At 26.6% G+C, this 62,787-nt stretch overlaps 2 protein-coding genes and 3 non-coding genes across 5 annotated transcripts; 1 reads left to right on the top strand and 4 right to left on the bottom strand.

Annotated features, from left to right (window-relative positions):
• Positions 1-9,213: 9,213 nt before the first annotated feature.
• LOC145839650 (U4 spliceosomal RNA) lies at positions 9,214-9,357 on the bottom strand. The gene has a single exon (XR_014370091.1). It is a non-coding gene; the product is annotated as a U4 spliceosomal RNA (small nuclear RNA).
• An 11,179-nt stretch (positions 9,358-20,536) lies between these two features.
• LOC145839651 (U4 spliceosomal RNA) lies at positions 20,537-20,680 on the bottom strand. Its single transcript, XR_014370092.1, has one exon. It is a non-coding gene; the product is annotated as a U4 spliceosomal RNA (small nuclear RNA).
• A 10,678-nt stretch (positions 20,681-31,358) lies between these two features.
• On the bottom strand, positions 31,359-31,502 carry LOC145839649 (U4 spliceosomal RNA). The gene has a single exon (XR_014370090.1). It is a non-coding gene; the product is annotated as a U4 spliceosomal RNA (small nuclear RNA).
• A 4,709-nt stretch (positions 31,503-36,211) lies between these two features.
• On the top strand, positions 36,212-41,622 carry LOC145838666 (uncharacterized). Its single transcript, XM_082946291.1, has 6 exons — positions 36,212-36,343; positions 36,399-36,498; positions 39,328-39,447; positions 39,761-39,857; positions 40,679-40,822; positions 41,253-41,622. Exons 1-6 carry the CDS (start codon positions 36,259-36,261, stop codon positions 41,322-41,324), a joined length of 618 nt encoding a protein of 205 aa, XP_082802417.1. The 5' UTR covers positions 36,212-36,258; the 3' UTR covers positions 41,325-41,622.
• Positions 41,623-44,810: 3,188 nt separating this feature from the next.
• LOC145838403 (acyl-CoA:lysophosphatidylglycerol acyltransferase 1-like) lies at positions 44,811-45,903 on the bottom strand. The gene has a single exon (XM_082945990.1). The coding sequence runs from the start codon at positions 45,859-45,861 to the stop codon at positions 45,061-45,063; it is 801 nt and encodes a 266-aa protein (XP_082802116.1). The 5' UTR covers positions 45,862-45,903; the 3' UTR covers positions 44,811-45,060.
• Positions 45,904-62,787: the final 16,884 nt, after the last annotated feature.

The following is a 62,787-nucleotide window of genomic DNA, read 5'->3' on the forward strand; positions in this document are numbered from 1 at the left end:
ATTAGATTAGCAGTTTTGTTTAAAATAGAAACTTTTTTCAATGTTATAAGTTTTAAATTGTGAAAAAAACGTAAGTTTAATAAAGACATTTGCTTGCAATGACAAACTATAATATTTGTATTATAAGCCTCTGCTGTTACACTTTCTTCTACTTTATAGGGTTCTGTTGTTGTTGGGTTGTTTGTTAACATGTGAGAGTCTGTAATCAGCTCGGGGTTACTTTGTTGGGCGCGTCTACTAGAACTTACTGCCTTATCGGCCGAGTGTGCACGCTTCGCGTGCTTCTTGACCAGGATAGTGAGGTTGGTTGTCGAAAGGATTTTGGGTTTCTTACTATTGGTAATCATTTTTCGAGGTGTTGACCAAACATAGAGGTTCCGCGATGAAATAAATCGCAATTAACCGAGGCTGGTCTCAGTAATGCGGACTGGAAGGAATTCACCGCAATTAACCGAGGCTGGGCTCAGTAATGCGAACTGGAAGGAATTCAACGCAATTAACAGAGGCTGGTCTCAGTAATGCGGACTGGAAGGAATTCACCGCAATTAACCGAGGCTGGGTTCGGTAAAGCAGACTGGAAATGAGGTGTGATGAACCGAATTTGGTCTTGGTGATGAGAACTGGAATTCACCGCAACTAACCGAGGCTGGTCTCAGTAATGCGGACTGGAAATGAGGTGTGATGAACCGAGGTTGGTCTTGGTATTATGTTGACGACCTACCGTAGTCGAATTAAAGTAGTATATTGTAAACAAAATTTATATTTTGTTGTTTTTGAATGACCTCCAGGGGGCGTTAGACGATTGTTTATCAAATCAACACACAATAAAACTTGAACAATGTCGGTTATTTGGCTCAGTTAAGCCATAAGACCGTGCGAGAGGCACACTAATTGATTTTAAGAATTTTTTTATTATTTTCATTTTTATAAGATCTTGATGTATTATTGCATTATTGTATTGTGCTTAGCTTAGCCATCGTTGTGCATGAAGCACGACATTTATTAAGACTCTGTATTTTTAGTAGTATTATTAGTAAGACCTATTTTGTATTTAAGATTGTGTCATTCAGACACTTTAAAAACATTATTAAGACATTTTAATTTGTAGAATTTGGTGTTTAGTTGTTGTGTTTATATTCGCAGTTTTATTCTACTGATAAATTGGCTGCTTTGTCATTCTACTTTCTAGTTATCATACTAATATCACATAATCAATAAACTCACTTCATCAAAGAAATAATTTATATTAACTTTATTACAAACATATTTATTACTAAGTTAAACCTAATGAGTAAGGAAAATTCAGTAAAAGCCAAAAGAGCTAAACGCTCTAAGCATTTAGCACAAAAAAGGGGACTTCCCCCAATTTAAGGTATTTCCTACTCCAGGCCCTTAAGGAATACAATATAACTTAATTTAATCAAACTTTTTATTTCGTAATTAAAAGGTTAGCTTACAATATACTAATTTTAATAACTTAAATTTACTTAATTATATTTTACTGTTATTAGACAGTGAATTAGCACTCAAAATTTATTCTACAATTAAAAAATACACACGATATGAAAAAGAGACACTCACACACGTGCAGGTCAGAGCTCAGATGGTTTGTTTGTCAATATTTTACTAGATGGAATCGAACTTGGTTTTCTTAAAACGTTACGAACCAATTGAATGAATCAAGAAAATGAAACTAAATCAGAAAAGTCGAATTAAAAGACTAGGTCGAAACTGTCATAATCCAACGATAACTTAAAAATGGCCGCCTTCGTCTAAATGCCTGCGTTGAATGTCTTCTCAAATGCACAAGCTACTGAATGTTTAAGTCGAATGTCTACACTAAAAGCCTCAAATTACGATGCCTGTAGTCGTCTAGTGATAATTCGGAATGCCTGCTAAAATGCCTACGCCCTTCTCGCGGCGCTTGATTTTATACGCTTTGCTACACGCAAAAAAAGACTCCTCTCTTCTCTCGGAAAGCAGGCGCAATGCTTACAGTATTAGTATTTGGTTTGTATTAAACTTTACACTTTTTTTTCTATTAACCTTTTTTAGAAATAAAGGGCTAGCTTTTGTAAATAAAGTTGCTCGTGGGCCGCACTATGTGAAAAAAAAAGTTTCTTCCATGGGCAAAAATAATTGAAAGTAATTGTAAAAAGCAGCATAAAAAACTATTATTTTACCAAACAGGTTAAAATACATAACTTGAAGAAAAAAAAAACTTGCTAAAAACAAAACAAAGTTTGTTTTATGTAAAGTAAAAAAACACTGAGCAAATAAAAAACAAATAATTTTACCTCAAAATAATATAAACCTTTATAAAATTGATAGCTTCAACAGTTAAAAGAAGTTTCTACATTATAATATTTCAGAAATTCATATATGCATTTTGTTTCCTTTAGGTACTTTTAAACCAAAGAAGTTAAAATAGAAAAACTGATAACTAAGTTAACTAAAACAAAAAGTTAGCAACTAAACTCTAAACTATTAAAGTTGTCGGAGCTTAATTTTTTATTAAACTTAAACTACCTTTTACTACATATTAACAATTGCTTATATGAGAAGATAAAAACACAAGATTGGTAAAAACATTCTACACCAAAGTTAAGATAAGTTTTATGTGATAGGAATTTTGATTTTTATGTTGGTCAATAAATTTTAAATCAAATTATGTTTTCTAATTTAAAAAATATGTACTTCTTAAGTTATTTTGCTTTTTTGTCTCTTCTTTATGTGTCTTTTAGTTTAAGTGGCCCAGGTTTTGATGCCTTGGTCTGTCGTAGGACAATAAACTTGCAATACTAATATTATTATGGAACTACTTTTTGGTTATGATACAAAACTATAAACTAAACTTTAAACCTATTGTGTGAAATAGTTAAATATCGTTTTATTCACAATTAGTTAAACTAAGATTTTTCTGTTAACTTTTTACGAAATCGAAATATGGTCCATATAATTTTGGGCCAACTTACAAATAAGTAATGTAGTAATAAAATCTGAATACCTTAATTGTTTGCTGCTTTACTAATGTTTTTATTTAAAAAATTGTTTTTATGAATAACTATTTCAGTTATTTAAGTAAATTTATAGTTAGTTCCAGGGGCGTCGCGTGGGGTGTTGCACTGCCGCAACTGCACCACCTTGAAATTTTCTAAGAAAAAAATAAGTATCTATAACGTTTTCGTTATTTTTTTGAACGAAATCTCTTTTAAAACTTCAATTTTGAAAACGACCATTTTGCCCACTTCACTGCCGCAAACTCTTAGCTGACTGCCGCAAATGAACTCAAAAAAGCAAAATTTCTTCAAGAATTACCGCAAAATCAATATCTTGCGGTAAGTAAGCTAAGTTGAAAATTCCCTAAAACAGGACATGCTTAAGTATCATCTACAAGCTATTGTAAACATAAAATAAAAACAAAGCAAGCTACTGCAAAGGATTAAACTTGAGTTTATGTACCCACATGATTTTTTAAATTTAACAGATCACTTCTATTAAAAGATTTGTCATAAATTGCATATTTTGAAAAAAAAAAGATAAAAACCCTAAATCACCAAAGTCTTAAAAATTTTATTTTTTATTTTAATCTGCATACATAAACTTAACTATAACTGATTATTGTTATCATAAAGTTAATATAATAAATAATAAATTTCAAGTTCTGAAAAAAAGAATTAAGAAGTTTATTATAAACTTCTAGTTCACTCTTACAGAAAAATATTTTAGATTTATATTAAATAAAAAATAGTATTATTGAAACAATCACATATTTAAATAAAGTAAATAGCCTTAATTTAGAAACTTTGATTACATAGAGTAGTTTAAAATTTAAGGAAAATTTAGTCTACCTCTACTTTATATAACTTTTGGTTTAATTTTTTCATAAACAAAGCAAAAATTTTAGATAAAATTGTTGAAACATGGTTGCCTTGCCTCATAATCAGGATAACTTAGAAATATTAAAAACTCAAGATGACCCAAAATAAATAAAAACAGACCAAATTAGAAAAATATTCAGGCTGACTATAGCAGTTTTAATTCTTACTCTGAAAATAACAAGGTTATTTAAAATTAAAAAATAAGTGTTTTACCCTTATGGCCACATGAAAACTAACTAACCAAACTTTTACTTCTATAATGGTTACATATTTATAAATTATCTTTAAAATTCTTGAAAAGTTCAACAGCCTCACAACTAAACTTAAAAAAGTTGAGCTCCTGAGAAAAATACTGTCATCAAAATGAAAAACAAATAAATATTAAATAAAGAAAAGATACCCTTAAAAAACTATTGAATTTTAAACCTCCAACAAAGAACATTAAAATTAGAAAAAAGTTAATAAATATGTTAATGTTTGTAAAAAAAAAAAGTGCAAATTACTGTGGAGTAAGGAGGGAGGGTGTATAGGCACTTTTTTACATGTTGTTCTTATTTTAACTTTTTCAGAAAGCTAATAGTTACTCTTTAATAAACTTGAAATTTCCAATTAAACTTTTAGTTACAACCAGTCAAAGCCAGAGAGTACAATGGTTTATTATACAAGGAGCAAACCAAAACAGCAAAAAATACAATTTTACTGAAAACCTATATTCTCCATCATTTTTAAAACAATTTTTAATTAAACTTTTTCATCCTAATTTTTTTAAAACTTTATACTTTTGTTGAAGAGGAGTTTTCAATTTTTAAGTATCAATATATAGTTTTATATAGACAAAAAAAAACTTTTGTTATAACTTTTTTTTTCTTGGTGTTTTAAATATCTAATTTAGCAATTCTTTTTGTTTTATAAAAGGAACATCTAAAGATTTTGAGGCCAACTTATAAAAAAAAGATATGATTTTAGTGATTTGATTTATTTGTTATTTGAGTTTATATTATAAAAATAAGGATTCATTTGTACCTCTGACTGTGAATTACCATATCTCAAAAATTTTAAGAATTTTTTATATTGATAAAAGATGACTTGTAGTTAAATTAAAACTGTATAAAGTAATTTCAGTAAAGTAATTCTAAAGTAGATGTTAAGGGCATAAAGGGGGGGGGGGGGGTAAAACATTTTTTTAAACATTGTTTTAGTTTGTGCCTCCCATTATGAACCTTTTGTTGCCTTTGACTTTGACCGGCTATATCTTAAAACATATACTGAATTTTTAAAATCTGTAAAAAGCATCTTGTAGCTTAGTAAAAACTACATAAAATAAGATCAAATTGTTTCATCCCCCCTATGCCCTTAAAAGCAAAGCTTATCTTCAGGTGTAGCAAAAGTTCAGTTGTTTTCAAACTTGACAGTAAAAACATATTTTTATTAAAATAATTGATATTTTTTAAATTCTGCACCACCTAAAAAAAATACCACGCGACGCCACTGGTTAGTTCCATACAACAAAAACATAACAAAATAAACCACATATTCTTTTTATTTTTAGTTGGGTATACTACTAAAAAATACATCGATTTAGAGAAACCATCATGAAAACCTTAAAATACTGAACTAAACTAACTTAACTTTTTACTCGATAAATAATTTTCCGTAGACTTCATTAATATTCTGATATGCGACGCAATACTTGCCAGAAACATGCCACCAGCTCCTCCTGTTTCCCACTTACCGAGCACAACCATGTCCAGTGTTATCGTTATTTTCAATTAAAAATTATTCGTTGTTGTGTCTGGATAATGAGTCACCTGATGAATGACTTGTGAATTACAAGCTTTGATAAATTTTGCAGTTTCCAGTTTCATGATTGTTTTATTTCGATGTTTATAACATTTTGGATTTGTTTCAGTTGCTTTTAGTAGCTATGGTTGTGAGATATGCTTTGATATTTTATTAACAATATTGGTTACTTAAAAATAATGTAAAGGTTTAAATTAAAATCCCCAGAAAACGTTTATCGTTGCAAGGGGTAGAGTTTGAGACTGGTGTTTACATTAAAATAGTATTCCTACAAGGCAGTTTATTTTTAAAATGTTTACATGAAATGAAAAACTTTATTTCTTGCTTAATTTTAATCTTTAAATAACTTTTTTAGAGTAGAAGATTTGCTGTATGCTACTAGATAAAACCTACAACAGTATAAATGTTTATCTTTTATTAGTCTAATGATTTAGATATAATTATTGATAAAGTCAAGTATATATGTGTTTTCGGCTTAAACTTTTTTTATTTAATTTAATTACTTAAATTACGAATAAAAGTTCCTATATTTTATTATAGATAGATTGATTAAGATATGGAAAGTTATAAAAACTGCTTAAAAAATAACTTTTTTTTCTTAATTCAACGAGTTTAAAATATATGTTATTGATTTTTATATAAATATTGTTAGATTTAGAATTAAAATATAGGTAACTTAAGTACATATTGTACTTATCAAAATGTGTTTAGTTAAATATTTCTTACATTAAAAAAAATATTAACCTGCATCCATAATAAGATCCTTGCTTGAAAGAAAATTTGTAGTTTTATGTTCAGTTACCTATGTAGAACTCTCTGAAAAAGAGCTTTATTTTAAAATAATTGAAAAATATTTATACTAAAAGTTAGTCTTTAATTTATTCTATGCAATATCTATATACTTCTTATCAGTCGTACATACTAACATGTTTATTAGAAAACGATTATAAAATAAAAAAAGAGTTCAAGATCTATTATTTTCAGTTAAGAGTTTTTGAAATTATGGTACACTAAAAAAAACATAAAACTCAGTTTTTTGCTTCAGGATTTTAAAAAAATAAGTCACTCGTTGTTGAAAAGCTAAAAACCAAATACAGCAGACTCACTTAACCAAAATTCCTCTTCCAAACTTTTAAATCCTTCTTCGTAGGAACGCCAGTTCTTGCAAAATGAGTGCTACCATCGTACCGAATTTCGATTGTGAAAGACCTACAAAACAATGTTGACATTCATCTGTTTATAAGTACATTGGTTAACATTCCTGAAAAATATCTAAAAAAAAAGTTTAGTTTAAACTGACAACCCATCCAGTTGTATTGCCTTCATCTCGCAACAAACTTGTATTTGTTTACCTTCAAATTGCAATTTCGTAAATTTTGCTTTCCGAGCTTGACATATAATATTTGACTTACTTGCACTTTACTACCTTTTCTGGATAAATGAAGGATTTTAAAAAAAATTGCATTTTACTGAATTATTAAACTTTCTACCTAGTACTTTGTTTTGTAGATCTTCAAACATTTTTATTTGCTCGGTTATTTTATTGTCTCGTTCCAGTATTTCTTTTTCTGTTGACAGATTTTTTTGCTTTTATTTGTAAATTCAATACCTAACTTTACCAAGTTTTGATATTTTTCGATAACTATTTTTTGCAGCTCCTGTATATAGGCAACTCAATAAAAAATATTACTAAAAAGTAGCATTAATAAAAAAAAATACATTTTTGTACCTGTAGTGATTGAAATTGTTACAGTTATAAAAAAGAAACCAACCAGAATCAACACCGAACAAGAAAAAACATTGAATGCGAAGGCAATGTTGAAAGTTTTTTCCGAACTTGTTTTCATTTTATTTTTGTTTGGAATATCTGTTTTGAGATACTATTTTTGATTTTTTTGTCTTAATCTAACATTTTTGTTATCACGATTGCTTTTTTTTATTTTCATACTATTGATTGAACTTGTAAATTAAACAGAAAACAACATAAGCTTCTTGTGAATGTTGTTTACGAAACTTAAAAACAAAAATTTCTACCAATATAGTTGCTTTCAAAGCAAAAATGTTGTGTAATAACACAAGTAAAAATAAAATATATAAAAAGATTTAATATAAAAAGTAGTTAAAAAAGCCTATAAAATTATTAAAAAGTTATAATAAAAAATAATAATAAAAAATAAAAATATTGATTAACATAAACTAGAATTAATTAGCTTTAATTAAAACTATAAACTGATTACATAATACATACTCGCACAACAAATTCAGTGTTACTAAAACAGAATATTTTAAAGTTTATGGTGTTAAAATTCAAAGTTGATGATTTGCCAGTCGAAAATTAAATTTAGTGATTAAACCGAATTGCGCATTTTAACTTTTTATATAGTTGTGTTTTAATAAATAGATAAACTTTTTTCTTTCAAAACATTTTTAACTAACTTATATTTTTATTAGAAATAAGTTTTAAAGCTGTTTAGAAAACTTTTGAAATAAGCTAAATAAAACTCAATGAACTATCAATTTTATGTTGCCTAAAGTCAAATTTTAGTATGTTTTGTACAAATTTAATGTATATGAAATTATTATACTTTTAGTTCTAAATTGAAACATAACAGCTCGTTATTTTTCAAGCAGTATCTTGTTTATAGATCAAAATATATTATTGACTCTTAATGTTTGAAAGAGTAACAGTTAAAAAATTACTTTTATTTAACTATTTAACTTAAAACTAGATTAAAACCAATTAAATTGAGTTTGAACGAACACAACTTAAACTATCATAAAAAAATTAAAATCGAAAACTTTAACTTATCATTTTTTGATAAGTAAAAGTTTAACATAAAAAATAAAAAATTATTACGATGCAATTAGTAATGATATTAAACTCTATCTATTTTAAAATTATATTTAAGTTGTTTTATTGTTTTTGTCACATCACTTGTATAAAATGTAGTTCAAAACTTTATTTTTTTCTTGTTTCTCTTTTTTTTTTAAGTTTTTGTTTTTTGATGTTCTAACAAAACTATGATGGTAAGTAAATTTAAAAAAGTATTTAAATATATATAACGTACTATAACTAAGAGTTATTACAGTTTAAAATGTCGGAACTTGAATTGTCAGAATTTTAATTTTTGTTCTCCTCTTCTTTTGGGAGAACACTTTAAGTACAGTTCTGAACAAAACATTACTTTAGACAAAGTTACTGCTTATAAATTTATAAAAAAAATTGCTTTCTATTGAAGAACCTTTTAAAAACCACTTTCTAACTTTTCACTGGTACATAACAGCAAGTTTTTCATCACAACAAAAACTTGTTTTTAGCTAATAACCATATTTTTATCGATGTATTGCATGGTTTTTTACATTAACAAACTTTCCACCACCCTAACAAAAACACTACGCGTTGCTCTTTGTTAATTACGTACATACCAAGTCAAAAGTGTCGGTTATAGCAATGATATTCTAGTTAAGTTGATATTCGTTTGTTTCAGTGGATTCTGGTAATAGTTGTCTAGCAATGATGATATATATGAAGGTGTCCAGTAGACACCTTGCAGAAATTACCTCAGAGTCTGGTCTCTCACAGACAAAGGGTGGGGTATTGGGTATAGTTTTCAACTAGCAATAAACGCACCTCGGATAAACCTCATTGGTTACGTTATCGCCGCTGCGCAAAGCTGTACATTTATTGTGATTTTGAAATATAAATCATCCATTAAAGCTACTGTATATTAGTCTAATTATGACGTCACAAAAGAAGAAAATACACAAAACTCGAACTAAAACGAGAGAATCGATAGCAATAATGTTAAAGCATGCAATTTATATAATATACACCATTTTATAAAAAAACGAGCCCTACACTCGCCTCTTTCAAGAAGACTTCTTTTTTCTTTTTTTCTTCAACTGTATTATTCATCTTTGTCTTTTTTATTGTTATTTATCAGGTTTTTATTAATGTTTTATATTGACTATTTATATATTTGGCATACAGCTGTAACTTAGTTTTAAATTGTTCTTATTCATATACTTTTTTAGTTTAATATTTTCTCCAAAGTATCTCTTGATAATTTAAAAACTTTTTTCCCAATTTACGTTTTTACAGACTTACAGTATAGGGGTTTGAACCATATAAAAAAAAAATCTCGTTTTTTCATATAGTATTTCTTTTTTTTTGGTTTTACAATTTTTTGTGTACTTATATCAATAAATGTTTCCGTTTAACTTTAAAGCATTTTAAATATTTTTCTGTTAAGCAAAAATAAGTTGATGCATACTTTATAGAGCTTTTCACACTTTTTGGGAAGCTAATAAAGTTTTTGTGTACAAAATAGTTTCTATTTTTCAAATGAGCTGTAAATTTTTTGGTCTCAAAGATTTTAGGCACGGCTTTATTACGTTGTCTTTGATTTACAAATCAATAAAATTTCTGCACCTGTGAAAGTACAATGGTAGCTTAAATGCTGAGCTAAAGTAGTTTCTGTATATTAGGTTGCTGCGTGTTAGGAACTACTGCGTTTGGTTTCCCAGTGTTGAGCCAGCTTTCGTTTTTTAATGATTGCTCAACTACCAAGTTGCAAATTCAACACATTTTTGACTTACTTCCTATAATTGTATATTTGAACATATTCTTTAATTAAAAAAACTAGTTAATTTATTTTTTGTGCATCAGATTGAAAAAAACATTGCCAACTAAACAAAAATCGTCCCCATGTATGCCATTTTTCGGAATGAACTTAAAAAGTCGATATCGACCTTATTGGGAAACCCTGGTATAAATAAAGTTCTGCAAAAAATGACACAGATCCTGCTTGCTAAGAAAAGCTTTGGACTTATATCTCAGTTGAAAAAAAGTACTTGTCTTAATCAATCAATCCACAAAAGGCTCTACTGTAAAAATTTCAATTAAATTGTAGAGTTTTTATATTGTTAACATACACATACTCTGTACAGCAATTCATATTTTATGGGCAGTAGGGTTCATCTGTTGCCCCGACCTTGGAATTTCGATAAGCAAAAAATTTTTGACGTTGGAAATCACATGAATAGAAAGCACATAATAAATTGGCTTCTTAGCTTTAAGCCTGTTGGAGCAGACTACTTTGGAAAATTTTGCTTTATATCGGTATACTTAAAAAGAGGAAAAAGACTACTTCACTAAAAATTTATTTTCTCCTAATTTTTTTGAGATAATTACCTAAAACGTTTAGGAAATGTTCCTTGCCATATTTAAAAATTCTGTATAAACAAAGTTCAAAAAAGTGAAAAATGACAAAAAAGATTTAGTTATTATTTTTATATTTTTTAATATTTTTTATTTTTTAAAATTTTGTTTATACAGAATTTTCTTAATATGGCAAGGAGCATTTTTTAACCGTTTCGTCTAATTATTTCGAAAATCCTAGGAGGAAAAAATGAACTTTAAGTGAAATAAATATACCGGTATAAGGCAAAATTTTTAAAATTAATTTGCTCCAACAGGCTTAGAGCTAGAAAGCTAATTTATGTTTTGCTGTCCACTTATGTGATTTCCCAACGTGAAAAATTTTACTCAGCGATATTTAAAATTTCCATTTTTGAGGAGCAACAGATGCACCCTTATAGGCAGCAAAGCTCTGTCCGTCTAATAAAGTATTTGCGTACAAAATTAGTTGATTTTTTTGTATAGATAAAAATAATTAACTTTAAATTCAAATAAAGTTTATTACTTATTTTAATATTTTTCAGTATGTTAAGCTAAAGCAAATAAAGAAGATATGTTAGTAAGATTGTGTTTGTTTAAGTACACACATCTGTTGTAAATTTAACTGTAAGCCACATTCATAACAACTTTATTAACACAGCCAGGTAGTAAAAGCTGGCATTTTTTAATAGTTAAGTAGATGGACTGCAGTAGGCTCTGTCTACTAATCTCGCCCATTGCTTATAAAACGCTACTTATATTATTCTCTTAAATGAATTATATGTAAATCTAGCGGTTTTAAACGCTACAAAACTTTTATAACGTCATAAGAGTAGGTAAATTTGAAAAATATTATATCTTAAAGTTTTTATCTACAACTACTATGCATAAAGAACAAATAACAATGAAACAAATGCTTAGTTTAATATGTAATTGATCACTTTTCAGAAAAAAACAATTGTTAATGATACAATTTAAGATAAATCTATCAGAAAAGATTTGCACTGTTGTTATTTCTCAATGCAGAAGAAGGAGTATATAAAAAGTTTAAATTCTAGCACTTCTATAATATATAACTTTTTAGATTTAAACTGCTATGAAAGACGGTTAAAATGTGAAGAAGTGTAGCGGTTACAACCGCTAGGTTTACAAAAACTTTGTTTAGAGAACAATCACATCAAATATAGTCAGCTTTTTGTAAGTCAGGGCAAGGTTTAGTAGACAGGTTATTCTGCAATCCATTTTTTTCATTATATAAATTCTAAAGAAACATGAGACTTTATTTCCTGTCTGTGTTAATAAAGTTACTAGCAATTTGAAATATAGTTATATTTACAACTTGTTTGTGTAGTTTCATTAACACAATTTTATTTGTGTCTTTAGCTTAAGCTTTAGATAAATATTAAAAACTAGTCTCCAAATAAATTTTTGTTTAATATTTTTATTTTCATTTTAAAGAAATTGATTTTATACGCATATACTTTATAGGACTGACAATGTTTCGCTGCTCATAGAATTTGAATTTTTCTACAGAGTCTGTGAAGATTAAAATTTGATAAATTATCTTCTAACTTCAAGTTTTTACAGGAGAAGATTTTATAGATCGAGTTGGTAAGGAAAGATTTTTTAAATAAGAATTTATTCACAGGCTAATGTTTTTTTTCTTAGCAAGCAGAATTCAGGTAATTTTTTGCTATTTTTGCTTTATATCAGGTTTTCGAAAAGAGGGCGATACCACTCTTTTTTAATAAACTTCAACAGTTTGATTAGTAGAATTGCATACGATTTTAAATTAGTTAGCTATAGTAGTTTTTGTTTTGATGAACATAAAAATGAGCCTAAAATTAAAGAATACAACAACTTTATTTAAAACGAGGCTTTTTTCTCACTTAGGCTGTTTTTATAGAACACTTCACTTCCAATGAATTATTAACTTATAACTAAGTACTATAAAATTAAAGTTACTCTACAACTAAAATTGAGTACTTTTGATTCTATTTGAAACGAACAGGATTTTTGTTAAGAGTAGTTTATTAAATAATTATTCGTAAAACAATATTTAATACTATTTGATGTACATCTTATTTTCGTTGCAGTGTATGATACTTTGTTAGTAGACATTATTCTCATAATTACATATTTAGTTTTAAATAAAGCTTAAGAAGTTTATCTTCTAATTCCTAACTTAAAGTAAACACTATTGCAAGTATTCACCGAAAATCCAGTTCATATCTGTGAAATAGCATTATGTACTTGACGGGCCAGATTCATTACAAAACGTCGTTGCTAGAAAATATCTTTTGTTGGACTCCATAATTTAGGAAAGCATAATTGAAAAAAGCGTAACGATATTAAAACAGCTAATGATGTTTACTTGGTTTAAAACTAAAAGTACGTTTGTAAATATTTCAATCTTTTTTTATGCAATTTTGGTTGACAAGTTGCTTTTAAGCTTAAAAATACGTCACGGTAATTTCAGCTTGGCGGGTTGGATCTGGCCTGCGGGATTGTAGTTTGCCGACCACTGCTCTAAACAAAGAGTTAACATTAAAAAATTGTGATGGTATTTAGTCTAAAAATTTTAATAGTTAAATTTTTTTTCGAATATTTTGAACTAGCAACCATAACAACCGATATTATGTCATTAAAAAAAAAAGAAAAAGTTTATTTCTATATTCCAACATAAAATTAAATTAACTTATATTTTACCTACATTGCGGAAGTACAAATTATAAATTATGATGAAGACATATGAAGAAGTATTCAATAAAGATTACAGCTGGTACGAGTAAGTGAATTGCATTTATTATTAGTATTTTTATATTTATCATAAAAGCTATCAAAGCTTGAAAGTTGAAGTCTTGTATATGTTTGTACCTTAGTTGTCAACAAAGTCAGTAAAAGAACCAAGACTAGATTTGTGACAAAACTTAAACTGTGCTCAAATAAACTTAGTAGAATAAGCATAAGTAATTTTATTTTAAAAAATACGATTAGACTTTTTTCCTAAAAACTAGTTTTGTATTAAACTTATGTAAAGTATATATTTAAAACTCATATTAAAAAATCAATATGAAAAAAAAATCTGAAGTTAGTAAAACTTAATATGTTTCAACAACCTTTGTTAACCTAATCAAGCAAAACTGTAACATATTGACTATTTCAACCACGACTAGCTTAAGTATTTAAAAACATAGTTATAAAAACATTTTAAAAAGTATATGTCTGATTCTTTATTACAATAAATAAAATTTCATTACAGTGACGTTATTGCCTGGGAAAAGAGTCAAATAACTGAAGAAAGTTCTGACTCAGACTACCATTCTGAGAACGGCAAAGTATCAGAACTCGAAGTTCTTAAAGAAACTCTAAATAAGCACAACATCGAATGGCCAGAAATTGTTGATGAAAGTGATTGTAGCGGTGCTAGTTCTTCTTGCTACTTGGCTCCAATAACCGAGTGTTGGGAAGAAAGCATTGAAAACGACCGAAGCAGTGTGGATGTAGGAAAGAGAAAAGTCAAGATCATTAAAGAAAGAGAATTTGAGGAGGCTGACAAGAGGCTAGAGAAAGCAAGCAAGCTACTAGATGATGGAAAAATTTCTTTATCACGATTCTTGCAGATGTTAGACCCAACTGGGGAGTGGTTTCCCAAAGACCCAAAGTTCAGTTTTGAGTTCGAGGAAGAAAATGCTGAAACCAACACTATCCAGTTAATAATGAAAGATTTTTACGGACCTGATTGGAGCAGCCCTTTTCAATTCGAGTTCAATGGAGACATTGAATATTAATATTTAATAAACTCAATAAAAGTTATAAACACAAATGTAACGCATTGTTTGTTTAACATAAAAAGTTGTCCATTATTAGATAAGTATTTTTATTCAAAATGGGAGCTTCTAATTTTTTTCGATGTTATAAGTTTTAAATTGTGAAAAAAAACGTATGTTTATGAAAGACTCTTTCTTGCAATGACAAACTATTATATTTGTAATAATAACAAACCATACACTATCCTTCTTTTATTACACTGACATATGTTTAATGACATTATGTTTAACGGATTAACACACTTCAACTGAGCTCTGTAAAAAATAAATACTGTAAGGAAAGGATAGAAGCTAAAGTAGGTGTATACATGCGTTCATTAAAATTAAAATAATTGCTATAGATTTTTAGAGGTTAATTGTTGATAATAGATAAAATACTTAATGTTAAATCCGACTGTTATAAAACTATATAACATTTGTAATTATTAAGTCTAAATTAAATAAAGTAAACTAAAATACACAATAAATTATCAAAATATAATATAAACTACTTACATGAAATGGAAGGAAGAACTAATTCAAATTATTTACTGGTTACTAATAATTACGTCACAATATATATGATAGTCCATAATACAGTAACCTCTCGCATATTTACGCACTCGTGAAGTTACGCACTCTTGTTTAGTTACGCATTTCAGAATTCTATAAAATTCCGAAACTAAAAATTTTAATTTTTTTTAATCTTGCACAAATTAGGTTTAATGTATATTTTTAAATTAAAATATGTTTTTAAATGCTAACACACTTCTCTATATCTTTAGACTTTGTAAATTTATGTTCCTTGAGTAATTGATAAACATTTAGTTATACCTAAGTATATCAGAAATTTTGTAAACAATAAAAGATTAAATCAAAATTCTGAAATAAACATGACTGTTTTTGATAATGAAAGTATAATGAAATAATGAGAGTTTAAAACACAAAGAAATAATACAGCAGTCTTGCATTATATATTAATAAACACCATTTTATAATTGTAAAGAAGTGCTTAGTAGTAAATTGAATTTGCTAAGTAGAATAGAATATAAATGTCACATATAAATAAGGATAAAAATAATTTCTACTTATTATTAAAATAGTAAAATTATTTCTACTCGTATTATTATTTTATAGAAATTCAAATCCTTTTTTTAATATATGTATAGTTTTATCTATTGTTTTCATATTTATAAATAAAGTAAACAAATTTTTAAAAGTGGGAAAGTGCCCAGTCTGCTTTTAATTAGAATAAATATTAAAAAACAGCCATTTTAGTGAGTATATTTGGTACCTCTCGTTTCTTTACGATCTCTCATATCTTTACGCACTTTTTCTGTGGAAATAATGTGCGTAAATAAGCGAGAGGTTACTGTAGTAGTTTATGTTAAGATTTGTTATTTAATTTTGTGTTTTAGTTTACCTTATTTAATTTAAACTTAATAATTACAAATATTATATAGCTTTATAACAGTCGGATTTAACATTAAGTATTTTATCTATTATTAACGATTAACCTCTAACAAGCTATAGCAAATATTTTTATTTTTAATGAACACATGTATACACCTACTTTAGCTTCTATTCTTTCCTTATAGTATTTAGTATTTTACAGAGCTCAGTTAAAGTGTGTTAATTCGTTAACACACAGAAACATATGTCAGTGTAATAAAAGAAGGATACTGTATAATTTGTTATTATTATATATTCCAATGAACTTGTTTCATTAGGATCTTTTGTTAACAAACACTTAAATTAATATTTTGAATAGTTATAATATTTTTATTAATATTTGGTTTGTATTCAACTTTACACTCGTTTTTTAAAGCAGAGGTCGGCAGCTTCTTATGAACAAAAGGCTAGTTTTCGTAAAACTAAAATGATCGTAGGCCACACAATTTAAAAAAATGTCTTCTAAGGGACACAGTAATTAAAATAATTGTAATAAGCTACAAAAAAAAAACTATTTTAACAGATAGTTTTAAAAACACTTAAGAGAAAAATTAAAGCATCTTTAAAATAGAACAAAATAAGTTTATGAAAATTTAGAATTGAATTATTTCAATTGAACAATTTCAATACTTTTATAAAACTGTTGGCTTTAACATATAAAAGAGGTTTTTTTATTTTAATGTGTATAAAAGTCGTATATGCATTTTGTTTCTTTTAGGTACTTCAAGAACAAAGTAAATATAGAAAAACTAAAACCATTTAACTAAAATAAAATGTAGGAACTAAAATCAAAACTATTAAAGTAGTCGAAACTAAAGTTTTTTTTTTAATTCTAGCTACCTTTTATTATGAAACAACTTTTTGGTTTAATAATTAAATAGTTTTTTATTCATTTAAAGTTAAACTATTTTTTTTCTGTGAATTGTTTATAAAATTAATATATGGTCCATATAATATTTAGGTTAATTATTTATTAACTGTTGTAATAATAAGATCTTAACACCTTAGTTCTTCGTTGCTTTACTTTGCTTTTATTTTGTTTGTTTTCACAATACAAGGAAGTAATGCTTTTTATCAATATAAATTACAACTACTAAAATATTTCAGGTATTAAGCTAGTTGATATTTAGTTTCATACAACAAAAACATGCTATAACAAACCATATTTTCTTTTTATTTTTAGTTGTGTATAATACAGAACAACACATCGATTTACAGAAACCATTATAAAAATCTTAAACTACTAACTTAACCTTTTACTCGATAATTAGTGAAAATTAATGTAGAAGAGAAATATATTTGTCATAAATTTATTAAACTGTAACTTGAATTTATATTTTTAATAACTCTTTTTGATACAAGAATTATTTGAAGTATAGTTTGATTATAAAAGCAAAAAAGAAACAGTACATAAAAAAGCAAAAAGATCAAGTAATTATTGATTAACATACTAAAAAAAGGTTTAAACATTTTAAAAAACTTATGAAGCACTAGTCTAAACAAGAAAAAAAACACAAAAAAGTTTAGTTTAAACTTTAATACAGTTTTAAGTTTTTTATTTTCCTTTCTTAGTGCTTTTTCTGAAGAAAAATTCTCTGAGCCGGCTTAAACATAAATCGCATGCTTTTTAGAGCTTCGCTTCTCTCCTCACTGAAAAAATACCAGCTCATATAGCTCATACCTTTATCACCTGCCTTGTCTCAGACTCCGTTAATATTCTGACATACGACGCAATACTTGCCAGAAACAAGCCACCAGTTCTACCCATTACCCACGTAATAAGTACAACCATGTACAGTATTATCGTTGTTGTCAGTTGAAAATTCTGCGTTGTTGTGTCACCTGAAATACCATGGTAAGATGGATACTGCATCACCTGATGAATAACGTGTAAGTTACAAACATAGTTGTAACAATTTTCGCATTTTTTGATTTTCTGTCTATTTCGTTACGGTATTAAGAACATTTTTGGTTTTGGATTCTTTGGTATTTCATTGATAGTGTTCCTTTTAGTTTTAAAATAATTTTGAATAATATATTTTCAATATTAGTTATTAACCTGCGATACCATGGTAAAATCATTGCTTAAAAAAAAGTTTTTAGTTTTCTGTTGAGCTACGGATGTAGAACTCTCTGGAAAAGAAGTTTATTAAAAATCAAATTTTATATATTGAAAGAAAATTTGAATTTATATCTTGCAACATCCATATACTTCATTTCTAATAGTAGTACTGACTTTTTATAGAAAACAATTATAAAATTAAAATACTAACTTAAACTCGGCGAACTTTATTGTATCATTTAAGTCGCTCGTTATAATTTTCAAGTCGAAACTTCCTGAACTGGTTATTTTGTGTATATTTTTAAGAGCTGCTTCTTTCAGTTTAGTTTATAAAGTTATTGTACACTAAAATATAAAAGTTTATCAGAACTCAGTTATGTTGGCAAGAAGAATTAGAAAAATTAATAAGTTATTTCTTTTTAATAAGCTAAAACCCAAACACCGCTGACTCATCCAAAATTCCCCTTCCAAACTACCAAAGCTTTCTTCGTAAGATCGCCAGGCCCTTACGAAATGAGTGCTGCCACCATGCCGATTTTGGAAGAACTACAAAATAATATTGACATTTAGCTATTTAGATGTGCATTTGTTTTTATTCTAAAATAAATCTCAAAAAAGTAATTGATTGAAGTTGTTCTAGTTATGAAAAGAAAACTAATCAGAATCAACACCGAACAAGAAAAAGTATTGAATGCGAAGGCAATGTTAAAATTTTTATCTGAGCTTTTTTCATTTTATTCTTGTTTTAGAACATATGTTGTCAAATATTATTTTTAATCTTTTTGTCTAACTCTTGAATTTTTGTTATCACAATCGATTTTTTTTTGTTTTGCATTACATTGATCAAAATTTATAAATTAAACAGCAAACAATAGACTTTAAAAAAAACTTCTTACCAATATAGTTGCTTTTAAAGCAAAAATGTTGTGTAATAACACAAGTAAAACTCATAAAATGATTTAATATAAGAAGTAATGTGTAGAAAAGCCAGCCTAATTGACAAAAGGTAAAATTTATAGCTAAGCTTTAATTAAAAAAATAAATTAAATACATGATACTCAGACAACAAACTCAGTATCACCGAGTACAACAAATAAATAATTGAAAGTTCAGCGTAGAATAATTCTACAGTTGATGGTTTGTCAGTCGAAAATTAAATTCAGTGATTAAGCTGACTTGCGCATTTAAACACTTTAATATTTTTGTTTTACTAACAGATAAACCTTTCCAATTAAAAAATATTTTTAACTAACTTAGAATTAAAAGATTTAAGTTTTAGATCTGTTAAAGAAAACTTTTGAAATAAGCTAACTAAATAATTAATATATTATAGATTTTATGTGGCCTAAAGTACAACTTTAGTAATTTTTTTGCAACTTTCATGTATAAGCAACTATTATATTTTTAGTTTTAAATTGAACTATACACAGCGTGTTTTTTTTTCAAGCAATATCCTTTTTATAAATTAAAATACATTCTTGACTCATGTTGTTTTAGCGAGTAATAGTTTAAAAATTATTTTCATATAACTATTTAAAATAAAACTAAATTAAAATTAATTTAATTAAGTTTGAACGAACACAACTTAAACTATCTTAAAAAATTTTAGATCTAAAATTTTTAGCTAATATTTTTTGATAAGTAAAAGTTTAACGTAAAATGTTTAAAGTTGTTGCGATGCAATTAGTAATCATAGTAAACCCTAACTACTATAAAAACAATTAAGCTTTTTTTTTCATTTTTGTCAAATCAATTGTATAAAATGTGGTTTAAAACTTTACTTTTTTCTTGTTTTTCATATTTTTTAAGTCTTTGTTTTTTGATTTTTTATCAAAACTATTATGGTAAGTATGTTTAACAAAATATTTCAAAAATATAACGTACTATACTATAACTAACAGTTATTACAGTTTAAAATGTCGGAACTTGAATTGTCAGAATTTTAATTTTTGTTCTCCTCTTCTTTTGGGAGAACACTTTAAGTACAGTTCTGAACAAAACATTACTTTAGACAAAGTTACTGCTTATAAATTTATAAAAAAAATTGCTTTCTATTGAAGAACCTTTTAAAAACCACTTTCTAACTTTTCACTGGTACATAACAGCAAGTTTTTCATCACAACAAAAACTTGTTTTTAGCTAATAACCATATTTTTATCGATGTATTGCATGGTTTTTTACATTAACAAACTTTCCACCACCCTAACAAAAACACTACGCGTTGCTCTTTGTTAATTACGTACATACCAAGTCAAAAGTGTCGGTTATAGCAATGGTATTAAAGTTAAGTTGATATTCGTTTGTTTCAGTGGATTCTGGTAACAATTGACAAGCAATGATAGTATATAAGAAGATGTCCAGTAGACACCTTGCAGAAATTACCTCAGAGTCTGGTCTCTCACAGACAAAGGGTGGGGTATTGGGTATAGTTTTCAACTAGCAATAAACGCACCTCGGATAAACCTCATTGGTAACGTAATCGCTGCTGCGCAAAGCTGTACATTTATTGTGATTTTAAAATATAAATCATCCATTAAAGCTACTGTATATTAGTCTAATTATGACGTCACAAAAGTCAGTTTTTAAATAATAATGTTAGGTTTAACCATTTATACTTCAAATCATAAATACACAAAACTCGAACTAAAACGAGAGAACCGATAGCAATAATGTTAAAGCATGCAATTTATATAATATATACCATTTTATAAAAAAACGAGCCCTACACTCGCCTCTTTCAAGAAGACTTCTTTTTTCTTTTTTTCTACAACTGTATTATTCATCTTTGTCTTTTTTATTGTTATTTATCAGGTTTTTATTAGTGTTTTATATTGACTATTTATATATTTGGCATACAGCTGTAACCTAGTTTTAAATTGTTCTTATTCATATACTTTTTTAGTTTAATATTTTCTCCAAAGTATCTCTTGATAATTTAAAACCTTTTTTCCCAATTTACGTTTTTACAGACTTACAGTATAGGGGTTTGAACCATATAAAAAAAAATTTCATTTTTTCATATAGTATTTCTTTTTTTTTGGTTTTACAATTTTTTGTGTAGTTATATCAATAAATGTTTCCGTTTAACTTTAAAGCATTTTAAATATTTTTCTGTTAAGCAAAAATAAGTTGATGCATACTTTATAGAGCTTTTCACACTTTTTGGGAAGCTAATAAAGTTTTTGTGTACAAAATGGTTTCTATTTTTCAAATGAGCTATAAATTGTTTGGTCTCAAAGATTTTAGGCACTGCTTTATTACGTTGTCTTTGATTTACAAATCAATAACATTTCTGCACCTGTGAAAGTACAATGGTAGCTTAAATGCTGAGCTGAAGTAGTTTCTGTATATTAGGTTGCTGCGTTTTAGGAACTACTGCGTTTGGTTTCCCAGTGTTGAGCCAGCTTTCGTTTTTTAATGATTGCTCAACTACCAAGTTGCAAATTCAACACATTTTTGACTTACTTCCTATAATTGTATATTTGAACATATTCTTTAATTAAAAAAACTAGTTAATTTATTTTTTGTGCATCAGATTGAAAAAAACATTGCCAACTAAACAAAAATCGTCCCCATGTATGCCATTTTTCGGAATGAACTTAAAAAGTCGATATCGACCTTATTGGGAAACCCTGGTATAAATAAAGTTCTGCAAAAAATGACACAGATCCTGCTTGCTAAGAAAAGCTTTGGACTTATATCTCAGTTGAAAAAAAGTACTTGTCTTAATCAATCAATCCACAAAAGGCTCTACTGTAAAAATTTCAATTAAATTGTAGAGTTTTTATATTGTTAACATACACATACTCTGTACAGCAATTCATATTTTATGGGCAGTAGGGTTCATCTGTTGCCCCGACCTTGGAATTTCGATAAGCAAAAAATTTTTGACGTTGGAAATCACATGAATAGAAAGCACATAATAAATTGGCTTCTTAGCTTTAAGCCTGTTGGAGCAGACTACTTTGGAAAATTTTGCTTTATATCGGTATACTTAAAAAGAGGAAAAAGACTACTTCACTAAAAATTTATTTTCTCCTAAGTTTTTTGAGATAGTTACCTAAAACGTTTAGGAAATGTTCTTTGCCATATTTAAAAATTCTGTATAAACAAAGTTCAAAAAAGTGAAAAATGACAAAAAAGATTCAGTTATTATTTTTATATTTTTTAATATTTTTTTTTTCCAAATTTTGTTTATACAGAATTTTCTTAATATGGCAAGGAGCATTTTTTAACCGTTTCGTCTAATTATTTCGAAAAACCTAGGAGGAAAAAATGAACTTTAAGTGAAATAAATATACCGGTATAAAGCAAAATTTTTAAAATTAATTTGCTCCAACAGGCTTAGAGCTAGAAAGCTAATTTATGTTTTGCTGTCCACTTATGTGATTTCCCAACGTGAAAAATTTTACTCAGCGATATTTTTTTTTTTCTTTTTTGAGGAGCAACAGATGCACCCTAATAGGCAGCAAAGCTCTGTCCGTCTAATAAAGTATTTGCGTACAAATTTAGTTGATTTTTTTGTATAGATAAAAATAATTAACTTTAAATTCAAATAAAGTTTATTACTTATTTTAATATTTTTCAGTATGTTAAGCTAAAGCAAATAAAGAAGATATGTTAGTAAGATTGTGTTTGTTTAAGTACACACATCTGTTGTAAATTTAACTGTAAGCCACATTCATAACAACTTTATCAACACAGCCAGGTAGTAAAAGCTGGCATTTTTTAATAGTTAAGTAGATGGACTGCAGTAGGCTCTGTCTACTAATCTCGCCCATTGCTTATAAAACGCTACTTAGTATTATTCTCCTAAATGAATTATATGTAAATCTAGCGGTTTTAAACGCTACAAAACTTTTATAACGCCTATGAGAGTAGGTAAATTTGAAAAAATATTATATCTTAAAGTTTTTATCTACAACTACTATGCATAAAGAACAAATAACAATGAAACAAATGCTTAGTTTAATATGTAATTGATCACTTTTCGGAAAAAAATCAATTGTTAATGATCCAATTTTAGATAAATCTATCAGAAAAGATTTGCACTGTTATTATTTCTCAATGCAGAAGAAGGAGTATATAAAAAGTTTTAATTCTAGCACTTCTATAATAAATAACTTTTTAGATTTAAACTGCTATGAAAGACGGTTAAAATGTGAAGAAGTGTAGCGGTTACAACCGCTAGTTTTACAAAAACTTCGTTTAGAGAACAATCACATCAAATATAGTCAGCTTTTTGTAAGTCAGAGCAAGGTTTAGTAGACAGGTTATTCTGCAGTCCATCTTTTTCATTATCTAAATTCTAAAGAAACATGAGATTTTATTTCCTGTCTGTGTTAATAAAGTTACTAGCAGTTTGAAATATAGTTATATTTACAACTTGTTTGTGTAGTTTCATTAACACAATTTTATTTGTGTCTTTAGCTTAAGCTTTAGATAAATATTAAAAACTAGTCTCCAAATAAATTTTTGTTTAATATTTTTATTTTCATTTTAAAGAAATTGATTTTATACGCATATACTTTATAGGACTGACAATGCTCGTAGACTTTGAATTTTTCTACAGAGTCTGTGAAGATTAAAATTTGAAAAACTATCTTCTAACTTCAAGTTTTTACAGGAGAAGATTTTGTAGATCGAATTGGTAAGGTAAATTTAAAAATTTTAAATGAGAAATTATTTACAGGCTAATGTTTTTTTCTTAGCAAGCAGAATTCAGGTAATTTTTTGCTATTTTTGCTTTATATCAGGTTTTCGAAAAGAGGGCGATACCACTCTTTTTTAATAAACTTCAACAGTTTGATTAGTAAAATTGCATACGATTTTAAGTTAGTTAGCAACAGTAGTTTTTATTTTGATGAACATAAAAATGAATCTAAAATTAAAGAATACAACAACTTTATTTAAAACGAGGCTTCTTTCTCACTTAGACTGTTTTTATAGAACACTTCACTTCCAATTAATTATTAACTTATAACTAAGTACTATAAAACAAAAGTTACTCTACAACTAAAATTGAGTACTTTTGATTCTATTTGAAACGAACAGGATTTTTGTTAAGAGTAGTTCATTAAATAATTATTTGTGAAACAATATTTAATACTATTTGATGTACATCTTATTTTCGTTGCAGTGTATGATACTTTGTTAATTGACATTATTCTCATAATTACTTATTTGTTATAAATAAAGCTTAAGAAGTTTATCTTCTAATTCCTAACTTAAAGAATACACGATTGCAAATATTCACCGAAAATCCAGTTCATAACTGTGAATTAGCATTATGAACTTGACGGGCCAGGTTCATTAGAAAACGTCGATTTTCGAGCATTTATGCTTTTGTAAAGAATATCTAATATCTTTTTTATCAATATATCTTTTTTATCAATATAGAATATATCTTTTTTTTTTAATAATTTAGAAAAGCATACTTAAAGAAAAACGTAATGATATTAAAGCAGCATATGCTGTTTACTTGGTTTTAAACTAAATGTATGTTTGTAAATATTTTAATCTATTTTTTTAGTTGATAAGTTGCTTTTAAGCTTAAAAATACGTCACGGTAATTTCAGCTTGGCGGGTTGGATCTAGCCTGCGGGATTGTAGTTTTCCGACCACTGCTCCAAAAAATGAGTAAATATTAAAAAATTGTTGCTGTTATTTATTTCTGATAATTGAAGTGTTGTAGTAGTGATAATTGAAGTAGTCTAAAAATTTTAATAGTTAAATTTTTTTTCGAATATTTTGAACTAGCAACCATAACAACCGATATTATGTCATTTAATAAAAAAGAAAAAGTTTATTTCTATATTCCAACATAAAACTAAATTAACTTATATTTTACCTGCATTGCGGAAGTACAAATTATAAATTATGATGAAGACATACGAAGAAGTATTCAATAAAGATTACAGCTGGTACGAGTAAGTGAATTTCATTTATTATTAGTATTTTTTTTATTTATCATAAAAGCTATCAAAGCTTGAAAGTTGAAGTCTTGTATATGTTTGTACCTTAGTTGTCAACAAAGTCAGTAAAAGAACCAAGACTAGATTTGTGACAAAACTTAAACTGTGCGCAAATAAACTTAGTAGAATAAGCATAAGTAATTTTATTTTAAAAATACGATTAGACTTTTTTCCTAAAAACTAGTTTTGTATTAAACTTATGTAAAGTATATATTTAAAACTCATATTAAAAAATCAATATGAAAAAAAAATCTGAAGTTAGTAAAACTTAATATTTTTCAACAACCTATGTTAACCTAATCAAGCAAAACTGTAACATATTGACTATTTCAACCACGACTAGTTTAAGTATTTAAAACATAGTTATAAGAAAATTTTGAAAAGTATATGTCTGATTCTTTATTACAATAAATAAAATTTCATTACAGTGACGTTATTGCCTGGGAAAAGAGTCAAATAACTGAAGAAAGTTCTGACTCAGACTACCATTCTGAGAACGGCAAAGTATCAGAACTCGAAGTTCTTAAAGAAACTCTAAATAAGCACAACATCGAATGGCCAGAAATTGTTGATGAAAGTGATTGTAGCGGTGCTAGTTCTTCTTGCTACTTGGCTCCAATAACCGAGTGTTGTGAAGAAAGCATTGAAAACGACCGAAGCAGTGTGGATGTAGGAGAGAGAAAAGTCAAGATCATGAAAGAGAGAGAAATTCAGGAGGCTGACAAGAGGCTAGAGAAAGCAAGCAAGCTACTAGATGATGGAAAAATTTCTCTATCACGATTCTTGCAGATGTTAGACCCAACTGGGGAGTGGTTTCCCAAAGACCCAAAGTTCAGTTTTGAGTTCGAGGAAGAAAATGCTGAAACCAACACTATCCAGTTGATAATGAAAGATTTTTACGGACCTGATTGGAGCAGCCCTTTTCAATTCGAGTTCAATGGAGACATTGAATATTAATATTTAATAAACTCAATACAAGTTATAAACACAAATGTAACGCATTGTTTGTTTAATATAAAAAGTTGTCCATTATTAGATAAGTATTTTTATTCAAAATGGGAGCTTCTAATTTTTTTCGATGTTATAAGTTTTAAATTGTGAAAAAAAACGTATGTTTATGAAAGACTCTTTCTTGCAATGACAAACTATTATATTTGTAATAATAACAAACCATACACTATCCTTCTTTTATTACACTGACATATGTTTAATGACATTATGTTTAACGGATTAACACACTTCAACTGAGCTCTGTAAAAAATAAATACTGTAAGGAAAGAATAGAAGCTAAAGTAGGTGTATACATGCGTTCATTAAAATTAAAATAATTGCTATATATCTTTAGAGGTTAATTGTTGATAATAGATAAAATACTTAATGTTAAATCCGACTGTTATAAAACTATATAACATTTGTAATTATTAAGTCTAAATTAAATAAAGTAAACTAAAATACACAATAAATTATCAAAATATAATATAAACTACTTACATGAAATGGAAGGAAGAACTAATTCAAATTATTTACTGGTTACTAATAATTACGTCATAATATATATGATAGTCCATAATACAGTAACCTCTCGCATCTTTACGCACTCGTGACGTTACGCACTCTTGTTTAGTTACGCATTTCAGAATTCTATAAAATTCTGAAACTAAAAATTTTAATTTTTTTTAATCTTGCACAAATTAGGTTTAATGTATATTTTTAAATTAAAATATGTTTTTAAATGCTAACACACTTCTCTATATCTTTAGACTTTGTGAATTTATGTTCCTTGAGTAATTGATAAACATTTAGTTATACCTAAGTATATCAGAAATTTTGTAAACAATAAGAGATTAAATCAAAATTCTGAAATAAACATGACTGTTTTTGATAATGAAAGTATAATGAAATAATTAGAGTTTAAAACACAAAGAAATAATACAGCAGTCTTGCATTATATATTAATAAACACCATTTTATAATTGTAAAGAAATGCTTAGTAATAAATTGAATTTGCTAAGTAGAATAGAATATAAAAGTCACATATAAATTAGGATAAAAATAATTTCTACTTATTATTAAAATAGTAAAATTATTTCTACTCGTATTATTATTTTATAGAAATTCAAAACCTTTTTTTAATATATGTATAGTTTTATCTGTTGTTTTCATATTTATAAATAAAGTAAACAAATTTTTAAAAGTGGGAAAGTGCCCAGTCTGCTTTTAACTAGAATCAATATTAAAAAACAGCCATTTTAGTGAGTATATTTGATACCTCTCGTTTCTTTACGATCTCTCATATCTTTACGCACTTTTTCTGTGGACACAATGTGCGTAAATAAGCGAGAGGTTACTGTAGTAGTTTATGTTAAGATTTGTTATTTAATTTTGTGTTTTAGTTTACTTTATTTAATTTAAACTTAATAATTACAAACATTATATAGCTTTATAACAGTCGGATTTAACATTAAGTATTTTATCTATTATTAACGATTAACCTCTAACAAGCTATAGCAATTTTTATTATTTTAATGAACACATGTATACACCTACTTTAGCTTCTATTCTTTCCTTATAGTATTTAGTATTTTACAAAGCTCAGTTGAAGTGTGTTAATTCGTTAACACACAGAAACATATGTCAGTGTAATAAAAGAAGGATACAGTATAATTTGTTATTATTATATATTCCGATGAACTTGTTTCATTAGGATCTTTTGTTAACAAACACTTAAATTAATATTTTGAATAGTTATTATATTTTTATTAATATTTGGTTTGTATTCAACTTTACACTCGTTTTTTAAAGCAGAGGTCGGCAGCTTCTTATGAATAAAAGGCTAGTTTTCGTAAAACTAAAATGATCGTAGGCCACACAATTTAGAAAAATGTCTTCCAAGGGACACAGTAATTAAAATAACTGGATAAGCTACAAAAAAAAACCATTTTAACAGATAGTTTAAAAAACACTTAAGAGAAAAACTAAAGCATCTTTAAAATAGAACAAAATAAGTTTATGAAAATTTAGAATTGAATTATTTCAATTGAACATTTTCAATACCTTTATAAAACTGATGGCTTTAACATATAAAAGAGGTTTTTTTATTTTAATGTGTATAAAAGTCGTGTATGCATTTTGTTTCTTTTAGGTACTTCAAGAACAAAGTAAATATAGAAAAACTGAAACCATTTAACTAAAATAAAATGTAGGAACTAAAATCAAAACTATTAAAGTAGTCGAAACTAAAGTTTTTTTTTTAATTCTAGCTACCTTTTATTATGAAACAACTTTTTGGTTGTGGTACCAAACTTATACCTTATTGTGTTTAATAATTAAATAGTTTTTTATTCATTTAAAGTTAAACTAATTTTTTTCTGTGAATTGTTTATAAAATTAATATATGGTCCATATAATATTTAGGTTAATTATTTATTAACTGTTGTAATAATAAGATCTTAACACCTTAGTTCTTCGTTGCTTTACTTTGCTTTTATTTTGTTTGTTTTCACAATACAAGGAAGTAATGCTTTTTATCAATATAAATTACAACTACTAAAATATTTCAGGTATTAAGCTAGTTGATATTTAGTTTCATACAACAAAAACATGCTATAATAAACCATATTTTCTTTTTATTTTTAGTTGTGTATAATACAGAACAACACATCGATTTACACAAACCATTATAAAAATCTTAAAATACTAACTTAACCTTTTACTCGATAATTAGTGAAAATTAATGTAGAAGAGAAATATATTTGTCATAAATTTATTAAACTGTAACTTGAATTTATATTTTTAATAACTCTTTTTGATACAAGAATTATTTGAAATATAGTTTGATTATAAAAGCAAAAAAGAAACAGTACATAAAAAAGCAAAAAGATCAAGTAATTATTGATTAACATACTAAAAAAAGGTTTAAACATTTTTAAAAATTTATGAAGCACTAGTCTAAACAAGAAAAAAACACAAAAAAGTTTAGTTTAAACTTTAATACAGTTTTAAGTTTTTTATTTTCCTTTCTTAGTGCTTTTTGTGAAGAAAAATTTAGTGAGCCGGCTTAAACATAAATCGCATGTTTTTCAGAGCTTAGCTTCTCTCCTCACTGAAAAAATACCAGCTCATACCTTTATCACCTGCCTTGTCTCAGACTCCGTTAATATTCTGACATACGACGCAATACTTGCCAGAAACAAGCCACCAGTTCTACCCAATACCCACGTACCGAGCACAACCATGTCCAGTGTTATAGATATTGACAGATAAAAATTCTGCGTTGTTGTGTCACCTGAAATACCATGGTAAGATGGATACTGCATCACCTGATGAATAACGTGTAAGTTACAAACATAGTTGTAACAATTTTCGCATTTTTTGATTTTATGTTTATTTCGTTACGGTATTATGATCATTTCTGGTTTTGGATGCTTTGGTCTTTCGTTAATAGTGTTCTTTTAGTTTTAAAATAATTTTGAATTATATATTTTCAATATTAATTATTAACCTGCAATACCATGGTAAGATCCTTGCTTGGAAGAAAGTGTGTAGTTTTCTGTTGAGCTACAGCTGTAGAACTCTCTGGAAAGAAGTTTATTAAAAATCAAATTTTATTATATTGAAAGAAAGTTTTAAATTTATACTTTGCAACATCCATATACTTAATTTCTAATAGTAGTACTAACAATTTTTAGAAAACAATTGTAAAATTAAAGTACTAACTTATATTCGGCAAACTTTATTGTAATATTTAAGTCGCTCGTTATAATTTTCAAGTCGAAACTTCCTAAACTGGTTATTTTGTGCATATTTTTAAGACCTGTTATTGTACACTAAGATATAAAAGTTTATTAGAACTCAGTTTTGTTGGCAACATGAATTAAAAAAATTAGTAAGTTATTTCTTTTTGATAAGCTAAAACCCAAACACCGCTGACTCATCCAAAATTCCCCTTTCAAACTACCAAATCCTTCTTCGTAAGATCGCCAGGCCCTTACGAAATGAGTGCTGCCATCATGCCGATTTTGGAAGACCTGCAAAATAATATTGACATTCAGCTGTTTAAATGTACATTGGTTTTTATTTTTAAATAAATCTGAAAAAAGTACTTAAACTCACAATTCATCCAGTTGTGTTGCCACTCATCTCGCAACCAACTTGTATTTTCCTAAAATTGCAGTTTCGTAAATTTCGCTTTCCGAGCTCGACATGCAGTATTTGATTTCCTGGCAATTTCCTGCCTTATCTGGATAAATAAAATATTAAAAGTATATTCTATCATTAAAGTTAAAATTGAAATAAGTTCAAACTTTTTACTAAGCACTTTGTTTTGTAGATCTTCAAACATTTTTATTCCCTCGGTTATTTTATTGATTTGTTTCAGTATTTCTTCTTTCAGTTGATTAATTTTTTCGCTTTTATTTGTTAATTCAATACCCAATTCTACCAATTTTTCATCTTTTTCGATAACTAGTTTTTGTAGCCGCTGTATATAGGCAGATCAGTAAAAAAAATACAACTAAAAAGTAGCATTAGCATAAAAATACCATTCTTATACCTGTAGTGATTGAAATTGCTACAGTTATGAAAATAAAACCAATCAGAATCAACAACGAACAAGAAAAAATATTGAATGCCAAGGCAATGTTAAGAGTATTTTTATGAGCTTATTTTCATTTTGTTCTTGTTTTAGAATATCTGTTGTAAAATATTACTTTTTATTTTTATTTTTGTCTTACACTTGCATTTTTGTTATCACAATTGCTTTTTTTTTTTGTTTTTATACCATTGATTAAGATTTGTAAGTTAAAAAGAAAACAACACAAACTTCTTGTGAATGTTGTTTACAAAAACTTTGAAAAAAACTTCTTACCAGTATAGTTGCTTTCGAAGCAAAAATTTTGTGTAATAAAACAAGTAAAATTCATAAAATTATCTAATATAAGAGATAATTGTGTAAAAAAAGCCAGCCTAATTGACAAAAAGTAATATTTATTGTTAAGCTTTAATTAAAACAATAAATTAAATACATAATACTCAGACAACAAACTCAGTACCACCGAGTACAACAAAAAAAATAATTAAAAGTTCAGCATAACATTGATGGTTTACCAGTCCACGAAAAAAATTGATTTGTTCTAAAGGATTCTGGAATTAATTGTCAAACCTTATTGACAAACGTCTAGCAATGATGATATATAAATGAAGATGTCCGGTAGACACCTTGCAGAAATTACCTCAGTGTCTGGTCTCTCACAGACAAAGGGTGGGGTATTGGGTATAGTTTTCAACTAGCAATAAACGCACCTCGGATAAACCTCATTGGTTACGTTATTGCCGCTGCGCAAAGCTGTACATTTATTGTGATTTTGAAATATGAATCATCCAATGAAGCTACTGTATATTAGTCTAATTATGACGTCACAAAAGAAGACAATACACAAAACTAGAGCTAAAACGAGAGAATCGATAGCAATAATATTAAAGCATGCAATTTAAATAATATATACCAGTATATAAAAAAACGAGCCCTACACTCGCCTCGTATATTAGTAAGATTGTGTTTGTTTAAGTACACGCACCTGTTTTAAATTTAACTGTAAGCCACATTCATAATAACTTTATCAACACAGTCAGGTAATAAAAGCTTGCATCTTTTTAAAAATTAAGTAGATGGACTGCAGTAGGTTCTGTCTACTTATCTCGCCCATTGCTTACAAAACGCTACATAGCAGTGGCGTAGCGTGGTGTTTTGGTCAGGGGGTGCGCAATTTTTTTTACAAAATATCCCCTAAGTTAAAACTTTTGTAGTTAGCTATAAAAATATCTTTTTATAAGTAATATAATTGAAATAAATTCATTAAGTAAAATAAGTTCGAAGTAGCTGTTTTAAAAAATACTTGTATATTACAAAACTAAACAAATGAAAAAAAGTATAAACTTCATTAGATTTACTTGTACTTGCACAAATGTAAACTTACTAAATAAAAATTGTTTTTACTACTTACAGTAAACTTTATACCTTTAAATATGTATGTATTCAATAAAACGAAAGTATCTGTTTTGTTTAAGAAATAAAAATCAAACTCTTTAATATACAATGCAACAGTGATAACAACACCTCATTGCACATAATTTAAATAAAGTTACACAGAAGTTAAAATAGACCAATTTAATAAATTTTATTACAATTTATTACAACCTTGTAAAATAGTTAAAAGTATACTTTTTATATCTAATTCATCTGATTGTATTTTTTTTAAATAAAAATCACAAACAAAGTTTATTTCTCATAGGCCGACACGCTTTTTCTGTATGTTTACAAAAATAAAGATCAGAAAACTAGCAGTAGTCTTGGAATTTATTGTAGCATAAAAAAAAACTTGTAAAACTGTTTAATTTTCCCTTAAGCGTGACGTATTTTGTAAACTTTTTGTAGAAAAATCTGTCATAAGGTTATACTAGAACGGTGCACTAATTAGTTGCGTACTTTTTGGATCTAAATTCTTATGAAGTTATTGAAGTTATAAAAATTTTCCTTATGGAGTTTTTCATCAACATCGGTATATTAGGTAATTTCCAAAACTTGTCACTAATTGATACTCAAAAGTTCGTTTAACTTTTCGAATAATAGATAAAAATAGTTGAAAAAAGGCAAATTAAGCAGAAAAATTAGACAATAAACGATAAAGGTTATACATTCTTTTTTTTTACTTCTTTTCTTTTTTTGGGTGGCACGCATGCGCCAGTGTCCCTTGTCACGCTACGCCCCTGCTACATAGTATCATTCTCCTAAATGAATTATATGTTGCGGTTTTAAACGCTACAAAACTTCACTTTTACAATGTCTATGATAGTTAGTGAAAAAATGTTATATCTTAAAACTTTTTATTTACAACTACTATGCTTAAAGAACAATAACATTGAAACAAATGTTAAGTGTAGTATGTAATTGTTCACTATTCGGAAAAAATCAAGTGTTTATAATACAATTCTAGATAAATATATCAGAAATTTGTTGTTCTTAATGCAGAAGAGGTGTAAACAAAAAGTTTCTATATTAGCAGTTATATAATAAATATTTTTTTTTAATTTAAACTGTTATGATAGACGGTGAAAATGTGAAGTACTGTAGCGTTTACAACTGCTAAGTTTACAGAAACTTTATTTACAGAACAATCATATCAAGTCTAGTCAGCTTTTTGTAAACGTAAGCGATGTTTGGTAGAAGGTTGTTCTGCGATCCATCTTTTTCATTATCTAAAGAAACACATGATTTTATTACACAACTGTGAAAATAAAATTACTAGCAATTCGGATTATAGTTAAATTTACAACTTGTTTGTGTAGTTTCATAAACACAATTTTATTTGTTTGAGTCTTTAGCTTAAGCTTTAGATAAATATTAAAAACTAATCACCAAATAAATAATAAATTTAGATTTTAGTTAATTTTCTTTTACATTTAAAAGCAATTGGTTTTATACGTATATACTTCATTAGACTGACAACTTTTCGCTGCTCATAAAATATGAATTGGTCTACATATTATGTGAAGATTAAAATTTAAAAAAACTATCTTCTAAGTTCAAGTTTTTACAGGAAAACATTTTGTAGATGGAATGTGTAAGAAAAGGATATTTTTCAAATAATGAATTATAAACTGGCTAATATTTTTTTCATAGGAAGCCGAATTTAGGTCATTTTTTGCAATATTTGCTTAAATATCAGGGTTTTCAAAAGAGGGCATTATGACCCTTATGTGATTTTGATAAAAAATTCAACAATCCAGTTAGTAAAATTGCAAAAGTGGGGACGAATTAGAGTTAGTTGGCAACATTAGTTTATGTTTTTATGAACATAAACTTAAATTTCACAATGTTTTATCCAAATTAAACAGTACAACACCTATACTTAAAAGAAGGCTTTTTTTTCACTTAAACAATTTTTTTAGAACATCTCTCTTCAAATGAGTAATCAACTTATAACTAAGTTTTATAAATCATAAAATTTACTCTACCTCTAATTTTGAGTACTTTTAATTCATTTTAAAACGAACTGGATTTTTTTTGTAGTAGCTCCTTAAATAGTTATTTTTAAAACACTATTAAGCGGTGTTTGATGTGAATCTTAACTTCATTGCAGTATATGATTTTTGTTAATGGACATTATTCTCATAACTGCTTTTCATAATAGAGCTTAAGAACTTTTATCAAAATTTAAAACGTTAAATACCTAACTCAAAGTATACACAATTGCAAGTACACACTGAAAACCCAGTTTAACTGTGAAATAGCATTTTGTAAACCTACCAGATTCATTATAAAATGTATTTTTCGGGCATTAATTTTTAAAAATATTACTTTTTGGCCTCCTAAGTTTAGAAAAGCAGACTTTAAAAATATTTTAACAATATTATTATAGTCTCTACTGTTTACCTTGTTTTAAACTTAAAGTACGTTTGTAAATATTTATGAACAAAAGTTTTTTTTTTCTTTCTAGCTGATAAGTTGCTTTTAATTTTGGAAATACATCGCCGAAATTTCAGCTTGGCGGGTTGTATCTGGCTTGTGGGTTATTTTACCGACCACCGGCTATTTTACCGACGTTTATATATACCGACCACTGCTCTAAACAAAGAGTAGATAATAAAATCTATTGCTATTATTATTGCTAAATCAAACAATGGTATTTATTTTAATAATAATAACATTTAAAGTTTTTTTAACTTTGTATATAACTTTTTGAAGTAACAACCATAACAACCAAGGTTATGTCATTTTATAAAAGAACAACATTTATTTTTACATTCCAATATAAAATACACTAAACTATATTTTACTTTCATTGCAGAAGTACAAATTATAAATTATGATGAAGAAGTATTCAATAAAGATTACAGTTGGTAAGAGTAAGAGGATTGTTTATATGTTTATTTATCGTAAAAGATCACAAAACTTGAAAGCTAAAGTATCGTATACTTTTGTAGCTTAAAGTCAACAAAGTCAATAAAAGAACCAAAGACTAAAAATGTTACAAAACTTAAAGTTTACGCAAATAAACTTAGGTTTAAAAATGTAGTTAAGCATAAGTAACTTTATTTTATGAATTAGGTTAGACTTATTTCCTAAAAGTTATTTTTGTATCAAACTTATGGTAAGTATCTATTGAAAGTTCATATAAAATAGTCTTGATGGAAAAAAAAATACTTGTAAGTTGGTAAAACATAGTATTTTTCAACAATTTTTGTTAACCTAATCATGCAATACTGTACGTATTAACGGTTTAATTAACACACTGGTTTAAGTCTTTAGAACAGCAGTTCTTAATCTGGGGTAAATTTACCCCTGGGGGCAAATTCTTTTGCTTTGTAGAGTAAATTTACTTTATTGCAAGTTATTTTAATTGTAGATAGTTATTGTTTATTAACTATCTTTTTAATTTTTAAATTAGTATTTTACTGTATTTTATTAAATTAAATAAAAAACTTTAATTTTACAATTTTTTATGTTTAACAAGCTTAAAATTCAGAAAGTCTAGTTTTTGTTCCTCAAAATTGATCATTAAATTGTATATTGGAGGTAAAAAAAGGTTTTCTATAGAATTTTATCTAATTTCTGTTGATCATTTAGTTTTACGGTAAATGTTAAATTATAGTTTTTGAATTAAACTTTAAAATACATTATTAACATTGAAATATTTGTTTTTTTTTTTATATCGTTTGCTAAATTTTAAAAAAGTTAAGAAAAGCTAAAAATTTAATTTTAAGCAACGAATATTGTCCGAAAATAGTTTAAAATGTTTTAGTAGTAAAACAGTATAAGGTAAACAGCTTTAGGCGGCGTATTTTTATCACTTTTAAATAATATACAGTTTTTAAACATATTGAAAATTACATTATATTGTAATTTCAATAAAGTTTTTTTACCACCTAATGACCATAAAAAACTCTTTCTTAGAAGCAATTGAAACCACAACAACACACTTATTTAAACGCATACAATTTAAATCCCTTGAGCTACAAAGTTTTATTTTCGAAGTAAAATTGTATATAAACATGTAGATTTATCAAAAGTATTAAATCAAAGCATCGTAGCTAGCATTCCAGAATGAAATACTCAGTTGAAGTTCTTGTTTTCATTTCTTGTTTTTTGTATGTCCATGCAAAACCAATTGGAAACTCTGTCGATCTGTGTAAGTTTTTTAATTATTTAGTTTTTGATTAAATAGTAAATATCATATCAAGTAGTGACTGATGATGCCGCAAAGGAAATATCAAATGTTGTTGAAAGTATGAAACTCACTGATATACAACAAGAAGTTGGAGATTATAAATTATCGTTTGAAAAGTTAGTTTTTGTTTTTTGATTAATTTTCATACTTTTAAAGTAATTAAAAAGTTAAAAAAAATTAATATGTCTAAACCAGAAATAAATGGTCATTTTGACAAAAAATAACTAAAAATGTGTCAAAGTTTAAACAAACTGAACTTGAACTGATATTTAAACTTTAAGAATTTATTAAGAAACTTAAAAACTACATGATGTTTTCAACGTTATAAAACTTACAAACGTATATAATAGGGGTGGGCAACGTAAATAGTTGACGGGCCGGATCCAAAAAAAAAAAGTCTTCAGCGGGCCGGAGCATTTCGAATTAGTGATCTACCGGATTCAGCTGGATCTATTTTTAGATCGGGATCCTAATTTTAAAATATTATCCTGATCCGGCTAAATACTATTTTTAGACAAAGATCCGGATCCGAACGTATGCTTATTTGAAAAAAATTTGGATCCGGCCGGGTGCTAATTTATCGTGTTATTCAGAATTTTGAATCAATATATTAACTACCAAGGTTCTCAAGTATGAAATTTTGTTTTAATTTTTATTAAGGATTCATAACTATATATTTATTATAACTCTGGATCGAATTAATAATAATTAGTCTTATAAAAACAATAATTTACTTACTAAAAAAAACCCTAGCCTAATATTTCAAGCTAAAACATTAAAAAATTGTTAATTATTCAAAATTATATAACTTTGGCAATGCTTGGCTGTAGTTTTCATTAATAATACTATTCAGAAGTTGACTAACATTACAAAATTAAACTACTACCTTTTAATTTAAACAAACTTATTAAGATTCATTACACATTTTTGCACGTATAAAAGAAACAAAACAACAAATAATTCTGATATAATAAACAGTTTTACCGTAAAAAGCAAAAAAAAATAAATTAAAAGATCTTGATGAAACACTTAAGGTTAATCATATATCACAGTTGTTTAAATCTTGTTGCATGAAGGTTTAGGAAAATCTGCAAGTGCACTGAAATACCGATTAGGTTTGACATTAGCTTATCCTTGTTAAAGTTAATGGTCGGAAATATTTGTTTTTAAATGTATGAAGTTTCGAACAAAACAACTAGGTTCATGGTCATATTTTGAAGTTGCCAAACTTTGGCTCGTTCAATAATATATAAAATCTATCTAAAAATCTACTAAAAGCAGCGATATTGTATGCTTGATTAAAATTTTCACATCAAAATATTTAAAAATAGTTAAACCTATATAAAAAATTACTTTGACTTAAAATTCTAGTACTTTTACTTTCAAAATATCAAACAGTAATGATAAACTTATGAAACTTAACTAAGTTCTGTATTCTAAAAATAACATTATCAAACAATTCATCTAAAATACTTTTATAAAAGTACTAACATGAAATAACGAAATACTAAAATAAAAAGAGATTAATTAATACTAAACATGATAACTATAACAATTTAATAAACTTTTAGACTAAGATCAGTTTCACTAATGAAATTAGTAATAAACGAAAAACTAATATATAAAACTGTCATATTATATATTAAATGTAAAGTTTAAAGAGTTTAGGAGGAATAATTACACTAAAAAGAAGTCAATGAAACATTTGTGGATCATCAAAGTTTTTAACAAATTGTTTAAAATTTTAAAGTATACAAGAAGAAGATATTCTCAGTAAAAACTGCAGATTGGTATCAGTAAGATTTGAACGCAGCTAACTTTTGTTTATATACTTGTTTGAAAATGTTTGTTCGCAAATATATACAGACCCAAACAGAACAAGCAACTTCATTGCCATCTTTTTTAAATTAACAAACTTTGACTTGTTACGTAGGGCATAAAACTGTCAAAATTTTAAGGTTTGAACTTTTTTTTTAGTGTACTGTCACATTTAAGTTTAGCAGTTCTAACTGTATATTACTAGGTGCATTTTCGGTGTCAAACGTCAACTATGATGAAACAATATGAAATTCTCCTATTAGTTGTTGAAAGTCTGCAAAACGACGACCAAACTCATTATCAAGTGAAACTATTGTCATCAATTGGTCATCACTAAACTTAACCATAAAGTTAATTAAAAAGTCATTAATAAAAAATTAATAGGAAAAAAAAGGGCAGTTTTTAGTCTCAACTTAAAATATTTTACTAAAATTTAATGTTGAGCAGTTTAACTTTAAATAATTGTCAATGTTTAAAAGGATTTTTTTTACTTTTCTAAACAAGTGTAAAAACAACTCACTACACATCTAGGTTTTTTGGACTTTAAATCATCTTGGTTAAAAAAGACAGCAATTTTTAACACGTCCATTCTTTAAAAGTTATTATGGTAGGTAAGATCGTCTAAATTAGTTTAGCGAACAATTGTTTTTGGATAATTTGAAAAAGAATTACTTCAACTGATTCGAAACAGAAAAAGGTACTTAAACAAAAGAGTGTTTATATCACCACAAAAGTAAAAAGCTAATTTTACAAACGTTTTCAGGGTCAAAGTCTTACATTTTTGTTTTATTAAGATAATTCTTAAAAGGTTTTGTACAAATTTTGTAATATTTACATTGGTTGACCGGATTTCATATAAAATTGAAAATGCTTAGCGGGCCGGATCATCTACTCGCGGGCCGGATCAATTTTGTCCGCGGGCCGGATTCCATTTAAATTTTAAAAAGGTTTGGGGGCCGGTCATTTTCACTTCGCGGGCCGGATTCGGCCCGCGGGCCGTACGTTGCCCACCCCTAGTATATAACTAAGTTCTAGAGTCAGTAAAACAAATTGTAAGTAAAGTGTAGTGACAAAACAAAAAGTGTTATATATATAAATGTATAAAAGTATTTAAAAATTTAAAACAGCATAAAAATTGCTAAATTCAATGTTGATTCGATGAAGTTGCACAATGTTAATGGAGCTTATAAAGTGCAACTAGGTGGCGCAAATGGAATAATTGAAGCTGATGCAACTGCAAAACAGAAGTTTGTTATTTTATAAAAATAATTTAACTTGATAAAAAACGTAAATTAAAGCTGTAATGTTTACTATAGAAGGTACTATATAAAAGGTAACTCAACTTTTAGCTTAAATTTCTTGTTTTTATAATGATATAACTTGTATAACGTACAATGTAAATAAGTTATTCTTACAAAAAAGTTAAGATAACTACTTTTAAATGATCATAAAAAACCAACTAAATAAGTCTGATATTCGTTTTCGGCTTTAAAATAATGAAATTTTCTTGAAATTAGTTCAATTAATATGATAAGTAAACAAAAAAAAATTAAATTTCAGTTCAAAAGAAGCCTCAGCGCATACACTAGGCTACATAAACAGTTTAAAAGTGTCAAATTATGACGTAAAGATCAAAAAAGTTGACGGGCAATTCAAAGTGAGTTGAGTTTATTTTTTATAAACTGTCTGATAACTCTGCTAACATTTAAAATTACATAGCTTTCTATGGGAACGGGTCAAATATGCACGAAAATACTATTGCTCGAAAAATCAAATATGCACGAAAAGACGCTTTTGCAAGAAGACACTTTTGCACGAAGGGTCATTTTTGCACGAGAGTAAAAATATAAAATAAAATAGAGAAAATAAAATAAAAATAAAGTATAAAAAGACAAATTTGAAAAAAAAAAACAGTTACCGACCGAGGGTAAGGGGTGGGGTAACAGTGATAGAAAAAAAATCAAAAAAATCTAATAAAAATTATTAATCAATAAAAAAAAAGGAAATTAAAAATTAATAAAAAATTCATTATAAAAAAAAAATAAAATAGAATTACCGACCTAGACAGGGTTAGGGGTAGTGGTGGAAGTAAAAAAATAATAAAAATTAAAGTAAAAAAAAATTAAAATAATTTTCAACCCGTGCAAAAAAGTATTCGTGCAAAGGTGTCTTCGTACTTAAATGTTCCTTCGTGCATATTACTCAAACCTCTTTCTATACAGTAAAACTCTAAAATACAGGATAAACACTTTTAATAATGATACGAAGGTTGATCATGTAATGCACTTTGTATGAAATTGAATTTTTTATAAAAAACACTGTATAACAGGTAATTATTTAGATGTTTTTTTTTTAGTTATCTGAATCTACAATTTCTTATAAATGCTTTTTTCTAATACTTTAATCACATGGACGTAAAAATATTTGAATATTATTTCTTTGTATTTATTTTATGTATACAAAACATGTTTTAACCAGGCTGAAATAACTACATGTAATGTAGTTATTGAAGATCATCTTTTGAGTGTAAAACTAGAAGGAGATTCTGGATTACAAAATTTTCTCACAAGTTTCTTCGAACACTACTATGTGGCAATAGCTAATCGTTTGTCACAAACAGAAGTTTGTTTTAATAGATAAAAATAATAATTTCTACTGAATTATAAACTTTTAGAAAGCTTCTTAGCTATTTAGTTTTTATATAGTTCTAGTTAAACTAAAACACTAAATTATTTGAATAACAAGTTGTTTGTTCTAAGTGATTAATTAATTACTACGTAAGAAACATTTAATTTTACTTTACAGTTACTGTGTTTCATATCAGCCTAAAACAAGTTATTTAGAATACTTGTTTACGTTACAGTTTTTCATTGTGTTGTACACGTTAATTTAACTTGTAAAACTTTAGTTTTCATTTTTTTAGTAAACAATGTTTATTTGAATTTACTTGATATAGAATGCGTTGTAAAAACATTTGTAAATGAACTAAATTAAAATAGATAAAAAATCATTGCAATTTGATTATTTATCATTATATTCAAATTCTTAACAGATTTGTGCTATAGTGAAACCAGAAATTCAGAAATTATTGGACGAAAAATATTTAAACGAAATTCTCGGATAACTAATGATCGTTTATGTTTATGAAAACTTATAATTTTGTTTTATTGATTTTGAATTGACTTTTAAGACTTGTATAAAACTTTGATTTTTAGTTTTGATGCCTTTTTTATTAAAAATTTTTATGCTAAATTAAACAAAAATATAGTTTATTTTAACACTATTTTTACATTATTTGTAAAAAATTTATCAAAAACTAACTGTTTGTTGCTTTAAGCTTCTAAATTAAAATTAAAATTTAAAATAGTTAATTATCACAAACATAGTTTTAAATTTAGACATACAAAAACAACTATAATTTAACTAATAACAAAAGCATAATTTTTAAAAATGTTAGTAATATTCTATTATGAATTACCTTTGAATATTTTAAATTATGTTAATAGTATTATTCAATCCGTAGTCTATAAATTTTTGATGACTAGAGTTTTCAATTGTTAGATATAACTTACAAATCTTTAAAGTTTCTAATTTTCAACTAATATTTTGTCAAATGTAACAATTGAAACAAATTTAAAAAAAAAAAAATTTCGTTAAAAAAAGTGTACTATGTTGCTGTTAAAAGTATGACTTGGTTTAGCTAATGTGTAAAATTTGCACTTAGATCATCGTGTATTAGGTTTTATCGTTTAAATAAAATATAAAAATAATTTTGAAACAGTTTAAAAAACTTATGTTGACATTGTTAAAAAAACTAGCCCTTACAATTTGGATTAAAGAAATTAGCTAAAACTAAGCATTGAAGATTACAGTAATGAACGGAGCTGTTGAGACTGCTTGTTTTTTTTTTTCTTTTGATATAACTGCAACAGTATATAATTTTCTAAACTTACACAGTCTTTCAATAAGTCTTGAAAAATGAAGTAAAAAAGTTTTAGAATTATTAGAGTCTTTTTTTTATTTCTTTGTTGTACTGCATGTGTATTTAAGCAGCCAGTTACACGGCAAGTGACTTTTAACAAAAAGAAATTGTTTAAATGTACTAAAAATTAACAAAATCGATTAAGTAAAGATATTAATAAAGGTTTTTGGAATTAATATAATCAAATAAAAACATCACTTAAGCTACAGGTCAAAACTAATTTCAACGCTGCTCTTTTAGTTTTAACAACTGTATACAGACCACAAACTAGAACTTATGTCATTTTCTTGATTTGTTTTTACAAGTTCTAGTCAAGTCAATTAATAACTTTATTAATAAACTTAACTATAGAAATATTTTATATCAGCTGTAAGATACAAAAATAAAATCTTTATAGTTCACGCTTGATCAAAAAATACATTATGACTTAAAGTTAAATTAGCTTAACTCAGAATAGAAATTTACTACATTATTGTTAAGTATAATGAAACTTAAAAAAACACTATAAACATCAAACAATTTGCAAAAAATTGAAGTTTATGCATATTTCTATATTTAATTTGCATAGACTGTTACTTTTGAAATTATATTAAAAAATGGTGTAGTTTTTTCAGGTAACTTAAAACGATATCAAAAGTTTAGCCAAACCTAAATTATTAATTAAAATAAGAGGCAGTCTACGAAAAAAATAAAACAGGTAGTTTTTCTGATGTGCTTTTGTAGTTCGTTGCTTTGCATCAATAACACTTATTATTCATATTGAAAATGTTCATAAAGAAATTTAACAAAGTTTAGTTTCTACATCTTGGTAAAATATCTTAAGTATAATCCAATTAATAATATAAAAAGTGTATATAATACAATGTAATAATTAATACATATAAAAACAATTAATTTTGGCTAATTACGAGTATAAAAACCATATGTATACAACTCATATTGTTATTTATGTAAAAGAAATAATCTAGAAGCATTTTAACACTAAAAACTTTGTTTAGGAACTTTTAACGTTTAAAGTTTTACTTCGAGCAATTTAATAAAGCTCTCTTTCAACAAACTAACAATAACTTTATTATAAAAAATACCGTGTAAGAATAAAAAATGATAACTAAATACAGCGAAGTCTACGAGTTGTTTAACTTAACTAACTCAAACTTATCTTAAAAGTTGTTTTTAAGTTAATGATGAAAAATTCACTAAAGATTGGTTGAATATTCATGCTGTAAATGCTAATATTTAAATTTTTTGGTTAGTAAGTTTTTTTTTAATAAACTGAGCTAGTTATCATACTATCAAATGTGATCGTTTTTTTAATGTAGACATTTTGTTTCTATAAAACTGGGTTTACCTATTTTTTAATAATTAGATCCGTATTTATTTTTGAAAACAAGATACAGATTTGAAATTAAAATCTGGAAGTTAACAAAAAAGTAAGTGCTGAATCCAGGTTCCGCAAGATTACAAAACACAAGTAATTATGCGCGAGGCCTTCGAACACCGCCAATTCACTAACATAAAATCATATTTGATAAAATTATTGACTAAAATTTTTTGAAAATTCGAATACGTACTACCAGAGACTTTTAGAAAATCGCATCATAATATTAAATTAATCATTTTTCCCGTATTTGAGACCTCTCGGTTTTTTTTTTTTGGTCATAATTAATAGATTATATAAATAATTCATCAATTTGTACGTATTCAATTCCTACTTAATAATTTTTATTTGAATAACTACATTACATACTTAAAAACCACGGCAAACAATATGCTTACAATTAAACAACAATTAATAACTGTATGGCGTTTTTACTGACTTAATTAACTAAATTAATTAATTTTTTAGAGCATAATTAGTCAGTGTAATTTCTATACAAATGCTTAATTGGGATTAAACTATTCGTTGTTTCAGAGAATTGTTGGACTGTTTAAAATTTAATCTGAAACGATTGTAAAACATATCTGTTTTTACTATTAGCTACAATATTATACATAGTTCAAATGAAAATATTAAAAAGTTAATTGACTGTCATTGTTAAGGGTCAAAAAAATAATATACTTTTATTTCTCAAAAAAACCAAAAGACTTTCAATATTTTATGTACTATATAAACACAAAGTTTACAAATATTTTATTTTAGTAATACTCATATGCATTTAAACATTTTAAGTTAAATTAACTTAATTATTGTGCGCTTAAACTTACTTCAATTGAGCAGTAGGTTTAGCGTAAATCATGCTATGGTTTTCAAGTTTAACTTTTAGATTCAAACTTTATTAAAAAAACATTTTATCGAATTAGATTAAAAACACTTGCATAACAAAAAGTATTTTCTAGTAATCTCAATATTCTAATAACAATTAAACTAAAAAATTGAATGTCAACAAATAGCGATTAAAAACAAATCAGATAGAGATTAAGGTTGTCAAAGGCATTGTGATTGAAGACAAAATGCATTCGTGGTTTATAGGAAGGCATCAGTGTGCAATAAAAAACAGTATATTTTCTTTTAAGCATAGACTTGAATATGATGTTTGAAATAATTAATTCACATAAACACTGACATTTAAAGATCGACAACAAAACTTTTACTTACAAAATTATGCATAATCTCGAATGTAAGACATAAGTTAAGTATTGAAAAACTATGATGAACAAAACAATATTTAAATAATACCAAAATAAAAACTTTCTATTTTCAAAAATAATTCAAACAAATAAGTTTAAAAAAAGCTAGCAATTAGTTGAAATTTATAACTGAAATTGTTTTCAGGTTTCAATTCTGTTATTTTAGTTAAAGAATGTTAGCAAAACTTAAGTGATTAAATGGCCAGGCTGTTTTAAAAGCAAATATGTTAATAAAAATACCATTAATATTTTAGGAGGTATTAGTTATAATAAAAGCTTTCATACAAAAATAAACAAAATACAGTGTCAATACCATCCAAAAATGTGCTAATACATACTTTACTACAGGTAGTTTTTCCACTGGTCTATATGTTGTACTGCTTGGAAAAGCATTGTATTGGTAAAATTTACTTAATAATTCATCTTTCTCAGTAAATCGTGCAAAAATCCATTTTCGAACAGAATCACTATCACCACTTTGCACACTTGATTCACTCAATTTAAAAGATCTGTAGTGAACGTGAAACTTCTGCTTTGGATAGTCTATAGGCATTCCGTGTTGACACAAACTTGGTACTTGGTGGTAGCCTATAGTCATGTCAATTACAACAATGTCTTTGTGCTCCATTGCTTTCAACACTGCTTCAAACCCACTGACGCGAGGTATAGCAACATGACGCAATATTTTATGACGTATTTTGTGTGCATATTTGTCGCTTCCAGCCTTTCTGTTTTTAAAAAAACCTCCTTCTGGAAACATTATCACGGATTTTAAATTTCTCTCACGGTGCTTCAAGTTTTGCCTGATACCGTTTTCCATCAGAAGAATGGAGTCTTGATCTAAAACCTTTTCGCCTAAAATACAAGCAAACTTTTTCGCGTCAACTGGTTGAAGCAAAAAGAAGTCTCCATGACCTTTAGAAACCCAGCCAATTGTGCAAAACTGAATTATCCAGTCCATCACCCACATGCTAGTGTGAAAGAAGTTTTCCTTTTTATATAAAGCTCTCATTACAATTCCTATATCACTGGGACACTGATGATTGATCATGACAATACAATTTTTGTTTTTAAGTAAACCAGCAACATTTTCACCGGACTCCAAAATCTCATGTCCTGCCAAATCTGTCCAATAGCTAACAACAAGGATTGTGTGGTCATACAATATGTGCTCAATTTTCCAGTATAAACTCTTGGAGTAAAGTTTGAGTGGTTTCAATAAGAACAAAAGAACAGTATAGCTCACAGGAAACAATATTATTTGTACAACAACAGTAAAAAACAACACAACAGCTTTTATGTACATTAAAATCATTATTATATATTTTTTTATTATTTCTGAAAAAATTAAAAACTACTTAACAATTACTAAAACTAAAAAAAATTAAAATAAGTAACTTTACAATACTTTAAATTTACCTAATTGTAAAATTTAAAAAGTTATACTTGGACTGTTGCATTACTTACTTCAAATTTAAAGACAAATAAAAATAAAAAAATTTAATATATAAATACAGGGTTGGCAATGGTTTTTTTGTTCAAGGTTTTTGAGTTTCTTTCAGATTTTTTAAGTACAAGTTTTTTGTCTGTTTTTTGTATAAAAAATTTAAGGTAAAAAACTGAATAGTATAAAAATATTCATAATACACTGAAATGAAACTTTAAATGTGTTTTATATTAAATAAAACTCCAAGTAATACAAAAGTATATATGAAATATTTTTTTATCTAATCAAAATTTTATGATTTTACACTAAAAACTGTTTAAAGTTCTTGGTTTTACCAGGTCTTTTGGCAACTCTGAATATAAAATAAAAATACTAAAAAACGTTACTCAGTATTTAAGGTAAAAGCTATTTAACTTTATATGTGAAGATATTAAACTTTTTGCCCATTGATGGTAACAAAAGAGTAAATAATTTAGGAGTAGAAGAAAAAATCAAATTTCTTAACTAAATGGCAACCATGTCTCTGACATTTATTTTATATAAAAAAAATATATTCAGGACTGCTACTCATATTATAATTCAATAAAGAGTTTGTTAGGAATTCATAATTTGTTTAAAAAAAATTAAACTTTACTAAAGACTTTTCAAGCAGTAGCAATATGTAAAATATATCGTTTAAATGTTTTAGCTAGTCTACTAATTTTGATACCATTAACTTTATGTTGTACTTTTAAGTTACAGCTTCTAGTATTGACTTTTTGCTTAACTATCTATTCTTAAGTTTCTAATTAAAATTGTTAAGCTTGATAAGTTTTATATATCCATTGAACATCCATTGACACCTAAACTTAATTTAGAAATTTTAACTTATTTTGGTCATAACTTATATTAGCTTTTTCATGGTAATGGAGAATCATTTAATAAAAAACAGTTTCTTGAAAACACAGAATGAAAAAAGTATACTTGTTTGAGTCCTTTGCAATTGAAAAGATAAGAATTCACAAATAAATTACTAAAACTGCACTTATATACTTTCTTTACTAAAAATTTTTACATCTAAGCAACTGCAAGATTTAGGAAACTGTCAAAATACATTATTTTGAACAATTCTGAAATTATGACATTAAGTTATCTGAATATTAAAAAAGTATGAATTACATAAAATTTTGCATACTGTTTGCTTAAATTTATTCTAGTTTTAAGCTCTAGTTGTTTTGCTTTAAAACTAACAAATTAGTGTAAGTATGTTTTATAACTGAAAAATATTTTTTATTGTTAATAGATTGTGTATAAAGTCATAAATTGATCCAGCACTATACAAAAAGTAGTAAGTTTAGAGAAATCTAGTGTTGTGTAAAATTGTAACAATTAAAAGAATTCTAAGGTAGACTAATTCAATGGACCTAATTTGTAGACTAAAATAAAATTTAGAAAAATAAAAAGTAGGTATTTTCTTCATTAGTTTATCACATAAAAACAATTCATCAAATTATATCTCTATTAATTTTTATTATTTAAGTAGCATTGTTTACTAAACATATTTAGTTGAAACACTTTCACTCATAGTTAGTACAAAAAAAATATTTGGAATTGGCAAACTATTTATGTAAACAAGATCTGAACGACTAAACAAAAGTTACAACTAATTTTGAAATTGAAAAAAAATTAGCAACTAATATTCTACAACTCTTTTTAGCGCAATAATTGAAGCTTTTAACGCTTGTAAGGTAATACTGTAACTGATTAACTTATAATATATTTTAATTATTATTAGACATTTTGTAAGCTTTTTTTATACATTATTTTTGGTTACTCATACTTTTTACAGTTAAACAAAGTTTACAGCATTTTTTTAAATGTAAAGAGTCAACTTAGTTTTCTATAGGTTTATTAAACTAATTAAAAATATAAGTGCAACAAAAAACTTGTTTATAAAAACATAAGAAACCTCTCTCAGCGTTTTAGTAATCTTGTTTTTTAATTATTCTTTTTACTAATGTTGTGTCTGAGCGTGAAATTGTGAATATTGGAATACCACCAAGTTCTTGTTTGGGTCATTTGTTGCTTCTTGTGTATATTAATGATATTTCTTCTTCTACTGAGATAAATATGAGATTGCTTGCTGATGATGCCTGCTTAAGCTACTAACATAGTAATTCTGGGTATCTAAATGAAGTTATTAATAAGGAATTGGTTAAAGCTGATAAATGGTTGGTGCTAATAAAATTTTTTATTAATTTTTCAAAGCAAAATTTTTGCTTTTCAAAAAGACTTCAAAAAATTGTGAAATTAGAGTTAAGATTAATGGTTTTCTTATTGAGCAGAGTGATAGTATAAAATACTCAAGTGTAAGCTGAATTTTGGATGATAAGCTGAATTGGAAGAAACATCTGAGTTCTCTGAAACCAAAATTGTCTAGGAGTTGTTATGTTTTGTCAAAATTGAGACATTATTCGAACACAATTACACATAAAATGGTATGTTATAGTTTGTTTTATCCACACATCCAATATTGTATATCTGCTTGGGGTGGTGTTGTTCACTTTTACTTGGAACCAATTATTTGTATGCAAAAAAAAGTAATCAGGTATGTTTGTTGTGTGCCTGCCTTGACCACAACAAATCCTCTGTTTAAAAAACTGGTGTACTGAAACTAAATGATGTGCACAAATTGCAAATTTGTAAATTGATGGGTAATACTATAACAGGGTTCAATGTAGAGCACAATTGATTTACACTTGCTTACACAATAAAAGACTTTCAAAAAAAAAATTATAACCGAAAGATTTAGAACAAGACTTAATCAAACTTAATAATATATTGTTTTAAATTTAGATATAAAAACTTTTTCTTAAATAATTACAAGGAGTAGATCTAGAATGTTTCTGCATATATGTTTTGTTTGTGTTGAAATTTGATTCATATTATATGGGCATCAGATTGTGATGTGTTGGTCTTTTATTTTATGAATGTCCTGGTAATGAAAGAATTGGTTGTTATAAATAATTGAAAAAATTTTATTTATTGTTAATTTTTTTTATTTGTTATCTTTTTGTTTCTGTGTTAGATTTATGATAGTTCATTTTATTTAAATAGTTTTTTATTTATGTTAAGAAATAGAAGTAAAAGTATAAAGTTAGTACAAATTTATAATTTTTTGAGTTTTATGTCAAGTTAAGGCCATAGGGGGGTAAACCATGTTTTTTACAAGTTGATCTTATATTAAAGAGTTTTTCTAAGCTTGAAGATGCTTTTTATCGTTTTAAAAATTTCAAATTATTTTTTGAGATATGACTAGTCAAAGTCAGGCCGCATAATAGGTTCCCTATGGAAAGGGAAAACTAAAGCAGCAAAAAAAGACCATTTTATTTAAAATCTATCTCCTCCTACAATTTTCAATCAACCTTCTTCAAACTTTCACAGTCTAATCTTTATAGAATAACAAAAAAACGTTACTTTGGAATTTAAAAAAATTGTAAAAATATTATTTTTTTGAAAAAAAAACCACTTTTTTTTTTAATTTTTGTGATAAAATTTTTAATTTTTTACATTATTAAAATTCTAAAGTAACGTTTTCTCCTTTTAATATAAGGAACATTTTCTGAAAATTTGAAGAAGATTGCTTGAAAAATGAAGGAGATAGATTTTAAATGAATTTTTAAATTTCCAAGAAAATTGACCCCAAAAAGTTTGGGTCATACGTTTGTATCGGAAACTTTTTATAAAAAATAAAATATATCAAAAGTTAAATGATTTTTTTGAATTCTAAAAAAACAGGCTTGTAGTTTGTATTTAAAGCTTTCATATAAAAGACAAAGTTAATTTTTGTAAAAAAAAATGTCGGACCCCCCCCCCCCTTATGGCCTTAATACTAACAAATTAATAAAATACTTACTATTTTATTAATTTTATTATTGATAAATTTATTTTTTTCAAATACAAACAGTATTTTTTTTCCTACTTACAGTATTTCTGTATTCTATTTTTTTTATAGAACTAAATACTTTGAATTAGATATTGGTATATTTGAGTTTGCAACAGCTGATTGTGAGTTCACACTGGTGGCAGTGATCATATGATTGGATTGTTGATGTGTTTTTAGATATATTTAGTTTTATTTTTAATTATTAGGTAAATTTTTTCTTGATAAATTTAAAGATAGGGCAGGTGGAATATCACATGATAAGCTAAAACTCACTTGCTTGACCTTTAGAAAACGTTTATTGTTGCAGAGGGAAGAATGATTTCTGATGTTTTTCTAAATAATAAAAAGTCAAACTTAGTTTTCTGTCTGAGCAATACAGGGTTGCCACTCTTAGAGTTAAAAAACTGACTGATTTTTTCAAATCTTAAAAATAAAATAACTTTTCAAAACTTATAAAAATCAAGTCCTTCAAGAAAATTGGTTATAAAACAACTAAAATTTAATCAATTAAATCTCATTCAAAAAAAATCCCTCTTGAGATTACTTAGAAAAAACCTAAAACTATTACTATCTGGAGTTTTTTATAAAAAACTAAACTACCCTGAGTCAGCTTGAGTATTTTCTTTTAATTCAAAATATGCTTGGTTATCCTGATATTTTCAAAAACTTCAAAATATCCTGAGTTATTATGAGTGTCCTGAACGTGTGGAAACTCTAGTAATATTAAAATATCCAATAATTATATATTTAAGTCTAAGTAAATCTTATTTTAAAAAAATAGTTTTTAAAATTCAAACTAGCCTAAGTATTTATAACAGGGTTGTCAAAAGTTTTTGGCAATTTTCTCCAGGTTTTCAAAATTTCCTCCAGATTTTTTAAAGTATTTTTTTAATCTATATGAAAGATTTTTTGTTTCAAATTGAAATTTTACTACTTAATATGTAAAATTTGTATAAAATTCCAAGTTCTTTAGCCTAAATTGTCAAATTCCAGAGTCTTTAAGGATTCAAATTTTTTGGCAATCCTGTTATAAGCATGAGACAACCCTGAAAGTAGCTTCACTACATTTTTTAGAAAAAAAAAAATTATTTTTTCAAGTAATTCAAACAAGAGTGAGTCAGCAGGAATTTTTATTTCAAATTAATCAGAGTAGCCTCAGTTTAAAGTAACCTTGCTCCTTGCTTGAAGTAAAATAAGTGGTTTCTGTAATCATTATTAGCATTTGTGGGTTTTAAAAGAAGTTCCTAATAATTATTTAACAATTTAAAGTCTTTTTTAGTTTTTTTTTTTTTAGGTGGAAAAACATCTAATATTTTATTACTGTAATTTTTACTAAAAACATTAATTCAATATTAACAAAGTTAAAGGTATTAAACTTAATGACCAAAAGGTTTTTGTCCGCACAAGATATTGGGTGTGATAATTAAAAGTTTTTAATATTTTTCAAATTATTCATACAAAATTAAGTTATACATATGAGTCCATGTGAACATTTGTAAAATAATCTAAAACCTCATGGTGTTTTAGACTTGAAATATATTTTAAATGTGTATCTGAAACATCCAAATTGAGCTTTTTTACTAACAAATTAAAAAACAAAAGCATTTTATAAATATGGTTCCTGTCTTTAATTAGTCCAAAAATTCAATCAAGAGTTATAAAGGTTTTCTTGAATGATGTAGAAAAATAGTGTTCCTTCTTTATATCCTACATTTTAAATATTTTTATTTCATTTGGTTTTTAATTTTATACTATGTTTAAACTATCTATTAAAATAATTTTAACATTTATTCTCACAAAAAAACTGCAACAATAAACCAGTCACATATAAATACCTTTTTGTATAATTAATTTTAAAATAATTCAGTCTAAGATGATTATTTACTTAACATAATATAGTTATTACTGTTTCTTTTTTTAACACAAATCCCTGGTAAACTGTATTCTTTTGTAAACTTTATAATGCCATAATTTACTTTTGCTAATAGTTACTTAGCAAACAGTACACACCTTTGACAAATATTATTTTTAATAAGTGAACAAAAAAGACCGTGAGAGAAAGGGTTAGTAAGAAATCGAACCACATGTGAGAAAATAACAGTGTCGAATGTCGATCGAGTCTGATTAGCAAGGGAATTTCGATTGTTGCATGTTTATTTTTTGTTTTAATTTTAATTGTTCTATCTTTGCAATTGATTTTTTTTTATACTTATTTATACAATAACCTTAAAAAAATGTTATGAGTACAATATTTTGAAATCATTAAAAACTTTCAATAGATTATATCCAAACAACAGCCTTTAAATAAAGAGACACAATAATTAAAGACTTGTTTGGAAATAAGAACTTTTTGACTATGATTTATCTAAATAAAAGATTAACAACATAGAACTTTTCAAGGAAGCCTGACTCAATATCTACCTACAGCCTCTAATAAATCTGTTATTAGTTTGTTGAACGAAAAAAAACGCTCAAATATTTGGTCTTAGGACCTAATGAAAAAAAAAACGAAAAAACCTTTCGGTTATCGAGTCATACACCATGATACAGTTTAATGTCATGTCCACGACAAATGTCATTTCCAGGACAAACACCAGAATTTGAACTGTTTTACTAGAATTGCATAAGAAAAAAATTGATAAATAAAATCGAACTTACTAATCAAACTGTAAAGTGTTAAAGCTACACCATTAACAAAGTTTAAAAAGATACGTATTTCATACACACGATTTAACTTTTAAACGGAAAGTAAACCTGAAGCTTAGTGTGATTTTTATTTTCTGAGTCAACAAAAAAAAATAAATTTATTTGTTTTATACCTTTATCCTTTATGCACCTTACCCAAGCATAAAAAAAGTTATGAAAAATTAAAAAAATTGATAGATAAAATAACAACAAAAAACGACTTTATTTTTGCTGACCAAGCAAATATGAGTAAATAGTATGGTTACGTTACGATACCGATACGACTGAGCTTTAAGTTTAGTAATAGACCTTTTAAACAGTCTTACGAAACCTAAGACTAAGGTCCTAACTGAGTTTTTTTCTGCAATCAGTTTATTATACTACTAGTACTTGTGCTATGATGAATTTTTATTCATCGTTTTAAATTTTTTAATAATTTTTATTTACCTCCTTTATTAATTTATGTAGTAAATTTGTATTCATGCCTGAACAAAAGTTTAATTATAGTTAGTTTAAAAATAAATAAATAAGTATCCATTTTCGACAATTTTTTTATTTTTATTTTACCATCAACTTGAATTTTTTAACAAAATTACATTATCTTGATACTTTTTTTTTAATTCTAAACTTGAATTTTCAACTAATTTATAATTTTTTTTAATTGTTAATTAAGAATAAACTTCCACAACAGACTAACAAAAACAGCATCTGAGACAACCTACGACCGGTTTTGTCCTTATTGGACTCATTATGCCAGGAAAGCATAGTCGTGAGAAAACACTGTTGATATATAACCAACTGCTTCTGTACTTTAACCCACTTGGTTAAATTTCAACAGCGTTTTGTCGCGACTATGACTGCTTGATGAGTCTCTAGTATTGCTGAAACCGGTCGTAGGTTGTTTGACTTTAACATACTCAAGTTAGTACTTCACTATATCATATAATGAATGGTTTTAAAGTACTTTTTATATTATAAATTGCACAGCTTTGAATAATTTGAACTATCTCTGAATCTGTTGTTTTTGTTTTTTAAAAGAGTTGGAACAGTTTTTTTAAACCAATTGTATTGTAAGTTAACTATATCATAACACAAAACTAAATCTTTTTTGATACTTTCGAAACGATACTTAAATTTTGATATTTAATTTTTTTTTTGTAAAATAGTAGCTATATTTTTTAATGGTTAATACCTAAAATAAAGTAGTTTAAATCTACAAATTTAAACTTGAAAATGTTATAAAGTATACTATTTATAAAACTTAGTTTATTTCTAAAGACACTAGAATATTTTATTTTTTCATTTAATTTTTTAATAAAATATTAATGTTTTTTAATCTTCAAAGTTAATCAAATTAAAAGTTAAATTTAATTAATATAGTCCAAAAAACTTACAGTTATAAGATTATATCAATAAAGTCTGGCAGTTTTTAGATATGTTTTTAAAGTTTTTTTTTTCATAAACACAAAAAAACCGTTGGCAAACTGTTAAAAATAGTTACCTAGAAGTTTAAGAAATTTAGAATATAATATATTTTTAAACAGTCATGTTTATTTGAACAAAATTGTCATCTTACAATAAACTAAGCTCTTTGAAAAAAAACTGACTTAAAAAAAGTAATATGTTTGTAAAAAGCGGTATTACATACACAACACAACCATATAAAATTATCAAGAAATTTAAAATACATTATCTGTAGCTTAAATATTTAAAAACAAATTTAAAAGTTTTGATAAAGTAGTAGATAAATAGGAATAGACTATTTAAACTCAATTCGTTGCGCAATAACTACGTAATAACTACGTTATGCATAAAAAACGTAAAGCAATCTTTTATACAGTATGCAAAACTTATATTTATAAATCTATTTAAAAGTTAATATAGTTTACAAATGTCTTGAACAGTTTTAAAACTTTAATACGAGTTTTGATCATTGTAATTTAGTTAAACAGTTTTGAAAATTATAAGAATATAATCTTACTACTAAAACATTTAAAGACTGAAAAAACGTGAAGGTATTTTATGTAAAATTTTTTAACTTTCTATTTAAGTTAAGTTTATACAACAAAGCTTATTCTACACAATATAATTTGTGCCTACATCTCTTTTTTATTATCAAATAACCGTAATGCATTAATGTAGTTTATAAACTTAAGCTTAGTTTAAATACTAGTTTGAGAATTTATAGGTTTATAAGTTTTACAGTAAATACTATAAATAACTTAAAAATACAAAAATTTTTTGTTCACTACATACATAAAGAAAAATTGCCGTTAAATTGACTCGTATTTTATAATGTTACATTTTTTTTCGTGTATTTTAAAGTGTATTTTTTTGTTTCTACTGTAAATTTTTAAATTATTTAATTGAAAAAATAAATTTTTTACAAAGTATGTTTAACTTAATATCAACACGTGACAACTTATGATTTCATAATTTAGTTTTTAATTTTCATTATACAATTTTTACTTCTAACATACAATTCACTAAAGACAAATTCATGTAAACAACTCTAGTTCTTATAATTCGTAACCTAATTTTTTTTGACAATTTTACTAGGTGTAATATGTTGCTTACAATCATTCTTTTTTAAAAGGTACTATGTAATATTTATTTCTTTTTTATTTTAGCTTATTTGATACAAACAATTCAGATATTATTAGTTAATACTTCAAATTTGTTTATATGAAACACTCAAATACACTACTTATAGCAATTACTAAAACTTAACGATAATTTAGTCAAGTGGATGAAAGTTAATTTAAACAGCTTTTTCATTATCATTCGGGTTTTTTTATGGTTTATCTCATTAGAAATCTCAATGATAATTTATTAGGTTATATTTAAAAATCAAACAAACATTTTTTTTACTACTCTTTTTGAAATGTTTGTCGTTAGGCTGTTTTGATAAAAACTTTTAAACAAAACAAACTCGACGGAACACAACAACAAAAACAAGTGCATTGTGATAACCAACTTAAAACTCCGTACTATATATAAAGTGTATTATAAAATTAGCGTAGAGAAACGCCCTGTACTAATTTAAAAGATATTATTTAAAAATATTGTTGCCAAACTTTTATACCTAGTTTACAAAAAAAATTGTCTCGGGATAATTTTAGCTGGTTTTAGAATTAAATTAACCAAACAAGATTGTAGTGCAGTTATTTCAAAAGGAATTGAAACTTTTAGTTTCTATGAAACAAACAAACTATTAGCTTAAAAATTTATTTTGTCAAACGTGTAAAAATTCAACAATGGAGTAAAATTAACAAGTTTTTAATGCAAAAAACTGACTTACATAAAAAAATATCTGATGATTACGTAAGCTCGTTCATTTCGTGCTATGATAAAAAATAAAAAATGGCAAAAATTTATAAAATCAATACTGGCTTGCTATATGGTTAAAGCAACAAAAGTTTTCATAAAACAACCAGCTTGCTACTGGAGACCATGGAAAAACCCGAATGAAAATGCTAAACTACCGGCAGGAAACTTCAGACCGAAAAATCTTGAATAACCGAAATCCCTAGAAGAAGACATAAGATTTGGTGATCTGAGTGAGATATCAAAAAGCTCCGTAGTACAGTATAGATATGTATTAATAACCAAAAGGTTTTTTGTGCACCAGGTCCTAGGACCAAACAGTTTGAGCTTCTTTTTTTTGTCGTTCAATAAACTATAACATAGATTTAGATGGTTTTATATCGTTGATTGCAGAGACGGTCAATGATACAGCCTCAAAAGGCAAAAGAAGAGCTCATGATCTCAATCCAATATCAAAGTCCTCAGAACGAGAAAGAATGCTAGTTGATTTTGACAATTTTCGTTGAGTAAAACTTAGTTGACATGGAAAATTTGATAAGATCTCCAAGGAGAGTTTCTCCCGTGAGGATGTGTACTCCAGTGAAAACAACACATAGGAGGGCATTTGGAGAAACACCGGGTGTGAGAAGAGCTTTTTTTCCGCAGGAACAGCGTAAGCAAAACCGAGAGAGGCAAATAAGTTACAAAGAGTTTTTCAAGAACGCCAACACTTCAGGTTGGGCAAAAAGTACTTTGCTACAAAGTGAGGAGGCAACTCGCAGAGAAAAAGATGCCGGCTCCTATCTCGTAAACCGAAGTATTAGGCAAAAGAAGGGGAAAGCACCTCAACAAACGAGAGAAGAGTGTATTAAGCGGGTGCACAATGAAAGCGCCAATTAAACTTTTACGGCTTTCGTGGCTGGCTAAGTGAAGAAAAGAGAGGCGATAAAGAAAGTCCCAATAACCAAACAATTGTAAAAAGAAAAGCAGAACGATCAAGTCGCTTATCGGGCGTTAAGAAGCATTCTTTTCCGCAGGCACAGCGCAGGGAAGACAAAGAGAGATGCTAAAGTACAACAATTGCTTTGAAATAAATCAACTATAAAGATTTGTGGGCGCAGCACAACGCTGAAAAAGCCAAAGAGTTTTATGAAAAAATCGAGGTGAGCTTTTGTTCTGATTAAAGCCTTCTCCAAAAAACAAGAATGAAAGTCACGTGTCTAGAAAGGAGAAAAGAAGGCAAAGGATGCAAAAAAAAACAGAGTTGTCAAGGGCATTACAAAAAAAGTTACACGCGTAACAAGAGTACACCAAAGAAAAGTTGTGCGAGGAACGTAAGCACTGTGCATAAAAAGCTTGCAACAGAATCAAAGACGAGGGAGACCGTCGCATTGAAGCAAGAAACAATGAACAAGGTTCCTCGAAAAAGCAAACTTATAACAAGCCAAAAATAAATTATACTTGAGTCGATAATCAGTTGTCTACAAGGAAGTCTCTATCCGATAAACATAATAGATATGACTCGTGTTGACATAGGTGATTTTATTGACTGGAAACGACAAACAAGAAGGATAAAAAGTCGTTTTGTGAATCTGCCAAGAGTTTTTTGAGACGAAAAGGAATTATGCCTAAAGTGGGAAAAATAGAAATAGATTGATAGAAAAAAAACGGTTGCGAGCAAGTATACCACAGACAAAAAGAGCTGGAAAAACTGTACGAGATACAAATGCCTCAAAAACTTAAAGAACTGGGCGATGAGTAACATGCGGTTAAACCAGTAGCAAGAGAAATATGACTGCATTAAGTCTAAAGAAGCTGAAATACAGTAGACTACTACTTAAGTACGCATTTTTTTTGGTATGCATCCCGCCTTAAGTACGCACTAATCCAGAAAGACAAAAAAATTATAAACTTTTTATATATTTTTTATAAGTTTTAATAATTTCCAGGTAGAAAGGCCAACCTGCTGAGTTAGCCTGAGACTTTCACAACTTTTAAACTAGGGTGAGTAATCCTGAGTAGTCTAAGTGGCCTGAGATTGTGACAATCCTGTTTTGTCAGAGGGGGCCATAGCTTTTTTGATTTATTTAAAAGGGGCCTTATGAAAAAAAGTTTGGGAAACCCTGGTCTAGCTAGACTCTAGTGTTTACCTTCTACAGCATAGAGATAGACTCTAGACACTGTTTTTAGAAAATTTTTTCAAGATTTTCAAAATTTCTTACAGGTCTTTAAAATAACACGTTTTCGGGTCTGTTTTTAGTTTATAGTTAAGTTTAAGGTAAACAACTGTTTTAGTTAATATAACAACATTGAAAAGATATCTTAAGGCTTCTTTAAATGTGTTTTTTTTATAAAAAAGCTTTTGATAATGACAATCTTTTTTTAATCTCTAGGATAAAATTTTTGTGTCAAATTGAAATTTTACTACTCAAAATGTAAAAGTTGTTTATAATTGTTCCAGGTTTTTAAGTGATTTTTGTTAAAAGTTCTAAGTTTTTACTTATTTTTTTTTTAGATTCGAGGTTTTTCTAGAGTTCCAGGTTTTTTGGCAATCTTGCTTTCACTATTAATGCATAATTGTTTAGTTTTACAAAGAGTTTTATATTTCTTTTTTTTTAAACAACAAATTTTTCAATTTTTTTTTAGTATATATACAAAAAAAGTTGTTTATATAAATGTGAATCGTTTTTTTTAATATTTCTGATTCAACAGCCATTTTCGAAAAAATAAACGATTTTATCCATTTAAGAAACACAGTAATTTTTTTAAACTTAATTAATTTAAAACGAATTTATAAGTTTTGAAACTTGATAAGATGAATTTTGTAAAGCTATGTGTAACCAATAAAAATCAAATTTTTTAATGAAAAATTTCTTTATGTTTTGAAAATTTATGTAAGTAAGTGTATTAGCTAACATATTTAGGAAAATCTTTCATTGAACTGTTTAGAACTGAAATTATTTGAAAATTATAATATTTTTCGCCCAATAAAATTTTGTTCAGTTTAAGTTTCAATGAAGCTCACATGTCAGTATGACCTTAGTTGTAAAAACTATATAATTTTGTGAAAATTTGGATAGAAAGTATTTGATAGAGCTGTTTTAAGTTATGCTTTTATAAAATTTACTTATTTAAAGTATAACTTCAACCCTGTGGTCGACAAATGTACAAAAAATACAATTGCATATACTCATTTGAAGCTTGTTAAATAATTTAAAATAAGTGTTAAAAATTCTTTGATTCTGAATTATTAACTCTAAGACACCTGAAAAATTTATAAAACTTTTCATTAAGCCTGCTCAGGACTAAATAGTTTTCCTTTACACCAGATTTACTGCCCATATATAGTTTTTTCTTCAAAAAAAATTGTTATAAGAATTTATCTTTCTATTTATCTATTTGGTTAAAATAAAATGTTATTTTTGCTTGTAATTAAAACTTGAAAGTGATTTTTTACTTTCCCTGTGTTTTTCTAGGCCACAATTGTGTAGGCCAGTGGCCTTGAAAGTGTGCACCAATGCACACTAGTGTACACAACATTTATTTTGGGGTGCATGAAAAACTATTCTAAATTTTGAAACTTACATTAGACATTCTGGAGTTGATGATGTAGAGCAAAAAAAAAAGTTCTGTAATGTTTTTAACAGTAGGTTTGAAACTTATACTAGATATTATGAAGAAAAAAAGAAAATTTAGGGGGCCACAAGCTGTAAAATAGGGAGCCACAAGGCCATAATTTTAAACTCACACAGGATATTCTGCAGTTTATAATGAAAAGCAAAAAAAGGTTTTTAGCAGTTTTTTGAGAAATCTTGATGGACGGTGAAAAAAAGTTTGGGAAACCCTGCACTAGATATTAAAGGAAATTTTAAACTCATACTAGATATTTGCACATTGAGGTACACAGAGTTTTAATGTTTTGCATTTTAGGATGTACATATATTGATTGGCTTGAAGACCACTGGTGTAGGCTACTATAGTTTGCTTATTTTAAAGTAACTTTAGTTAGTACCAAAATAAAATAGTATCCTAAAATTAAACATTTAACAGCGGTATACTATTAAAATCCACCAACGTTCAAAAATCACCCATTTAAAAAAAATATTTTCTTAATTTTTTTTTTTGCATTAAAAAAATTTATTTTTTGTTTATTTTTACTATCACTGTTACCCCTAACCCAGTATTTTTAAGTATCAGTAAGTATTTTTTGAATTTTACTGGGTGGATTTTGAACGTGTCCCTTAATAGCATACCTGCAATTTTTTATATAACTTGCATCGGGTAGCAATTTTACATAGCAATTCTGGTTCTTTATTATTTAGCCAAAAATAATTTAAGAATTTGATACTTTTTGAAACAAATCTAGAATTTTGAATAAAAACCACAATAAAACTTGGATTTTCAAGCAGTTTTTGTATGATAAATAAACAATAAGTTTTATTTGGATAATAAATGACTAATATATTCATAATTTAATATATTGTTTGGGTTTTTTCTTTATTCAAAACATATTTCAATTAGCATTACAGTATTTTCTCACAAACTTTATATTAATTTTTATGTTTGAAATCAGTTTATAAGGGACAGGAAAGTCAACAGAATAAAAAAACAGGAAAAAGTTAAGATAATTTTGAAGACAGTTTTATAAAACTACTGGTTACCCTATATAAAACTTTTGTTTGTTTTCGAAGTCAAATTATACTGCTCGTATTTTGTATAAGCAACTGTACAAGTTATTTTTAGGTAATGTTCAAACAATTGTAATCTAAAAAAACTAAAGTTAGAACCAAAACTAAATAGTTATATTAAAATTAAACGTTCAAGAAAATGCCTGAAAAGTTTGATTTTTCTATTTTACTTGTTGTTTGTATTAAAAGTAAAGTTATGTTAGTCAACAAAATACAAGTCTAGGAAAATGTAGCCAAAGAGACACCATTAAAGATGATTAATTAAAATAAAAAAGTTTTTTAATTACTAATTGAGTTGTGTTTTATTTTGGTCATAAGGAAATATAACAATTTAGGAAATTTTAAACTTTGTATTTGAAAGATCTATAACAAAACTTGGCCAAAACTTCTTTCAAGTAATTGTTTACAGTGGGCTGAAAACGAGGTCCAAGCAGCCATTGATTAAAGAAAAATAAGTTTTTGGAATAAACATATATAGATATAACTTGATTTCTTTATTTCAAAATTAGTTTTGTTTCTTTTCTGCTTCAAGTATTTAAGAAGTTATTTAAGTTTAAATCCAGCCAGTTTTTGCCTTTACAAATGTAAAAACTACTCAAAATTCTTCATTGTTTTTGTCAAAAATTTGCTTGCAGAATGTTACATAAAAATACCTAAAATGCTTATTTAGAAATACTTTATTACCATGTTTATTGAATTTAGTATAATTAAAATCAAAAAATAAGACTAAATTTTAAAAAAAGAAAAATTTTAGGACAAATTTTTTATTCTAAAAAAATAAACAGTTTTATTATTTTTGTTATAAAATTTTTATATTTTAATATTCTAAATTTTTGTTCTGACAGAATTTTCTAAATATTGCAAGGAACATTTCCTGAAATTTTTATGAGGTAGTTATCTCAAAAAACGTAGAAGGAGATAGATTTTTAGTGATTTTTAGTTATTTGCCATTTTAGTTTGTGCCTCACATAAGGAACCTATTGTTGCCTCTGACTTTAACTGGCTATATATAATTTATTTTAAATTTTTAAATTCTGTAAAAAGCATCTTGTAGCTTAGTAAAAACTATATAAAATAAGATCGAATTGTGAAAAAAGTGTTTTAACCCCTATGCCCTTAATTTAAAACTTAAAATAGACGCAAAAAAGTGTATTTTAAAAACCTGAAAGAAATTTCTCAGAAACCAGTGGCCACCCTGGTTATAAGAAAACAGCCAAAATATTAAATATATTTGCTACCTCTGACTAGTTACACTCTCTTTTTAGTTATGTACTTTTGCTGTGGACACATCCTGTTTATATTCTTAAGAGATGACTGTATCTATAGAACATTTTCTGCCCATATTTAATCAAACTAGCTGAACAGCTGATTAAAAGAAACGGATTAAGTGTTATTTTTTAAAACTTTCTTTGCTTGGTATATAGTGAAAAAACATTTGCATTTAACAAATATATACCATTCAGTTCTATTTTTTACTTCTTTATTTGAAATCTTTGCATTTAATTTTTCTGGTGTATAAATTTTGAATGTGTTCTGTTATACTGTTTAATATGAAAATGATTCATACATGAGATTTATAAAATAGTATAAAGAGTGATCTCATTATATCATTTTGTTTCATGACTTATTGTCTGTTTATTTATTAGTTATTTTTTCATTCAAGTTACTACAATTTTTGTCAAACAATAGCTTGTAAAAAATAAATTGAATTAAAGTCCCTAAATATCGTTATTTAACAAACTTTTTTGTATATAAAATTTTCTAAATTGCTTTTTTTTTAAATAGATTAATTAGTCTTTAAATTATATCTTACAAATATACATTAAAACAATTTGTCTTTAAATATAATTTTAGCTTGCTTATTTTAGGCACTAAAGCAGGGGTCAGCAGGTAGAAAAGGAACATTTTTTATGTGCTTTAAAAAAC

The sequence above is a fragment of the Thalia democratica genome, chromosome 6 (assembly GCF_965202585.1).
Source record: "Thalia democratica chromosome 6, ktThaDemo2.hap1.1, whole genome shotgun sequence".
Taxonomy (NCBI): Eukaryota; Metazoa; Chordata; class Thaliacea; order Salpida; family Salpidae; genus Thalia; species Thalia democratica.

Bases quoted from the DNA above. Each gene is read 5' to 3' on its own strand.
- LOC145838666 (XM_082946291.1), top strand. From the start codon at position 36,259: ATGAAATACTCAGTTGAAGTTCTTGTTTTCATTTCTTGTTTTTTGTAT. The intron at 36,344-36,398 runs GTAAGTTTTTTA...CATATCAAGTAG, and splicing joins TGGAAACTCTGTCGATCTGT to TGACTGATGATGCCGCAAAG. The intron at 40,823-41,252 runs GTTTGTTTTAAT...AATTCTTAACAG, and splicing joins ATCGTTTGTCACAAACAGAA to ATTTGTGCTATAGTGAAACC.
- LOC145838403 (XM_082945990.1), bottom strand. From the start codon at position 45,861: ATGATCAATCATCAGTGTCCCAGTGATATAGGAATTGTAATGAGAGCT.